At 46.0% G+C, this 72,089-nt stretch overlaps 1 protein-coding gene across 1 annotated transcript; it reads right to left on the bottom strand.

Annotated features, from left to right (window-relative positions):
- Window positions 1-29,415: 29,415 nt before the first annotated feature.
- HIGD1C (HIG1 hypoxia inducible domain family member 1C) lies at window positions 29,416-70,252 on the bottom strand. The gene is made up of 4 exons (XM_078688842.1): window positions 70,172-70,252; window positions 65,884-66,006; window positions 37,744-37,878; window positions 29,416-29,756 (listed from the first exon to the last, which is right to left on the bottom strand). Exons 2-4 carry the CDS (start codon window positions 65,975-65,977, stop codon window positions 29,692-29,694), a joined length of 294 nt encoding a protein of 97 aa, XP_078544968.1. The 5' UTR covers window positions 65,978-66,006; window positions 70,172-70,252; the 3' UTR covers window positions 29,416-29,691.
- Between the last annotated feature and the right edge of the window lie 1,837 nt (window positions 70,253-72,089).

The following is a 72,089-nucleotide window of genomic DNA, read 5'->3' as shown; positions in this document are numbered from 1 at the left end:
CGAGGGGGCGGGGAAAGCGGCCCCGAAAGGGACGGGGTGTGGGAGGGACCGGGCCCCGCCATGCTTGCGTGGGGGCCTATTGGCCCCCCCTTGTATCATGGTCTTGGACTGCCGGCCACCTCCCCCCTTGAACACCGACTGAATTACCCAATTCAACCAGTCAACACATGGGGGTCTTTGGAAGTCAAGGGGGGGTACGGGGCCCCCCCCCTGGCCGTATTTATTAAAATATAAAAACAAATCAAAAATTTTAATCAAATAAACATTTCTGACAATTATTAAAATGCACACTTTTCAGAATATTAGATTGACATCCGTTTCGACATGGTATGATGGGCTAACCTTAACAAATAGCTAATACAGCGTGTCTCCTAACGTAATCTAATCATCCTGAAAATTAAACTGCATTCTAATATTTTTATTACTTTTAATACCTTTAATAAAGTCCTACGGCAAGGTCGCCAACCGGTGTCAGATCCTTTTACAGCTGCGCTCTCACGTTGAAGATGCGCATGCGCAACCCAGGGCACGTTACACCCACGTGCGCTCCCCGAACTCCATTTAACCATAACAGGAGGGCCCAGACACTCGCGCACCTTAGTGACGTCATAGTGTTGTGAGGGGTGGCTACCAGCCTGAGGAAAGCGTAGACTCCCTCCCCCGCACCCTTTAAATTAATGGAGATCATATCCTGCCCCTGAAGTTCTGAGAGAGACCAAATGGCCCCTCCCGCGGGCGGCCCCTTTCGTGAATGGGTCCGCCCCCCCCGTAAGGACCTTAAAATGCTGCTCACCGATTAATGACCTTACCGCCACAGGCCAGGTAGTTAACCGACTATCTGGCCCCCCCCCAGAACACCCCCCTTCTAGAAAGGTCATTCTCTTCCTGCAAAAACTTCCACCCATGCCAGGATGTTTCTTATAAAAAGGGCATTCCCCTCCTCTGTTAAGTGAACCCCGTCCCGCAGGTAGAAGTGTTCCCCCCAAATGCAACCGTGAGGGATGGTCTGTAAGACCGGAGTCCTAAATAACCTGTCCAGCTTGTTGTTGACCCTCTTTAACGAGCTGTTCAACGCGCTGACTGAGTTTCCCCCCCTCCATTGCATCCTTGGTATCAGTTGTGACCATACTACAACACTACCTGGTAACCGCTTTGCTAGCCAACCCGCTGCAGATATAATTTCTTCAAGGAGGACCCTTCTGCCCAGACCTGCCAGATCATTCCCCCCTAAATGAAGTATTACCGCCGAGGGTGGTGTAGTATGTCGCGCTAGTAAGTCCGACATATAGTCCCTGAACTGATTGAGGCGGAGCCCCCCCCTGCCATGGAAGGAGACCCTGCACCCCCTACTTTCCACCCTTTGTTTGCCTGAACCTGCAAGAAAAATTTTGTTAGCACGTTTGACATATGAATGCCCCACTACCCAAATGACTACGGTCTTCTGTCTGTCCTCCTGGTTCCTCCATGCTGTAGTAAAGTTGCCTTGATGATCCATGGGTAGTTTCCATCCTGCGTCACAGGCCCGTGAAACTGTAAATAACCAGAAAAACAGCAGGTATTAGCAATACTCCATATGGCGGCAGCTCTCACAACATGTGCAACCGCACGTAGCGTTTATAAGCGCTTGAGGACCATCTCCCAATTCTTTGCACACTATTTGTGGTCAAACCCCTAGCTGTTGCTTCTGTGGCTGCCCCTATCCGGAAGGAGTGTGTCCCAAACTCTTTGTGGTTATAACCAGCTTTTGCCATGCTCATGGCTAGTACCCTCTGGAACTGAAACCTGGTAAGAGGAGTCCCATCCCCATGCATTAGCAGTGACCCCACACACTCCTGTGCCCGCTGTCTTATCAGTTCCTCCACATGTGTCACCGGGCAGCAGGGATTGTTCCTTGCCCGATGTAACGCCAAACTTTGGCCCCTAGCGTCCTGATCAGTTTTAGATTTCCTGATGTTGATCCACATAGTGTCGCCCCTTATGCTGATATCCTGCAGCTGAAGGCCGCCTATCTTATCACCTTTGTTGGCCGCCACGAGTTCACCTACCCTGAATGCCCCATAGAAGGCTAAAGAGAAAGCAGCTTTAAATAGGCCCACCTCAGATGTAGAGCTACATGTGTCCGGCAGCGCGAGGAGAACAGCTGATAGACGTTCAAAACCTATGGGTTTCCTAGAATCTATGGAGGGGGGCTGCATGCGCCGCCATCCTTTTAATGCCCTCTGGGCCTGGAAGCTGTGCGTAGGGTCCCTGCCCCCTCGTGCCCGTGCGAAAAAGGAGATAGCGGCCTTGTGCCTGTTGGCTGTTGCCACCGTGCGCCCTTCCTTGTGTAGGCTGCCTAAATACCCATTGAAGCTAGCCTCCATAGTCCAACTACTCTCCCAGCCCTGTCCCAGAAAGTGACAGTAAGACCTGAACGCCCCTTCGTATGCCGTCCTTGTCTTGGGTGCTAGGCTGGCTGCCACGAGGTCATGTAGTTGGGGGCACCAATTTGCCAAAGAATCGCCGGGAATTGAGCTGGCGCTGTCTCTGCCTCCGGCAAGTGATCCCTGAACACCTGCATCTTAAAGCGAGAAAGGGCATCAGCTGCATTGTTTAACACCCCTGGGACATGTTTTGCTCTGAAAAGTACATTCCTCGTCATGCAACACAGCACAATCTCTTTGATCAAGCGTAAAATGAGTGGACACCTTGCAGCTTGTTGGTTGATGCATTCAACCACTGACATATTGTCTGACCAGAATATTACCGATCTGTTGGCCAGCTCCTCGGGCCAGACTTTCAGTGCCACCCAGATTGGGAAGAGCTCGAGGAAACCAATGTTCACCGTCAGCCCGCTCTCCTCCCACCAGGCGGGCCACTTCTGCGCCACCCATTTCTTGCCAAGGATGGCACCAAACCCAACACTGCCCGCCGCATCGGTCCATAAACCAATGTCCTCCGAAGACACCGTGGGTGCACCCCACAGCACTCTTCCATTGAAATCCGCCAGGAATGCCATCCATATCCGCATGTCCTGGCGCACCTCAGCAGACAGCCGTGTCCGGTGATGTTTTTCACGAAGACCCCTCATGGCCTGTGCAATTGAGCGTGAAAATGGGCGAGCCATAGGAATTACTCTCAACGCAAAAATTCAACTGTCCCACTGTCTGCTGCAACAGCCCTAAATTCACCTTCTTCGCTTGTAAGCACAGTCCTAGAGTCTGTTTGAATTTTTGGATCTTTTCTGCTGGTAATCTAAAACAACCCTCAACAGAATCCAGTTCAATGCCTAAAAATTCCAGGCATGTCACTGGTCCCACTGTCTTCCCCTGTGCCAACGGGACCCCGAAAGAGCGCATGAGCACGCAAAATTCCTGCAATGCTGACGCACACTCCAGTGAACCCGCCGGGCCCAGAAAAAGAAAGTCATCCAGGTAGTGCATCACCCACTGGTGACCCGTATGTTGTCTTAATGCCCATTCCAAAAAGGAGCTAAACTGTTCAAAATAAGCACATGAAATTGAGCAACCCATGGGCATACACTTATCCATGTAGTACTTCCCCTTAAAGGAGAAACCCAGCAGGTGCTGGTCCTCTGGGTGAACCGGGAGTAGTCTAAAGGCTGACTCAATGTCTGACTTAGCCATCAGTGTTCCCGCGCCCAAACTCCTCAGCATGCCCGCTGCCTGATCGAAGGACGCATACTTCACAGAGCAAATTGTATCATCAATAGCATCATTCAATGATGTCCCCCTCGGTGCGGACAAGTTGTGGATGAGCCTAAATTCCCCTTGTTCTTTCTTAGGCACCACCCCCAGAGGAGAGCACACAAAATTCTGCGTGGGAATTACGTGAAATGGTCCCGCTACCCTCCCCAAACGCACCTCTTTAGCTATTTTTGTTGACACCACTGTTGGATTGGCAAGGACTGATAGCTGATTCCTACACTGTGGTCTCCCGACATACCCCCCAGCAGGAATTCGAAAACCATGTGTGAAACCCTCTTGTAATAATCTAGCAGACGTGTGATTCGGGTACCTGTTCAACCAGGGGATCAATGCTGACAACTGAATGGGTGAATGTGCTATTAGAGGGTGGATCTTACTATTCAGGTTTCCTCCTACCCCTGTGTCCTGCACCACTATTTTTATTTCGGCATGTTGTTTCGGGGTGGGACGGGTGGCCACATACGCTGCATGCGTGCCTGAACTTACAGGTACCTGGTGCCCTGTTGCATGTCCGCCTATTGAAATCCCAACATACCCCCTTTGCCCCTCCATTTGCTCTCTGCTTTTGGGCCGTCTCCCCTCCCGGTGCTGATCGAAAGGGCTGTTGAAACGGCTGCTGCAGCCTGGGGAAATAACCTCTACCCGCATTTGTGCTTGTGCTTGCCCCCTGACCCTTCTCGAATTGATTGTGCCATGAGATAGAATCCACCTTGTCCCATGATAAAGTTTTATCAAATTCTTTGGACTTTCTGAAAGCGACATCATATTCCTTCCATACATCCCCTGCATGATTCTCATGGAACATTGTTATCCTACTTTGATAGCAGTTCATGGCTGGTTGCATTCCCTTAAAACGTTCGCCCATTACTGCGCCGAACACTGCAAAAGCCCTCAGCCAGTTGATGAGGTTTTCTTCTACCCTAAATTTGTACAACTTCGCTCTCCATTCACTGGGCAACAACATTTCCTTCTGTGATTTTGCATATTCCCATTCCCTGTTATCTATCAGCAATGAAAACATGTTCACATACTTGTCAGCCCATATCATTTCCTTTACACTCTGTGACACATGCTGTGCTAAGCACTCACCCCTAGAGGGCAATGTTCCTTCGCCCAGCAAAGGAAGGGCAATCTCCTTACCATTCCCATTGTCGTTGGGTAACGTTGCCTCCGCGGTCTTGGCACTGCCTCCATCATTCGCTGGACCTGTTTGGGGAGAAACCGGTGCAGGCGGCGTTGCGCCCCTACCACTAGCCAACAATATCTGAGTCACCAATGTTTGTTGCTCCGTTGTCAGGGCAGTATTGACCGGCAACGCACCCCCCCCTAACCAAGGGAGAATAGCCGCCACCTGAGCTGCCAGGTCTATTGGCACCGGCCCTGGCGTGGGAATGGGAGTAGGGCCCGCACCTAGGGGCACCGGAGCCTGTGGTGGCGCGACGGGTGGCACTGGTGCCGCCGCCGGTATTACTGGCACATTTGGTACTGCCACTGGCAACTGGGGCACTGGGGCTGGAACGGGCACCGGGACCTGAGGTGGCGGGAGTGGGGCAGCAGGGGGTACCTGTGGTGGCAGAATTGGTGCAGCAGGAGGTAGGATGGGAGTAATATTCTGTGGCTGCCCCCCCACCCTCTTATTTCTTGCCCGCCTGGGTGGTGTCACAAAGACGCCCCTTGGCTTGGGCGGTACTATCGTCCGCTTGGGTCTTCCAGATGGACCGGCCTGGGCATCTACTTTGGCCCCCAGGTCCGCTAAAGCCTTATCCATTTTATCAACCTTCCCCAGTCTCTTATCCATTGCAGACATTCTGCGCATCATTTTTTGTAACATTACACCCACATTTGGATTGACACGCCCCCTTCTTTGAGACATATTTATGAGCACACCGTGCTCCGTACCTGACCCAGTTGAAGGTGCCCGAGCAGGATCACACGGACCTAGGTCCTAAGCTTGTCCCCCTGAAATTAGAAAGTACGTTATATCCTAGTCAGGCAAGCAAGACAAGCAATCAGATCCCCTTTCTCAGCGGTACAACCAACGGTAAACCTTTTTGAAAACTTTAGCAACGCACTTTCCTTATCTCCCGCTGCTGTACATAAACACTTAAATTGAGAAACAGTAAAATACCAAATACATAGGGAGTGCCCCTTTTTTGTAATAATTCAGCTCTACCAATTATTTGAGCACCTAAAACCCAACCTAAAACAGGAGGGGCACCTTTAGCGTGTAAAAACAGTGTATGAGGCAATAAATCACAACGTAAACCGGCAGGACACCTTTAGCGTGCCAATTCAGTTAAAATATAAAACAGTGAAAACAGGCAATAAATCACAGCATAACCCGGCAGATGCACCTTTAGCGTGCTAATTCAGTGAAATAATAACACACAGACGACTATAGCAATTTATATCAATTCTTTTTCACTAAAAAGGTATACCTGGTCTGTTAAAATATAAGACAGTGAAAAGAGGCAATAAATCACAGCATAACCATTCTTTTTTACTAAAAAAGGTACTTTGGTCTCCCCTCCGGCTCCTGCCCTAGCTGTCCCTGCTTAACTTCGTTTCTGTTCTAATGATCGCGTATAACAATGGAGCCGAGCCCGGCCCGCGCTTGTGGGATGTAAAACAAACCCCCTCACCAGGCCACCGTTCCCTTGACACTCCTGTGATTATTAAAATTGTTTTTTCGTTACACGCTCTGCCAATAGGCGTGTTGTAACACCGAGCTGTGCCTGGAAAAACGAGTCTTTAACACACGCCCGCCCTCAGATGCCCCGCTTACCCTGGCGTTTAGATTTACTGAAAACAGGACTTACGCGATCAGGGCAGATGGCCTCCAACAACAGCCAGCTCTTCTCTGCACGTTCGCAGGATCGCTGACTAACCCCCGCCCGCCCCGCAAAATACCTCGTGTCACGATGGTTTCGCTGCTACCCCCGGGTCCCGGCCTGAGCTCCGACACTGCACTCCTCCGCAAACACGAAGCGAACGTGACGACCTCAAACTCCCACACCGGCGTCCTCCGTGGATACTATTCTCCGCTCGGTCCCGGCAATTTACCCCGCTCCGCCTCGGAAACGCGTCGCCTGATGTTCCGTAATTCCTCGCAGTCGTCCGCCGCTACAAAGCACCCCCAACACCTGAAAATACAAAGGGAGAAAATTAAACGGCCCCACGGTGGGGCGAGGAGCGAGCCTGGGAGCGCGGGCACAAAGAGGCCGCTTCCCGCGCTCCCCAGGCTTTTAACCCTTTCGCCGCCGCGGCCCCCGCCCCCTCGCCCCGGAAGCACACCAGTACTTCCGGGGCGAGGGGGCGGGGAAAGCGGCCCCGAAAGGGACGGGGTGTGGGAGGGACCGGGCCCCGCCATGCTTGCGTGGGGGCCTATTGGCCCCCCCTTGTATTTACCACTACCTACCCCGAAAATGTTGCCTTACCAATAACTGATAATAAATATATAGCTAAAGACATACTATGGGCTTACCAAGAAAATACAGGGGCTTGGAGGCCACCATTGCTTACCATTAGTTTCTTTCCTGTCATTCTCATTTGCCTGCTTCTTATTCGATTTTTTTTTCTGTCAGTCTTGCGTTTGTCCCTGCCATGCATCAGAGCCACTCCAGTCAGGTCTTCTACTTTTTGCTTTTTGTTTAAGCACTCCATAGAGTGCATGCGATTTCCTGCTGTCTTCCTTGTTTTCATCCCCCCTCGTTCTCTCTGACCTTGTGCTTCTCTCCCACCACCTACACTTGTGTTGCTCTCTCCCTGTTTCGCTCCTGCCCGTGTTGTTCTTTTTCACCGTGTGCTTACGCCCCATTGCTCTCTTTGCCCATGTTCTCTCCCACTTGGTGCTTAATTTCTCCTGAAAACAGCTCATCTATTATTTATTTTATTTAAAGCTAATCAAGCTCCTTTATTAAACAGTTTCGAGCTACTTTTTCAAATGTACTGATCAGTCTCGGATCGGTATATGCAAAGACAAAACAAAGCCCTTTGTAAGTACATGCAGGTGTGTTGAACGCATGCTCGTGCCTACAAAATGGTGCAACAGTGGAGGTGTCAGGTCTACCCCCCCCCCCCCCCCCCTCCCGGTGCACAGCAGTCATGATGCTGTTCAACATGGCTTAACACATTACCAAAGCCAATAGATCTCACAGGTGAGGTCTTTTGGCTTTGTCAAAGCTTGTTGTTACAGTAGCACCGTGGGTATCTGAAGATGCTATAACTACTCTAGCAGTACAGGAGTGGTCTCAGTGACGCACCGATCACTGTACTGAGGACACCTGTGTCTTTAAAGGGGACAAGCTGGAGTGATAGTGATCTACAACATGGACGTCCGCAGGGGGGGGCAAGGAGGGGCGCTTTCCCACCCCCACCTCTACCCCCACCCCCCAGGGCCTCTCCTTGCCCCCCCCCCCCCTGCGCACGCCCATGTGCACAAACGCCTATTGTACGTAATTTTAGGCTTAGCAGGGGAACAGAGCTGTTCCCCTGTGAAAGGCCTCAGCTCACTGACGGGTCCGTCTCGCACTCCTCTGCTCTGAGCACAAGAGCAGCCCCACCTGCCCAAAACCATTCTGTGTGGGGCTGATTGCCACATACAGAATGACAATGGGTCAGTCTGGGCTGGCACAGCATGTGGTGGCCTCCTCCAGCTGCAGTCCAGGGTTGGTCATTCTGTCACATGGAAGTGCAAAAACGCCCATGCTGCTGATAGGTGAGAATCCAGTTAGCCAAAGGAAGGCCGTGAAATAAATTGAGAGGAAAGGATTAGAGTTATAGTATAGCAGCCATGGTTGCTGCTTTTTTATTTTATGAAACTAACAACCATTGACAAAGCCAATAGTTCTGGCTTGTCGTAGGTGTAATGTTACTTGTTCTAAGTGTAACGTTACTTGTTGTATTATATATCTGGATGTAATGACAGAAGCAACAAAAAATACCAGTTGGGCAGCACATTATATTAAGCACAGATTTTTAGCTTGTGTGTTTTAAGCCACACATTTTATTACATCAAACACCCTTTAGGAGAGACCCCCTTAGTTTTTTCATCCCATTTAAAGCTCTGGAAACAACACCATGTCAGTCGCCCCACGTCAAGGCACTGTGCATCATGCATGACTCATGCCTTCCACTTTTTCAGATTGCCTATGTGCAGAGTCATAGTGAACCCTGCTCCGCTGCACCCCTTGCTTTAGGAACTACAGCGAGGGTGAAGTTCTTGATGGGTCTCATAATTAATGTGAAAAGGTGAGTGATTAAGTAAGTGAAGGAGTGGATGGATGGCTGGAGAGATGAGTAAAATGATGGATGGATGGATCGATGAGTGAAAGGGTGGATGACGGGGATCACTGAAATAATATCGAGGGACAGAATATCGACCATCAAAAATATCGTTGACAAAATATCGACAGTCAAAATATCGAGTTTCTATCTACAAACAGGTAAGTTTACAAAAATATAGTTGTAAAAAATATCGTATTTACTAAAAACAGTGTTCAATTAAATTAATATTAATAATTAATTACTAAAATATACTTAAAATTACTTACAATAACTTATAATAATTAAATAATTAATGAAAGTTAAATAAATATTTTTTTATTTCATATTTATTAAAACATATATATATATAGTAACAAAATATAATAAAATAATACCCAAAAACTGAAAACTGACCCTGAACCCTAAAAATACCCCTTTACCCAAAAACCCAAAACTGACCCTGAACCCTAAAAATACCCCTTTACCCAAAAACTGAAAACTTACCCTAAACCCTAAAAATACCCCTTTACCCAAAAACTGAAAACTGACCCTGAACCCTAAAAATACCCCTTTACCCAAAAACTGAAAACTGACCCTGAACCCTAAAAATACCCCTTTACCCAAAAACCCCAAACTGACCCTGAACCCTAAAAATACCCCTTTACCCAAAAACCCAAAACTGACCCTGAACCCTAAAAATACCCCTTTACCCAAAAACTGAAAACTGACCCTGAACCCTAAAAATACCCCTTTACCCAAAAACTGAAAACTGACCCTGAACCCTAAAAATACCCCTTTACCCAAAAACCCAAAACTGACCCTGAACCCTAAAAATACCCCTTTACCCAAAAACCCAAAACTGACCCTGAACCCTAAAAATAAAAACGAATTTTTTAACTATCTATATTATATACTTACATATTTTCACTTTCTATATTATTTATAGTCGATATTACTTCACTTACCTTAAAAACGATATTTTGGCTGTCTATATTCTGTCCTGTCGATATTTTGTCCAAACGATATTTTTGACTCGATATTCTGTCCAAACGATATTTTGGAGTCGATATTATGTCTGTGCACCGGATGACGGGTGAGTGAATGGGTGGATGGATGAGTGAAATGATGGATGGATTGATGGATTCATAAGTGAAAGGGTGGATTGATGAATTGATAAGTTAACCCCCCCATGGGTACCTGTTTGTTCCTGGAGTCTTCACGGCCGGGCTTTGCTCCGCCGTAGCGCCGCACCAGCCACCAAGGGCCGGGCCTTGCTCCGCCTGTTTCCCGGCCGGGCTTGGCTCCGCCGGGCCCCTCCCACCACCAGCGACGCCCACCAGAGCGCCAGGAGGCGCATAAAGGCAGCGCCAGGGCCGTGCACAACTGGGGGTACCTGTTTGTTCCTGGAGCCTTCACGGCCGGGCTTTGTTCCGCCGTAGCGCCGCACCAGCCACCAAGGGCCGGGCCTTGCTCCGCCTGTTTCCCGGCCGGGCTTGGCTCCGCCGGGCCCCTCCCACCACCAGCGACGCCCACCAGAGCGCCAGGAGGCGCATAAAGGCAGCGCCAGGGCCGTGCACAACTGGGGGTACCTGTTTGTTCCTGGAGTCTTCACGGCCGGGCTTTGCTCCGCCGTAGCGCCGCACCAGCCACCAAGGGCCGGGCCTTGCTCCGCCTGTTTCCCGGCCGGGCTTGGCTCCGCCGGGCCCCTCCCACCACCAGCGACGCCCACCAGAGCGCCACGAGGCGCATAAAGGCAGCGCCAGGGCCGTGCACAACTGGGGGTACCTGTTTGTTCCTGGAGTCTTCACGGCCGGGCTTTGCTCCGCCGTAGCGCCGCACCATCCACCAAGGGCAGGGCCTTGCTCCGCCTGTTTGCCGGCCGGGCTTGGCTCCGCCGGGCCCCCCCCCACCACCAGCGACGCCCACCAGAGCGCCAGGAGGCGCATAAAGGCAACGCCAGTCCCTCGTCCCGCGGTACGCACCGGGCGAAGCCCGGGCAAAGGGCGGACCCTCTGTGGCCCTCAGAGGCCTGAGGAGACTGGGCTGGGCCAGGGACTTTACATCTCTTCATTGGACCTCCACAGTATTTTATTAAGGTGAGACTTTATTTTAACTCTGTTTTATTGTGTATGAGTGAGTAGTGGCTTCCAAGAGTTTACATATCGTTCCTTATTTATTCATGATGTCTAAAGCTAAAAGTGATAAACACGTAATAGGTCCCGGTGCCATTGACAACTATATGGTGAAGAAAGTTAGCCAGATAAATAATGAAAGGCGTGCCTCTCTGGGAAAGGGCACTTTGACAGTGGATTTCCCTGAGTTGTGTCCTCCCATGTCGACTATAGAGGTTGAGGCTGAGGCACCCACGAGTGGAGTCTCTAGAGTCGAACCGCCGACGCCCATTATAGTGAGCGTTGAGGTACACACAGACCAACACGTCCTGACTACTGAGGAACCAGGTGAGGCTCCGCATGTTAATAGGCCGGTCCGAACCTGTAGGATTGCACATCAAAAACGGGGGGGGAAACATAATATTAAAAGAAGGGACCTGGAAGGGAAAGAAGCACATAGCTCTGCCATAAACCCTTTTGTGTTTACTGGAAACAATGATAGTGGTCCCAGTCCAAATTCTGAACAGTTTGCCTCCCTTATTAAAAATCTAGAGGCAAAATTTGCAGTGCAAATAGAGGAGATCATTAAACCACTGACCAGTCAAATTGAGACCCTGATCACGGAAGTAGCCAGGTTGGGCGCCCTTGTGTCTGCACACCTGGCTGCACCAAATAGTGGAAGGGCTAAGGTTGTTGAAAAAGGGCAGGATGCAACGAAGGCAAAAGACCATCAGAACTCTCGTAATACTGTTGCAGTAGCGAGTAATGCCAATGAGGCATTAAGTATTCCAGTTGTCCCAGTCGCACCTGCTCTGTTGACACAACATAACCCAGCCCCACGAAATGTTCCAGCCCCGAGACCCCCCAGGAATAATCGATTTTTGAACCTACCACCTGACTGTGCACCGTTCGTGGCAGTATTGACGAATGTTCCTTCCTGTGGTACTCATCCCGCCTCACCTTCTGATGAATCTCATGCATCTTTGAAGAACAAGACAGTGGCATGGCTTAATAAAAATTGCGGGTTCCCTATTGCTTACTCAGATCAGGTAATGGCTGTAAGGAGGGTGAACTGGGTAGGCCCGTCCAAAAAGGTGGGCAATGGGGATTGTATTGTTGTAAATTTTAGACATCCCCAGCATGTGGCAACTGTTCTTTTAAGATCTTCTTCATTAGTTTATAATGAGACCAGTATTTGTGTGCGTCCATTGGGGTATTTCTATGCACATTTATGTAAACCCACCCCTCAGCAAAGGTTATCTAGGCGGGTGTTTGAACTACAGACCCCAGTTTCTGACACACAGTTTAATTATAACATTACCAACCCATGTGTGTCTGGTTATATGGACGGATCCTACAATAGGTCTAATAGCACTGGACGCTATCACCATGGGTCCAATGTTAGCACACAGAATAGGTTTGAAGCCCTGTCCGGACTTGAGATGTGTGATTGACGGGAGGTACCTGCGGCGCAGGGCACTGTAGCTTCAGGTGAACCTATACATATAGAGAACCCTCAGGTGATATCAACTGGTTGTTCTGTTGTATCATGGAACATCGCAGGTTTGGCTGCAAAAATGGTTGACGGAAACTGGGTTAATTACATTAAAAAATTCAAGATCATTTGTTTACAAGAAACTTGGCTGGTGGGGTGTGATCTCCATCTGGAAGGTTACAAGGCCTACTATGTGCCAGCTATTCCATCAACAAGGGGTAGGCCAAAGGGGGATCTTGTAATTTTTGTCTCTCTATTAGTACCATGTCAAATGCGTAGAATTGAATCACAGCACACCGGAGTGATGGGCTTGATATTGAATGGAGAAAATTGTCGTGTTGGTCTTGTGAATTTTTATAATGCAACCTACGAGAATGCTGGCCCTAACCAAATCTCTGTATTGAATTCCTTTATTACTACGTTTTTGAAAGATCTGGGTCATAATCTTTTGATCATGGGGGACTTTAATGTGCACCCCTGCGGTGACCCATTGAAGAAATGTTTAACAGACCTGCGATGTGAGTGTATGGGAGGTATACACATGGAACACACTGTGGATGGGGAATTATGCAATGATCTGATGAACAATTTTGATCTTTCAATGGCTATGATACTCAGGGATCCGTTGAAATGTTTTGAAATTCCTACCTTCAAAGGGCATGGTAGGGGCACCTTCATAGATCACATGTTAGTTTCTCTGCCGATGCAGACCTTCTTGGATTCATTCAGTATCGAGCTGAGCGAATTTAGTGATCACAATCCCCTAACAATCTGCTTAAAGGTACCCTGGGTTAAAAAGGGAAACCAGAATTGTAGCTCAGGTAGGCTGTGCACAACAGACGGGAGGAGGCGACTCAAATGGTCACTCCTGACCTTTTATATAAAAATATTGCTGACAAGTGCACTGAAGATATTAAAAACTGTACCCTAGAGGGGGGGAGCCTATGCTGGTCCTAACTGCTTATCAAAATCTATCGGAGAAGGTGTCAGAACTACTGTCAGTTCCTCTCAAGAAAAGGGTGACAGGGGGTCCCAGGTGGTTTAACCACAACTGTACCAAAGCTGCACGTAACCTTAGGCTTGCTCTGTCAGCCACCCCGAGAAACCGTGAGGGAGTAAAACTGTGTAGAAAAGATTATAAGGCTGTTATTGCATCCCGCAAGGAGTCTTTAAGAAGCGAGGCGTGGGATGAAATACTTGACCCCTCCACCTTAAATTGCAGCACTAAATTCTGGTCACTGGTTAAAAGACCATTCCTGGTAGAAGAACCGGGTGATGGACTAGATTGCTGCATAACTAAGGAGGAGTGGGAAACCCATTTAAAAAAATTGTATTATTCAGCGGACCTCGTAACAGTTGTTGCTCTATCTAATGTTAGTGGAGGCAGAATTAAATTTGATACAAGTGAGGTAAGGGATGCCATAGAGGGACTTACAGCTAGCAAAGCCCCTGGACCTGATGGAATTCCACCAGATCTTTATAAATCGGATCCAGGCTTTTGGGCACCTATCTTGGTAGCTGTATTTAATGCTGCCGTTTCAATGGGCTGTCCCTTGATCTGGGGACTGTCAACAATAGTCCCGGTGTTTAAGAAAGGTGACAAGGGCAGCCCTTTATGCTATCGTCCAATTTCACTGATAAACTCTCTGGTTAAGATCTTGGGGAGAATTATACTGCAGCGTTTATCTAGTTGGACATTTGACAATAATATCATGTCCATTTCCCAATATGGCTTCTGCGAAGGCCGTTCTACCATAACGCAGTGCCTTAACTTGTTTCTCATATTGAGCAAATATACTGTAGTACAGAAGGGAGCCGTCCACCTTGCCTTCATGGATCTGTCATCGGCCTTCGACTGTGTTAACAGGGGAAGGCTGTGGCAGACCATGAGGGAGAAAGGTGTGGACACAGGGATTGTGGATTTTCTGGTGAATCTGCACAGTAATACCAGTGCTAATGTAAGATTTTCAAATAACGGGGAAACTACTGGTAATTTTAATATTAATAAAGGAGTGCGACAGGGTTGCATCCTGGCCCCATTTCTTTTTAATTTTTACATTAATGATTTAGATGCTGCATTACAGGAGGTAAAATCAGATTGTCCCAGAGTTGGTAGGCGGGGTATTCCGGTACTTTTATACGCAGACGATGCGGTTTTAATTTCGAGGACGGAAAAGGGTATCCAGGCACTTCTGAATGCTTTTAATAACTTTATGTCCAACAGAGACCTCTTGGTCAACAATTCCAAATCCTACATAATGCATGTTGGCCGCCAACCGAAAAATAATTTTATTTTTAAATTAAATGATGTCCTGATTCCAATCACTCAAACAGTCTCATACCTTGGTGTTGTATTCGACACAAAGCTTAGCTGGGGCCCACACGTGGCAAGAAAAAAAAGGGGAAATAACAAGGGTTAATGCCTCTATTTTTTAATTTTGCCACTAAACTGGGGAAAAAAACAAACGCAGCAATGATGAAACTCTATAACGCTAAATCAATAGCCACTGCTGCTTATGGCAGTGAGCTATGGGGCTATGTAAAAGGAGAACAGTTACAGGTTATAGAAAACACTTTTTTAAAACGTCTCCTCTGTGTCCCAGCGAGTACTTCAAATTTAGCGGTACATGAAGAATTGGGAAGTCAGTACTTATCTGATGTAATTGCTCTAAGACCACTGACTTGCTGGGTAAAATTGTGGTTAAATCAAGACATTCCGCTAACCCACCTGATTGTGCAAGACCTTATATCGCTGAAAAGTCAATGCGTATGCCCTGGTTAAAATATCTGAAATCTCAATTTTTAAGGCTAGGCTGTTTGAATCTGTTTGAAAACCCTAGTGGGATAGTAAAGGGTGATGTGGCAGCAATTAAGCGGACTTTCTACATGTTTACGAGGGCCCAAAGAGAAGAGGTTGAGCTTATGAAACCAAATGTTAGAAAATATGTCATGTTAAAAACCTGTGACAATATGGAACTATATCTAACATGCTCCTTTACTTCTCATGAAAAATTTCTGCTGACAAGGTTCAGGTTTAACATTTTTCATCATCTTTTAATCAGACCAAAGGTGGACATTTTTAATAAAACAGCTGCTCCCTGTGGCTGCGACGGGAAGTCTCCACAGGATATGCTGCATTTTATATTTTTATGTAGGTTTTACGAATACCCACGGAAACGATATCTTCTCACTCTTTTAAAGAAACTAAATTTTAATCAAATAAGACCAGCACTCGTGTATTTGCAGCTCTTGCACAGTGATAGTGTTCTTCATGTGATAGAATTCTTAAAATTCACTGTAAAATTGAGAAAGTGTCTAGACCAGTGATCATATATTTATGAACGATGCTGAACTCTGTACTGTATGATTATGTATCTTGTTGTAAATTTAGCACTATTTGCACTTTATCCATGATCTTGCCTACTCACTCATTAATGAACTATGTAAACATTGTTTTTAGTAATTGTGATTTTAATTATGAAATGTCTATTGCTTTTGTGTACTTTTATGGATTGAAATATATCCGAAATAAAGTCTCTATTGATTGATTGAACCCCCCCATGCTCGTGATGGAACCGTTCCGTCACGAGCCTCGGGTGGGCTGTGCTGGTGACGGAACGGTTCCGTCACGGCCCGCTCGCCGCGCCTGATCGGCGCGAATTCCGCACCTGCGCTGACTATCTGAAGAGCGGGCGGGGCCGTGACGGAACCGTTCCGTCACAAGCACAGCTCACCCGAGGGCCGTGACGGAGCGGTTCCGTCACCAGTACGGGAGCGCCGCGCGGCTCCGCCTCCACCTTAGCGCTGCGGCGGAATAGCCGCCACAGCGAAGGGTTTAAAGGGTGAATGGATGGACGGATGAGTGAAAGGGTGGATGTAAGGCTGGATGAGTGAGTGAAAGGGCGGGTAGATGGACAAAAGGATGGATAGATGAGTGGAGTGAAAGGGTGGATGGATGAGTGAAAGGATGGATGGATGAGTGAAAGGATGGATGAATGATAGGTTCAATGGATGGATTCATGAGTAGATGGATGGATGGGTGGGTGGATGGAAGGATGGATGGATGGCTAATTGAAAGGGGAATTGAAAGAGGAAGGGGGATGGGTAAATGGATGACTGAACAGGTGAATGGCTGGAAGGATGAGTTAATGGATGGATGGGTGGATCGATGAGTGTACGGATGGATAGGGTGAAAGGGTGGATGGATGGATGATGATGGATTAGTAAAAGGGTGGATTGCGGGATGGATGAGTGAAATGATGGATGGAAGGAAACGTGGATAGGTTTGTAAATGGATGAATATGGACACGGATGGGCACACAGATGGAAGGACAGAATGAATGGTGAAAGACTGAATGATGGATGAAAGTATGATTACACATTGTAAGCCCCATTATCTTAAGCAACATTTCCTATACATTGACTTTCCCATTAATATGAGTGATTGTCTCTATATAATATGTGTGTTGTAACACACTCCAAAACTCTGCCCCACATACTTGGGATGAGTAGCACTATAGAAGAAACTAATTACACATGAGAGAGAGTCTATGTGAAGATGAGGGGCGCCATTGGAGGGTGGTATCAAGGCCAGACTGGCCGGACCGGGCATTAGGCATCGTCTCTGGGAGCTGAAAAGGTGGGGGCTGTTTTGTTACCACAAAAAGACCTGCACATTTGCTTAAAACTGCGCTTATACTGACAAACCATGAAGTGCACAATTGTCTCAACCTAATATGAACTTATTTTCACTTGTACTTTAGTGGTTGTCGATTTACTTACTTATATACTATAGGGTAACCTTCTCTGATGTGTCTGTAAACCTTACCTTTTATCCTGAATTTTGACCTCCTGTCCTGAATTTTTTCCCTAATTTTGACCCTTTGTCCTGAATTTGCACCCATGCCAGTTGGTCACCCTAGACATCATGGCAACCCCTCCTGGTGCCGGTGGTTGGGGAGGGGGGGGCGGTGATCCTCAGCGTTCAGATGGAAGCAGGGGTCTACCAATAACAGAGGCGACAAGTGCAGGCGCCCTGCAACCCACTCATCACCACCACATGAAGGAAGAAAAGAACCTGATCAACTCGTCGACCCAACTTCCAGAAAAAACTTTCAGACGCCATGGAAAGGCAGCAGCATTTGCTGTCTGTGAGTCTGTCAAAGTAGATTTGTACAATAAACCCATCTGAAAAGGAAACTGCATTAAATGTCTTCCCCATCACGGTCACCACTCAGCGTCTTCAATCCCTTGTTCACCCCTCTTTTAAACCTCACGTCAACTCGTCTCCCTCAAATTTCGGGAGGGGGGGCTAATTCATCCAGCCAAAGCCATATGCAGAGTGGAGATGCACGGGCTCTAAGTAGGGGTGAAATCACAACAAAGCCTCATTACCAAGAAAATGGTCTTTAAAAGACCTGTGTGAAGTACTCAGGTGCAGCTGTGTGTGTGTGCTGTGCCGGGAAGCTGTCTCAGCCAGGCACACACATTCTTATAACATTCACACCCCTCAGAATGACAAATCACCATTTTTAGCTGCCTCATCATGGGGAGGGAATGGGAAGATGTGCACAGCAGGGGGAAAGGGATGGCCAGTATCTCTAGACCTGGGCTATTTACCAACTAATCTGAAGGAAGCAAGGGTCACCCCCTTGTTGAAAAAAACCTGGGGCGGATACTGCAGCCTTAAAAAACTATAGGCCTATTTCGCAGCTCCCCTTTCTAGCAAAAATCTTGGAGCAACATGTTTTGAAAACTCTTGCAAAATATCTAGATGACCATCAATTGCTCCACACTAGACAGGTGGGCTTCAGAGCACACCATAGTACAGAGCTAGTGATTGTGTTTGTTCTGGACGAGCTCAGAGTTAGGGCCGATAGTAAACAGCCGAGTGCTCTGATCTTATTAGACCTGTCAGCAGCATTCGACACAGTCAGCCATAACATTCTGCTGAACCGTCTGTCGAATCTGGGTATAAAGGGGCAAGCACATCAATGGCTAAGATCCTTCATGTCTGATCCCACTCAGAGAGTTCAATTGAATGAGCAGCTGTCAGACCTGGGCTCCCTGACCTGTGGAGTCCCCCAGAGTTCTGCATTGTCTCCGCTCCTCTTTAATATCTATCTGCAGCCCTTGGTGGCGGCTTTGACACGTAGGGACTGCCAGGTCTTTAACTACGCCGATGACACTCAACTTCTGGTCCAGCTTGACAATTCCGGCCAGGCCCAGGGATCAGTAAAAAATCTTCTTAGGTTTACTGTTAATTGGATGGCAGCCAACTCCTTGAAGATCAATCCGGATAAAACTGAGGTGCTTATTATTCCAACCCCAAATAGCCCTTGGTGTGATCTTTTTTGGCCCACAGAATTAGGAGTGGTCCCAGTCCCAATGCCAGTGGTAAAAAGCCTGGGACTGAAAATTGATTCGGAATTGTCCATGTCCTGCCAGGTCTCCTCGGTGGTGGGAATCTGTACGGGCTTACTTAGGCAGCTACGGAGACTTGTTCCCCTCCTTTTCATTTATGCATTGCAATCAATTGTTTCCGCCACTGTTATCTCTCAGCTGGATTATGGGAAAGCCCTTTATTTGGGCCTCCCCCAGAAGCTCCTCAGGAGACTACAAATTGTACAAAATGATACGGCTAGGCTAATTTTTAGACTCCCCAGGAGAACGCAAGCCACCCCTTTGCTACATAAACTGCACTGGCTGCCCATTGAACAGCGTGTGCAATTCAAGAGTCTCTGCATAGCCCATAAGGTTATTTATGGTGAGGCACCTAAATATATAAAAGATTGAGTGAAGAAGTACGTTCCCGGTCGGGTTCTACGATCATCAGAGGCCTGTAGGCTAGCCTCATCCAGGTACAGCCTTAAAACCAAAGGGGGCAGAGCGTTCTCTGTCCTCCTCCCACAGATCTGGAAGGATCTACCGGAGAGAACCTGCGAAAGGAACCGGTTCTGCTTACCTTTAGGAAGCTCTTAAAGACCTATCTTTTTAGAGAGGCACTGACATCGGCTTAAGCTCTGCCTCCACTGCCGCTAGTTTTTCTACTCTAGCGACCTGTTCACTTTCTCTAGAAGCGCTTAGAGACCGGTGGGTGATTTGCGCTATATAAAAATAATATAACATAACATAACAGTGCAGGTGACGCTTTTCTTTTGTATAGGAATTTCTGCTGACGTAGCCCAGGGTTTGCTGTCTGTGCACTTGTATAGATGTGTATTACATACAAGTGCACAGACAGTACACCCTGGGCTATGATGCCAACAGGAATTACTTTACAAAGGAAAAGTGTCACCTGCACTGCCATGCCTTTCACCCTGCTGTCTGTGCACTTGTATGGAATACACATCCACGGCGCTGCTCACCAGATAAATGGTGAACAGGGCCATGGATCTGTCTCTGTTTGCATCCAAGGGCACCAACGAAGAAGTAGAGGAGGCCCAGGCAATGAGAATCCAGGAGACATTTGACCCACACCTATCTAGAAAGTGAGACCTTTGGGAGGGGCTGGATGCCAGGACGACAGTGCTGCTGATCAGCCCGACTCCACTGAATAGTATCAGAAGAACAGGCAGCAGTTTTTAAGTAAGTTCCAGTAACTTTAATGCATTCTACAGCATCACTAGCATTACCTACTGGCTGCATATCTAGGTTACGGGTTTTAGACTTACATGCATGGAAACGTCAAGGAGGACAGTCCCCTCCAAATATGCAAATGTAGTGTAAGCTTGTAAGGGCAGATTTACAAGCCCCTTGGGCCACTGTTGCATCACTTTTCCCATGTTAAAAGTGACGCAAAAGTGGAGTAAGTGACTTGTAAATCTGCCCGTAGTGTTCAGCTTTTGGGATGCCAGTGGGGTAATTTTAGGGTTCAGGGCAGGTGTGAGTTTTGGACGGGCAGGGTGGGTATGGGTTTTGGGGTACCGGGGGGGTAATTTTAGGGTTCAGGGTGGGTATGGGTTTTGAGTTGCAAGGGGGGGGCATTTTAGAGTTCAGGGCAGGTATGGGTTGTGGGGTGCCAGGGGGACAATTTTAGGGGTCGGGGCGGGTATGGGTTTTGGGGTGCCAGGGGGCTAATTTTAGGGGTCAGGGAATGTATGAGTTTTAAGGGACCAGGGAGGGTAATATTAGGGTTCATATGTGTGCTCTAATTGTTGTCCAGTTTCAAATGCAGAAGTCACCAATTTTTTTTTCTCAACTTGGCCTGAGCATTGCCCCATCCTGATTGTCTGCCATTTTAGACCCACCCTCGTGTTAGCCCCACCCCCCCGGAAAAATGTCTGCGGATGCCCATGTCTACAAATATAATCTTCCCGAAGTCACCGGTAACAGCTTTAATAATTGAGACAATGGGACTAGGGTCTTTCCAGCATTCACACTGGTAACATTTGTTTGGGAGTAACGGAAGCCTTGTGTAGAATGGCGAGCAGCAGAATCCATGTTTTTAGCCGTTATGCAGTGGTGCACGTTGGTTCCAAGAGCAGTACGTGCAGGCAGTAGTTTGGAGCACAAAGTAATATGGACCTTGACCTCCACCCCGTCAGGATGCTGTGACACTTAGAAGTTCAGAGAGGAGCCCCATGATAAAATGCAGCTTCTACACTCTCACGCTACACCCCGGCACGGTTCTAGCAGGAGAAGGGGAGCGAGTGGCCCAGACCCACCCAGTCTCGGCAGAAGAGGCCCTGGAGAAGGCCCTTGTTAAGTGCTTCCTCCGGCCTTTAAGTGGGATGAAAAACTGGAGGGTCTCTCAAAGGGGCGTGGTCAATGTAATTAAGGGCGTGGCTTAAAACACGTAAACTAAAAATCTGTTTAGCACAATGTGCCGTCCGACATGTATTTTGCTGTTCCTGTAATTGCGTCCAGATATATGATACAAGTCACATCATACCAACAAGTGAGGACTATTTGCTTTGTCAATGGTTGCTAGTTGCATAAGATAAATAAGCAGCAACTATGGCTTGTATATAATATTGAAAAAAACTTCCACTTAAAGCCCTGGTGACACCACGACAATGTTGCTGCTCCTGAGTTTCAAAAAGAGAAGGGAAATCTGGAGAGAAAATGACTCTCTTTAAAGGATTTCCCTTCCTCTACAACGCTCTCCATGCGCACATCGATGTGCCTGCCGTCACTGCAGTTCGAAAAAAACCAAAAAACGACCAGGGCACAAAACTGAGCCCGATATAGACCGTTTCGAGGCCTCCTTAAAAAAAGCTGCCGGTGCTCAGACCCAGCCCACTTAAAGCCCTGTGCTTCCTCCATCTCAATGTCGAAATTTTTTTTTCAGTGTTTATCAAACTGAAATTGGGTGGTGTGTTTTGGGGTTAACAGGGAGAGCCTGAGAGCCGAGTTAAAGCGCTGGCTTGACTCTTGGAGCCCATGCACGAGCCGAGCTCTTAAAATGTTTGCTGTTTAAAAGCAAAGCTCACGTAAAATAAGACAGTCTCTTCAAAATTAAAAAAAATTTATTTCTTTAACACATGGAAGCTTTTACATTAATATGTCACAAAATAACCCTGCACCGAGAAATACTTCTTAAAAAGTCATAGTTTTAAAACATGAGCTTAGAGTCATTTCTGGCTCGGACCTCACACTGGTGACGGTGTTTGACGCCTTGACTGTTGGAAATTATAAGGGTTGGGGATGTTGAGTATAAACATCAGCTCTTACTCTGAAATAAGTCCCTAGATCCACTGTATACCTGTTTAGAAGAAGATATGATGTAATCTTGGGTTTGTGGGCTACCTCCAGAATTTTTTTATTTTTTTTTTTATTTTTTTTGGAAACCTTTATTGAACAATGAAAGCTCACAAATACTGGCCTACAACCCCACGGGCTGGCCAGAACAGAATGGTCAAATAACCAGCATACAAAAAGAAGATCTGCACAGGATATAACAACAGGAGCACTGGTGAAGCAATAAAAACCATCGAGCATTCAGCAAGAGCAGGATGATAAAGGTTAATTTTCCAGCACGGGGAGGGGACCAAAGGAATAACGGGCCGTATATGAGAGTACAAGGGAGGGACCGCGGCAAGCCGCCATTTTATAAACACAACGTAAGAAAATGAAGCCATATAATCAAATCTAGCAAAGGACAGAAACAGAATCAGACCATCAAATAGCGACAGTGGCAACAGTCAATCGTGCTCACTCACCTCCGCCCCTACCCGAACAAAGAAGACGTGGTCAAAAAGCCCCATCACAAAGACTATGCAATACGCACCCCAAAGGAAAAAGGGGACCTCCATAAAGGAGGAAGGGAAAGAGGGAGAAAAAGACAACAAAAGGAACACCCGCCAGACCATGCACCCCCAGGGGGAAAAACAGGACAATAAAACCGGCATGCGATGTAACAGAAACACGATACCAGAATAGGCAGCGAACCACAATCAGCCACACACCGGAAGAAGGACAGAAAACCCCCGGGGGAGATACGAGGTGACAGAGTCCCGAAAAAGTGAATACACAAGAGCCATAGAACAAAAAAGGGGAAAATAAGGGGGGAAAAAGACCCCCCGACACAAACAGACCCCCCCCACCCACCCCTAAGCCCACCCTGCACCCCTGCAGAAGGCTACGGCCTACCCCCCCCGCAGCGTGCCTGTCGCCCTAAGTAGAACCCGAAATTTAGTGGAGCAAGAAAAGTTGGAATTAAAAGACAAAAAGGGGGGGGGGGGGAAGGAAGGGAAGGAAAGAAGGGAGTAAAGACATACAAACATACACACGGGGGAGGGCCAAAGACAGGAGTAAACGCACCCATCCACCCGCCCGGGTTAAAGGTCCAAGTCCTCGGGAAGCCAAAGAGTATCCGGCCAAAGTCCAGGAGCACTAACCAGTTACACAGAACCATATCAGGACACAGAGATCATCCAAACCGTTCATGAGCTACCGCATATAAGAGTCAGTTTTCATCAGCCCTGACCCTTCTTATCCAAAGCAGTAAGGGTCCGATCCAACGAGGACCCTGCCAGAAAGAACAGAAGGCAGGCAGCAGGAGAGTCCAACGGCAGTCCAAAAAAGTCACAGGAAGAAAAGCACGGAAGATCCAGGAAAATCACAGAATGTAGCAAACGATGCAGGCACAGTTCCAAGGATATATCCATAAAAACCGACCCATCCGGGCCGGCACAGGAGACGTCATCGGGCAGTGGTGATTGAGAGGGACCAGGAGAATCATGAAAGTCCGGCAAAACAAAATCCAGCTCCCGGGCCAAGGGCAGAGGAGGCAGCACAGGAGGAGAAGGCGCCATCAGGTTGCGCACCTCCGGGGCGGCAGCCGGGGCCGAGTCCGCCAGGAGAGTACCAGCCACACCCCGCGATATCAATGCCTCATCCGGTCGTGGGGGCCCGAGAGGCCCGCAGTGAGGAACCGTCTCCAGAGCCAGGAGTGGCGCGGCCATCGAGAGCCGCCAGGATAGCAGGATGTTCAAGATCCCCTTAAGTGCAGGAAAACCTTCACAGTATCCGACACCCGGGCCTTGCGGCGGGCCCCCAGTGCTCGTCCGGGCCCGGCCCAAACAAATGGGGTTGGTCGCCATCTTGAGAGCCCGAACAGGCCGCGCGGCCAACAACCTCCGCCGGGGCGGCAGTCAAGCAGATGAAGTCCCGCCGACAGGCAGAAGAACACCCCGGACAGGAAGGGGGGCCACCAGAAGAAGGGGATTCGCCGGCCCCCCAATGTCACCAGTCCCGTTCTCCGAGTCCGGGCGGCAAAGAACAAAATGGCCGGACCGGAGAACAAAGGGGGAGGAAGCTGAACACACGAGGAACCCCAATAATGAAGGGCAGCGACACCATCCAAGGCTGCCGCCACACAGGAGTCTCTCAGCCAGGAACCTCCGGCTCACACGAACAGCGGACCTCCAGTCACCTCCAGCGCGCCCCGAAGGGCAAGCCCGCAGGCTGCATCCGGCCCAGGAGCCGGGACGAAGAACCAGGCCAGTCCGCCCTCGAGTCCCGGGAATGGTCGGGGGCACTGCACCGGACCCACAGCAGCCAGGACAACCGGAACAAGTGGTAAGTGCCTGCAGTGCGTCGTAGCAGTACCACACAGCAAGGAGGGCTTCCCGGGGCAGGATAAATGCAGGATAAATGTGAAAAACACAGGCGGGCGAACGGAGCCGAGCTAAAGCGCGGCCATCTCGGTCGCGAGCTAGGCTCCTCCCCCCGCTACCTCCAGAATTGACAAACATTTGGCCCACCGGAACGTATCCTTTGCCCATCCAGATGAAAATTCCTAGAATTAGGCCTGGCTACCAGGGCCGGACTGGCCGTAGCGGGCACCGGGCATTTCCCTGATGGGCCGCTAGGGTGGGGGGCGGTTTTGTTACCGAAGGTCGGAAATATCGGCCCCCTGTACCAAAAGCAGCCGGAACTGGCCCTCGCAAACTGCTTGGCTGTACTCTCCCCTCACCCCAGGGGGTGCCAGCCGAGCAGTTTGCCAGGGCCGGTTTCAGTTCCCTGTCCGGCTGTGCTGGCTACACATCGAGAAGTTGCTAGAAATTCATTTGAACAGTGGTGAAAGAGTTACCTCCAGCAAAGAAAAATACACATACAAAGCATCTTTAGAGCAAACGTTTATTAGTGCAATTTAAACATGAGCACATGTTCATGCCTCTCTTAAGACGGCAGGCAGAGAAAAAGGACATGGTCTATACAGCTTAGCACAGTGAGGAACCACGGCACGTGCTGACGCTGTATTCTGGTAGTGACCACAGCATCAGTGTGCGACTTTCCATTTAATTGTGCCCTTTAAAAAAAATAAAAAAAAACACTGACCCCCAATATAGTAGGGGCACTTGCGTCATGCTTAAGGCCACAAAAGATAGTGATGATTACGTTTTTGTGGCCAAAAGAATATTGTAGCAAAAGCTGCTGCAAGTGCAGCCCTGCATGAGGTCGCATTGCACGAAATTCCTGCTTATTCATATAAGGTGGGCGTAACGGGGTGGGAACAGTGTAAATACCTCTGCGATTTGGCGCAAAAACAGATGAATAAAGTCAGGCACAGATACGGGAGCCACTACCAAATTAAAACAAGCACAAACAATGGGCAAACAGATACTGAAAGATATTTCCACGTGTCTGCATACTTCATGTACTTCTTTCGGTAAGATTACACATATTACATGTTTTACCCTCGAGGGTCAGCCTGCTTGGGAAGAATTTTACTCTAAGCTGTACCTCGAGTACAAATTCACACAGGATGCTGCTTGTCCTCTGTGCCCTGGTGCAACACTAGATTGGTTTTAGCGTCACGCATTCTATTGTGACTAATTGCATTGAGAAATGCACTGTATTATTTGTGTTGGCACACACCTCATGTAACTAAGATGTAGCGAACATTCGGCCAGTCACACAACGGGGGGTGGGGGATGGGGGTGTTGAATCTTAGTAAATCCGTCCCTGTGTTCCAACTCCATTCTCCAAGTCTTGGCATGCTGTATGTACCAGTAGGAAGGCAACAGGCAACCTCAGAATGAACACAAAAGGATTTCTGGAGTGTCCATAGCACTGCCTTAAATAGGCTGGTACTAACCAGTACAGAGTACCGGCACTTCTCAGATTTCTCCGCCTGAGTACTGGAACTTCTTTTCAGGCAAGGAGAGTACTGGTACTCACAGAAGCAGCAGGGCTCAGGCCCTGAAGTACGGGTACGGGTAAAATGAAGCTGCCCACGCAGCGGGGCCCCATAGGAGGGCAGCCACCTTAGTGCCACATGAGGGCACTAATAGTACACAGGGCTAGTGTTTGGACCCCCGGGGGTCCAGTGCTACTGCGTCATTTCCGGTGCGTCAGTGAGCGGGGGTGGGGAAGGTTTATCTACCTCCCTCGCCCAGCTGGCGATCCTTTTCGCGCCGAGGCATCACACCGTTGTGTTAGACCTGGGTAATGCCCATCGAATCAGCAGGGTGTAAGTAAGAATGCCTGCCTTGGCGGGGGGCCCTGGTGGGGCGATCCAGAGGCTGAATGGTACATAGGGGTACCCTCTCCAGGAGCACAAGAAGGGTGCAAAAGCCATACAACTCCAGGAAGTCCTTATGGCAGGACCCTGAAGGAACGACAGCGCCCCGTTAGTCCTTCGGGCGGTTGTAAGCCTGAGCAACGGGGGGCTCGCCTGGATACGCTAGGCCCCCTCAAGGGGCATGAGTAAATGGGTGGACTGGTGGTCAAAAGGATGTAAGGGGTAACCCCCAAAATGGTTAGCACCGATTGGTTATGCCACAGTGCAATTTGGCTCTTCAGGTGGGCAGGACAGCATAGGGGAGGCCTGCCCTTGGATCGCCCGTAAGTTGACCCATTTTGTTAGCATATTTCTTGTGCAAAATAAACCTGCAGCAATGTTTTCTCCAACAACCAATGTGGCTTGTGTGTTCTTTATTAAGGTATTGCTGTGTTCGCGGGTTGGGTGTGTTGCAGATACTGGCACTATGAGGCTGCCTGTGGCCCACCCAGGGGGCCTCCAAAGGAGTGCGGCAACCTTAGTGCCACATGAGGGTAAACCTGACCGGGCTAGTGTTTGGACTGCCCAGGAGGGGCCGACGCTAATGTGTCATTTCCGGCGCTGCAGGGGCAGGTATATCTACCTCCCCCACCCAGCTGGGGATCCTTATCACGCAGTCTCCCTCCCTACCTCTTACCCGGCGTTTCGGCTTGAAGGGTGGCTAGGGTAGGAAGGCTGTTAACTTGTTATTTTGTGTTGCAGGCGGAGTTACAGGGTGATCCAGAGGCTAAATGGTACATTGGGGTACCCTCTTCAGGAGCAGAAAAAAGGTGCAAATGCCAAACTACCCCAGGAAGTCCGTATGGAAGGACCCTGGAGGAACGACGGCGCAACGTTAGTCATTCGGGCAGTTGTAAACCTGAGTAACCGGGGGCTTGCCTGGATATGCTCTGCCCCCTCAAGGGGCATGAGTAAATGGGTGGACTGGTGGTCCACAGGATGTAAGGGGTAATCCCCCAAAGTGGTTAGCACCGATTAGTTATGTCTTGGTGCAATTCTGCTCTTTTTCAGGTTGGCAGGACAGCACAGGGGCTGCCAGCCCTTGGATCGCCCGTAAGTTGACCCACCATGTTGGCATATTTCTTATGCAAAATAAATCTGCAGCAATGTTTTCTTCAACAACCAATGTGTCTTGTGTGTTCTTTATTATGGTATTGCTGTGTTTGTGAGTTGGGTGTGTTGCCGATATTGGCACTATGACCCTTTCAAATGGAGGGTGTTTATGTGCCGCTCTGGCAGGCAACGGATAGTGTATTCCTGTGCTGGTTTGCTCCTGCAGTGTTAGGTTCTAATTGGCCTCGCAACAAGAATGAGGAAGTGGCTAGAGCTACCGAAAGTGGAACTGGTGAACCTGGGTCGAATCCCGACGTTGGCTCATCATCCTGCGATTCAGGCCAACTCACTTAACCAACAGTGCTTAAGAAGAGTAAGATTTAATGCAAATGTTCTGATTGTCATTTAAAGCGCTCTAACGCCCTGGTGCCAAATTAGCGCTATATCAAATTGCCAATAATTAGGCCCTGCACGTATGACTTAGAAACTGATGAGTGCAATGATTCCTAATGTACGTGTTGGTAGCTGAGTGTTGGGGGACCTGGCTGAGTAAGGAGATAGTGAGCTGAGGCACGCAACACATAAATGGCCACATTTATAACAAAAAATTAATTTAAGGTCGCCTCAAATGCGGACTTGAATTTTCTTGAATGTATGCTTATGTGGCTATGCCCGCTGTCACAAGCCCACATGTAGTTGGAGAGCTGGAATGTAGTTGGAGAGCTGGAAGAGACAAGCTGCTCCTTACTCCCCGTCACGCCAAATTCCAGAAGGATTAGAATGTGGCTCTCACGGTGAGACTACACCCTCTCGGCAGTGCTACATCTTTAACTTTTTGTTTGGCTATATGATGTTTGTTTGAATGATTCAAAGTTCACCAACCTCTGATCCACGGCAAAGAAATGTGGCTATTGTTAAATGCCTGGCTCACAGCCACACCCCTAACTGCCCACCCAGTTCTAATTGGTGAGTACCAGCACTTCTAATTTACCATTTAAAGCACTGGCCATAGACGGACCAAGCGGCGGAAAACTGCCTACAGGTTGGGTAAGGATTACGACTTTCCAACTCTCTTGTTTGATAAATACCCAGTTTATCGGGGTTGGATTGGGTTTAGAAATCGGCCAGGGCACGCAAAAAAAAGGTGGCCCAAATTTGCATATTGCCTTTCCTCAAAACACTGCTTAGGCGAAGCTTTATAAACACCTGAAACCAAGTGAGGACACTTCTGCTCAGGGCCCCTGCCCTCTCTCAGTATGCAAACATTAATTGGCCAGCCCAGTGAGAGAAACGGAGTGACACCTCTGCCCGTTGATAAAAAGGAGAAAACAGACGCCCATCTGCCTCCTGAAAGGCCACTCTGGGCCCCTCTGGGCCACTGGCGACATCGGAAAACCAGACACGGCCCAAATCGGCCCCCCAGGTTGCCAAAAAAGCAGCCTACAGCTGGAACTTCGATACCGGCCCCTCAGCCATTGCCCGAGTGCCTGCCTTATCAATCCAACACTGCAGTTTACAAATGTTCCTTAAACCCTCCACAACATGACAGCGTGCATCAGGCTAGCCAACCGGATGTCCAAACTTTGAGGCACACGTGCGGTATGACGACACATCCGGGATCACACCTTCTCACCCGGATGTAGCAACGTGAAGTTCTCAGGTAGGCTATGGCAGCAGTGGAAACGGGCTTGGAAATCTTTACTTTCCCCTGGAAGAAATCAGCTGCCCACATCATATATTTAGAACGCCGTTTATGTTCACCTTGTGGCCACAGACAGTACAATATAACGCATTTATTTTTTAAAAGGGAGTTCTTAAACAGTACAATCAGCACACGACAGTGACACAGCCAGAAATACATCAAAGCTAAGAAAAGCTTATTTTCACGTCGGTCGATGACGCTGCCTGGCCCCTTTAATAGTGCACAGCTCTGACTTATTTCCAGATTGGCAGACAGAGGTCAAGCCAGGGACGAGCAGGGACTTGTGAACAGACAAGTGGAATCAACAGAAACATTTACTACACACATCGTAATGCTTGGGGAATAGTTCACTTTTCTGAGTGGTCTTCAAACTGTGGTTTGATGTACTCCTTGTACATGGAATATATGACACCTATAACAAAGGGATAAACAAGATATACAACATTAGCATGACAATGTCTACTACAGCGTGTAACAGGTCTTTTTAATGCAGTTGTCGCCTAAATGGGTTTTATTTCTCACAGTAGGTCTTGCACAGCAGCTTGTCAATAGCTCTCTGGAGAAGAATACAGTGGTATTGGACTGCTCAGTCTGGCACTCTAGAACTGTCAGATGGGCCTGCTCAGGCGTGCAACGCTCATTGGGCTCAATGGCTTCAACCCCAACTCCCAACACCCCCCCCCCTTTCCTGGGGACACACGCAGACAGTTTTTGAGCTTATCGCAGCCGCACCACAGTACTTCACAGGTTTTTGAAATACTATTTATGTGTTATTCACCCCTTCATCTCCACTCCACCTATTACTGGAAGAATTACCCCCCGCCCCCCAAATTTGGCTCTAGTTGCGCCTCTGGCCTGCTTAAAGGGCCCGTGTGTGGGAGACTGGTTTTGTGATCCCGAACACTAGCCCACACGATGGCCCTCTCGCGCTAGCCCAACTGGCAGTGACAGAGTGCTGAAAGGGCAGCCTTGCATTGGAATGTGGCTCATTTGTAAGATCACACTATCTTAATGCAACGGCGAGCGGCTACACCTGCAAAATTCATCTAATCTGAAAGTCACGTTGGGGGGGGGGGGGGGGGGGGGAGGCGTTAGGGGAATCTTGATTGGATCCTGTACAGTTTGAAGATGTAGTGGAATAGCGACGACTGCTTGTCCTGAACTTACTGCAGTTATCGGTTTTCCTGGATAACGGTGACATTGCAATACTGAGTTTACACTTTAAAAACATGTCATCAACCAATATGAATCCTTGAAAAACAATTTTATTAAGTTTCATGTTGAAAAAACAGCTTACAAATGCACATACATATAAGGGGGGCTTGTTTTGATCACTACTGTAGACTGCTACAATACAATAATAACACACACAGGGTTAAGAGTTTCAAAACTTTTAAATTATTGTTAACATGTTGAGCAATAGGCAAACGTTAAAAAAAAAAATTGTCCCTCCATTTATGGATTTTAGAAAAATATATAAATCCTGTCATACAAAATAAAAAATGTGCACCCAGCATCACCATACAAATAGATACTACATTATTGATATATCACGACATCAGTGTACCATAAATACTACTATATTGCTCAATACTACTACTACTACTACATCGTTTCGGCTTGGTTACTGATAAACGTACGTTTATAGGCTAAAGTTAGTTCAGTCTCAATGTAATTTTAGTGTGGAAAATAGAGAGAAACCCCTCAGACCAAGAAGACAGGGTTTAAACAACCAAACAGCACAAGAGATTCTCCTTGGTGAGTCATTAAAAAGTAAATACACTCACATCCAGTCACAACAATCAAACTAATTTGATACCACAGGAATTTTGAAAAAACATAGATCATGTATTTATATATTAATTAAACATTCATACAATAGATAGCACAATGTACCGAATTAACAATAATATAAAAGAAAAATATGCAAAACAACATCAATGAAGGCAGAGAATTATGTTTCCCATAGATATTTGTTTGGGAGGAGTCATTAAACAGGTTTGTCCTCAGGAAGGTTGTATATAAGGCTTAAGACCACTGAAACACGTTGATGGAACACATAAAACATTGCCCATGCCCACAGAGCATGGACAATTTCAATATGTCACTGAACGTACTCCTCTACACTCAGTGACACACAAAGTGGAAGTGTATCTTCTTATGAGAAACCGGTTGGAGTGTCTTTTAGATTATCCCCCTTCACTGATGTTATTCTGCATATTTGTCTTGTATGTTATTGTTGTTAATTCGGTACATTGATTGTGCTATGTAACAATACTTTTTAATGTATGATTTTTTTAATGAATATATTATCTATGTGTTTCTTCAAAATTCCAATGGCATCAAATTATTTTGATTGTTGTGACTGGATGCGAGTGTAGTTACTTTTTAGTGATTCAGCAAAAAAAATCTCTTGCGCCGTTCAATGTAATGTTAGTAGATCAGTCTTATGGTAAGATTTTTGTGTTTTTAAAAACAACTTCTTTAACATTTTTATAGTAATAAAGGAAAACATTAATTTCATCAAGATTTTTGTATGCGAGCACCAATCAATATATCGTGTGTTAGTATTCATCTCAGGCAAGGTACCAGATTACAATCTTCCTCATTTATATCAGAAAGTATATTGCCATGTTCCCAATCATTACACATTCTATAAATATTGAGTAGTTTATTGGCGCTAAAGTGTTTTTAGACATCATTCCCAACAATTTCATCTATATGACTTATTATCTTAATTCCATTCGTCCAAGGTAGTATTGTATCTTATCTGCCAGTGCAACCATCATTTCTGCCCTCAGGGCTAAGTCTGCCACTGCACACATCATCCCACCTAATGGCCTAATAGGGGGCTCCTTAGCCATATTCCTTTCTCACAGATCCTTTCCCATGCTTATCCAGTAGGGTCAATGGGGTGAAGTCAATCTATAGCTATTCAGCTAACAGTATTGTGAGCTTGTGTCGTATTTACCATTAGTCTTAGTGTAAGGTTAAGTTACTCTTAGTGTAAGGTTATGCTTAAGTAGAGGGTAAGCAGTAAGGGTGAGTGTAAGCTTTAGGGTTGTTGACGCTCAGTCATGGGTCCCATGAAGGCTGATCGAAGTCCGAACTTCTGTTGGTCATGCCCAGCTCCATAGGGAACTTATTAAAGATATGAACCTCCCAGATTCATTAACCCCTATTGGCCGACGGCAGCACTACCTGCCCAGTGCTGCAGTCGGCCAATGGCCGACGCGGCCCCGCCCGTTTTGCGGAAGTGCCGCACTTCCGCAAAATTGGCGGCCCATGAAACGGGTTAATACTGACTTTGGCTAAGGGCTTCGGGTAACTGGATAACTGCTTCCACCTCATTTTATCAAATGGTTTTTAAGAACAAGCAGGACAGGAAGTCATCTAGAAGGAGGAATTTTCTTTTTGAGTTTCGGAGCCCACCCCCATCAAACCGTGCCACAACATAAACACTTGTGAGAAGGGTTCCCCTCAGGCTACTCACACCTATAAGTTCATTCTTTCAAAACCACCAAGTCTCTGGGACGTTAATCCCGAGATATCCACTTATCTATGCGGACTAAGTCTACTCTATTCTATTGCTCTTGTGAACTATGCAGACGACACACAGCTTATCTTGTCATTGGAAGGAAACAACTCCTGTCACTGAAAAATTTCCATGCCTGTATACAGGACACTGCACAATGGTTAAAAAATAACTATTTACAATTCAATGGTGATAAGACGGAGATCTTGTGCCGAGCAGCTGGGAAAGTTCTGTCTGTACTTCCAATGGGGTTCTGACCTATTCCTACGGCTGCACCACTGCTACCCTCTGAGACGGTGCATAACTTGGGAGTTAGTCTCGATAACAAGTTGAGTCTAGAGACTCAAGGGAACAAAACGATCTGGAGCTGTTTCTCCCTTATTAGAGTTTTTCGGAAGGTCCTTCCGCAGTTGCCAACACAGGCCAGAGCACTGATAGTTAGGAGTGTCATCCTGAGCAGACTGGACTATTGCAATGCTTTGCTGCTGTAGTCCCCAAGCTGTTTGAATGGGAGACTCTAGAGGATCCAGATAATGGCGGCCAAGCTAGCTCTAGCGAGACCACGACGCTCATCAGCCTCTCGGGCCCTTTGGAGCTCCACAGGAGTACTACAGAGGATACAATTGAAGTCGCTCTGTATTGTTTTTAAAGCCCTGCACGGCCTTGGGCCCAAACCATTGCAGAACAAATTTGAATGGTATGCCCCCTCTCGCAGTCTCCATTCCTCCTCAGCTAAACTGGTGAGAGTGCCCATGTTCAGAACAAAAAAATCAGGAGCAAGGGCCTTTAGTATTGCAGCGGGACAACTCTAGAATAAGCTTCCAACCGACCTCAGACAGATGGAAAACCTGCTGCTGTTTAGGAAGAAATTAAAGACCTGGCACTTTCCCAGAGTATAACGCTAGTTCTTCCATTCTTACTAGAATTTTGTCCCCTTGTAGCACCTGGGATCGGTAGGGCACACGTATCTTAGCGCCAGGATACCCGTAGGGTCACAGTGCACTTTATAAGTTCTGATAAAAATAACAATAACTAGATTCTTACTGAAGGAATGAGCCAGCTCCCACTGAAGCATGTAATCCTTGCTAAAGTGGTTACCAGAAAGTTTCAGCCACATGTATATCAATTTCATCTTCTAGGTCCATAGCTATGGGCCTCCAGTTATGTCACAGACCCTGCCTTTATTGAAGTACTTGATTACATTTGATCAACAGTTGACTAAGATAAGCAGGGTCTCTTGGTCCTATTAAATCCCTTTTACCATAAAGAAGATGAACCCTGACAACCCGTTGTACAGCCTTGTGTACTAAGCCAAAAGCTCAAACTAGAGCCTTGTTGTTCATTAAGTAGACCCATGTACTCCTTCACACCGATACGCAAACTCGCAGTTGCTTTTCCCCAGCAAAAACACGTCTAAGCAGATGAAGCTTTAATTTCTCATCAAGATCAGGGATTGCCAGAGAACATGAATAACTTGGTCAGTTGCCTTAACAAAAGTAAAGACGAGTATTTTCAACCACACTCAAACCATTTTTGGCAACACCCTTACCATCAGCAGCAGAGTGAGAAAGCTTGGCTTCTTCATGGACAACACCTCTTCAATAAAGCTCAACCTGATCACTCTGTAAGTACAATCCTGTTTCTTCTATCCTGCCTCCACAAGAGCAATGGATTTGTTCATGTTGTGCTTTGTCCTATCCTTATTGGTACTCTTGTGAACTCCTCCTAAGAAAACTGCAGCTGTTCTTTAGTAGAACTTCCAACGGTGGAGATATTCACGGGCTTCTAACAGTTAAACAGAGTTTCAGGAAAAGAGTTCACATGACTTCTGCCAGGTGGTCCCTTCGGTGTTTATCTGTTCAGGCAAGAATTCAATGCACATGTTTGTGAGGTTTACATAAATGCTCCTAAAGGTCAACTAAAATTCATGTTTACCCCTTTAAGAACCCACTCTTTTTTCATGCTCTCAATCTTGCAACAATTGTGGGATGTCAGTTTAGAGTTTTCCTTCACACTGATTTTGCCCTGAAGGCTCTAATTTTCGTTCTGCAGAAAACACTTCACTCACAGACCAGTGCCAAAAGAGTTTTGTGTGTCAGCACGCTAATTTCTCAGAACAGTAACTCACCCCATGTTTGCACCTTTTTGAAGCTGCAGTCACCCTTCACAACTAAGCAGTATGAAGCGAAGGCTTGTTGGAAGTTGTTCTTACTGAACAAGACGGAAGTTTCATATTCGAAGGTAAGAGTGGCCATAGTAATGTTGGAGGTATTTTTAATCAGCTTTAATGTTAGGCAGTCAAACTAGACCCATCCAAGAATGATGTTTTAGCCTGTATACATTTGGAACTGTGCAGTGAACTGTTTGTTCAGGGAGCAGGCCTAAAGGGTTGACCCTTCGAAATCCTTTGGGAGACAAGTAGCAAGTGGTCTGTACACAAAAAATAGATTGTTATGAATTTACCCGTTATGAATTATTAGAGAATCTAGGACAATGTGATGATGCCTTTTTTCTTATAGCCTCCTGGAACAATCTTAAATTCAGGCAAAATAAAGTAAGTTGCACATGCAACAAGCTTTGGCAAAGCCAAAAGGTCTCACGTATGCTAGATATATTGACGTTGCCAAAGTTTTTTGCCATGTTGTAAGCAGGACTGATGAAGTAAACAAGAAAAAGGCACAATCATACAGTCAACACTAGCCGCGTCTTTTTTTTTTTTTACTTTGAACCATGCTGCACAGCAGTTGGCTATTGTACAACATTGCGCAAAAACACATTGACAAAGTCAATATATCTTGTATAGGCAAGACCTATTGGTTTTGCCAATGCTTAAGAAAAAATAAGAAAAAAAATCGCTGTGATGCAGCCAGTGCTAGTCGCATCACATTTTTTTCTGGCGAGGGAAGAGGCAAGCAATAATGAAATTACGGTGTTGGAGTATGGGACAAGCAATGACTGGGTAGGGGTGGGGATACTGGATAAGTGATGATGGGGAAGTAGGTAGGGGGACAGGTAAGTAACAACAGGGTGAGGCGGGAAATAGCTCAAGCAACAAAGCAGGAGAGGGATGGGACAAGTAACAAGTGGGTAAGGGGACAGGAATGGGTCAAAAAACAACCCGGGTGGGTGGGGGGGTAGATGGAGCAAGCAAAAGGGCAACAACTCCAGAGGGGGGCGGGTACGCAATACCTCTGAGTAAGATGTGGGTGGCAGATCGGACGCACTCTTATGGAGTGCTACAACTTATTGAGTAAAAAAAATAGTACCTCCGGAAGCACATGAGCACGAGGAGGACTATGGCTGCCAACAGCATGCTGTACTTGGTCCATGCTCCATGGAAGGCACAAACACACAAATAGAAAGTGAAATTGGCACTCGTTGACCAATGAGAAGCAGGAAGACTAATAACCATGAAGCCAACCGCGGGCTCTAAGCCCCCTGTATGCACACAAAATGTCTTACAAGTGACAGCGCATGTGCTGTCTCAGAAGAGACCTACAAATGGTAGACTCATTTGAAACAGTGCTAGCTGCGGTCTTTCAAGAATTAACGTTAGATGATCAACACTGTCTGGTTTCCAATACATGGCAACGAACAAGAAGATAAATGGACAGCTAGCTGAACAAAGAAGACACCCTTTTAAGAATATTGATAATCTGGTGCTACCCAAGTGAATTTTGTCTACTATGTAGTATGTAAAGGTAGAGAGTAGAGTCCCTCGGACATATGATTGTTGCTCTCTCAGTAGCTAGGAGGAAAACAGAATTATGCCATGGGATACGTGATTAGTCTACTATGGAGATATACCAGGCGTTTGCTGATTCGGAGAGGATCTTATTGGAATTGTAGCATAATTGGAAATAATGGAGCTGCTACTGGACTGGCAAGATATGATCCAGCTACAAATGTTTTGTATCATGTATATACTTTTTAAAGGTCTGCATGGAGAACAGAATTTATGTTACAACAATAGCTTCAAATGTGAGCCCACGTAACTGCTGATTTTGAGTCATTTAATATTTCAAAAGCATTAGACTTTGGTTGTAATTGTGTGTGATTGGTGCTCCAACGTATCCTCTTATAACGCACAACCACATCCTGGCTGCATGAAAACCACAAGCTCCACTTGAATTAATGCAGCAACTTCCAGATCTATGTACAATCCTTTGATCTTGGCATATCTTCAGCCACAAGGTTGAAAAATAGCACTAGTCATGTGTTTCTCCTCAAAGCCTCATTGTCTACAAGTTTAAGATTTAGTTTTCCAGGTTATTCAGTAGGTCTTACATCGTCAGGGTTTTTCCAGTGTTTTTTTCCACCATGGTTTGCTACAAGCTTTTTTTGTATAACTGAGCTAAAATGTATAGGCAGTTTCTAATTCTCAAATTGCAGGGGTACGCTGCAAGTAAGGTGCAACAAAAGTGAGGTTTCGGTTTATTCCAGTCCTACAACCCAGTCTCAGAATAACCAGTGCACCTGGAATATACGCTAGGCATGAACTCCCTTTTAAATAAGAAGGTTTCCAACTTCTGTTGCTATTGGCACAATGTATAACCATTTCTTTGCTGTCTTTTTCCTGGAATGAGCTTCATGTGTATACATCAAGTTATTATATGCCAGTGGTGTTAGGAAAAGTGTGCCTTTGCTGCTGAACTAAACTCATCTTTCATATGCACCTTCCGTGGTTCATTCAAGTGGCAGATGGCTACAGTACCTGCACGTTAAATTAAACAAAAGGCTTGGAAGGTGTCACTTGATGGGGCAACACCAAATAAATTACCCACATAAGGAGTGGTAGTCACTTGTTGTGCTAGGTAACTTGATGGCAGGGAAATATGTGTGATGAAGAAAGAATAACACTCACCAAAAGTCATGGCTCCCACTACAAATCCTTGGGCCCCAACACGCATGTGGATGAGATGCACGGACATCTTCTGATCTCCTCTGTGCTTCAGCCTGTAGAGGCCATATGCCACCACAGCAAAGCAACCAGCAATACCTGGAGGGCAAAAAACAAGACTCCACAAAGTTCACAAAAAATGGAAATAATCTACTCCAGATTGTACCTGGTCTGGAGTATCTTGAACTGACCTACATCTGGAATACCAAAACAACATTGTGGCACACTGGCGCATGTTTCTGTTTTAACTAAAATCTATGAATGTTAATGTTAATCAGGAACGCATGCATCAACAGTTTGGGATAGACTACTTTATAGGCAGCCATTTAAATACTCCCTGTTTTTTGAGGGCCAAAGACCGTTATCAACTGCTAGGCGAAAAGTAGATTATCCAACATGGCAGTTTAGTTGCCAGAGAGGCGGTATTTCCAGCAAATCAGCTTGCACATTTCCAGGTAGATTTGTGATATACGTCACAAATTGACTGCAATCTGAATTCAGTCTTGGCTTTAACGTTTTGAATGCTGGGGACAAACATATCCATTTGATAAGATTTATTTAATGCTGTACGATTACCTCATCATAGCGTTGCATAAATATATATATATATATATATATTTTTTTTTTCCACTGAACAAAAGAAAAGATTACATGGACGTTACAGTTGGGAAACAAAAATTTTAAAAAACCATAGAAATTCACTGCAAAAAAACAAAGGTTAGGCGCACATTTCACTCGTACAAAACCAGAGAAATTCAACAGTTATAGTTACCTGAGCTGAACAAAAATGTACGCCCCATCAATGCACTGCTTATGGCGATCCCATTGCTGTGCCCATTTTTAGAGGTAGGAACATGGTGTTGGTGTACCGCCTATTACTCCTGCTGTGCCAAAAGTTGTAAACGGGCCCTAGATGGATTGGCCAGAGAGGGTTAAAGTGTCAGCAATTGCTGCCTTTGGTTAAAAGCATTATGACTGCCCAACCCCCTAACCTCAGTGTGTTAGTGGGTCTGTCAGTGGGTGCATCATTGTCTGAGTGGGTTTATCATTGAGTGTCTCAGCAGCTGAGAGGGCCTCTGACTGGGTGTATTAGTGTCTGAGTGGGCGTGAGAGTGGGTGCATGAGTTTCTGAGTGGGTCTGTCAGAGGGTGTCTCAGTAGCTGAGAGGGCCTCTGACTGGGTGCCTTAGTGTCTGAGTGGGCGTGAGAGTGGGTGCATGAGTTTCTGAGTGGGTCTGTCAGAGGGTGTCTCAGTAGCTGAGAGGGCCTCTGACTGGGTGCCTTAGTGTCTGAGTGGGTGTGTGAGTTGGTGCATGAGTCTCTGAGTGGATCTGTCACTCAGTAGGACTGTGACTGGGTGCATTAGTGTCTGAGTGGGCGTGCGAGTGGGTGCATGGGTCTGTGAGTGGATGCATCAGTCTCTGAGTGAGTTGTTTAGTAGGTACATCAGTGTCTGAGTGGGTTTGTGAGTGAGTATGTAAGTAAATCTGTCAGGAGGTGCATGAGTCACTAAGTGTGTCTGTCAGTGAATGGGTGAGTCTGAGTGGGTCTGTGAGTGGGTGTGTGAGTGCCTAAGTAAAATTGAGGGTGGGTGTGCGTGTGTATGTATATAGTCATATATAATATATATATTTTTTTTCAGCAAAATTTGCGACAACTTTGCGATGTTCGCGAAAGCACAGCGACGTTACACGGGGGCCGCGCTAAAGGTCACGGCGTATTCACAAATATTGCGTGAGCGGGGAAAAACAATTTTTTTTAAACAATTGCTTTTGGACACAACTTGTGGCATTAACACTACATCTTGCCAAACATTGGGTCAGAGTACCTCTACCTGGACCCCCCCTCCCCCTTTTTATCAGCTTTATACCGAATTTTCAGCCCCCGGAGCAGTTCCCTGACCCATGAAATGGCAGCCGCAACTTTCTCTAAAGGTTGCGACTAGCCAATCACAGCATTTTTGTGATGCACGCACTTGCAATTAATTGCGAAAACATTGTGAAATATCTGCGGCCACAGATATCGCTATTAAAGCACAATCTGCATAACCAAATTTACCTTTCTGTCAAAATTTGGTGTAATTCTGTCTTGCAATTTGGGTTGCAGGCGTGTTTAAAGGTCCTATGGGAATTAACATGGAAAAAGACACTTTTTTTTTAACATCCTTTTTTCTTGCCCCCTGCTTCACGGATCACCCTGAAACTTTCCATAGACAAGACCTAACTTGACACTTTTCTGGGGGAAAATGTCATGAAGATGCGTCAACCGGAACCAAAGTTATAGGCAAGTCAAAAAATGCTATTCCTATGGAAACCTTGTCCTAACTGTAACTACCTACTGGCAACTATTTACATATATAATCACCAATATTCCCAAACTGTCAAACTCAAATGTCTGTTTTTGTAGCAGACCTTTTGATGCATAGGATTAGCATAGTGCCGTCCAAGCTAAGCTGAAAAATGACAAAAGCCTTTTACCACTCAAGGCACAGTATTAAAGCTTTAAATTGGTAAAAATACCAACCCAGCCAACATGGAATAAATAAAAGCAGTCTTTGGCCTGTGTTTCTCTCTTTAGAGCTAATGAGATAGATGTAGCTTTGTCGAGGCACAAGGAAGCACCCGGTAGAAATCGGAAAGGGTATTACTTTGACTTATAGGAGGTGCTCATACTGTGGCTGGAGTGGTAAAAAGCTTTATCATTTTTCAGCTCAGCGTGGATGTCATTAGCTAATCCTATGCTTAAAGACTTTGCTGGAAAAATGGCAAATTACTTTGTCACTTTTCTAGCTTGGCGTGGATGGCACTATGCTATCTATGCCATCCTAAAACAGACATTTGAGGTGAGCAATTCTGGAGTGTCTGTGTGTTCTAGAGTGCTCCAGATAAAGGAGCTGCCCACGGTTCCCTACTTCCTTTTTTGCATAATTAATGCAGTTCAATAACACATCTTATTTAGAACAAGTGTACCAATAAATACGATGCCCACAATTGACATCACAGTGCAAAGCTGTTATTACCCAAGTAGAGTGCATTGTCTATGAGTACTTTAAATAAAAAAAGAACATTGAATAAACCATACACGCAGATCCACTGAATGTGATATTCTATTTACTATCATTGGTGACAGGACCCGCTCTAGGCTTTTTTTTCTTATTAATGTTGACCCTTTACCCACAATCAACAATTTTAATAAACAGTGTATTACGCTTATCAAATCTATATGTATACACACATATATAATCTCTATAGATATACGTATGATGTAAAAACAAAGAACTCTTTATCACTCTCTCTCTATATATATATATATATATGTGTGTGTATATATATATATATGTGTGTGTGTGTATATATATATATATATATATATATATAGAGAGAGATTTTGTTTTTACATTATATAGAGAGCGAGCGATTTCTTTGTTTTTACATTATATATACATAAATATAGAGAGAGAGAGAGAGAGAGATTTATTTGTTTTTACATCATACACCTGCACCTAGTAATTCATTTTGGTAGATGAGTGGAAAAGGAAGCCTGTAATACATTTCTGACTGCAAACGAAACCTAGAGAAGATAGACATAGATCAATGTTTACAAACCAGCAGGGAATGATCAAATCACGTTCCTATTCAGTTTGCGCAAGTTCCCTTCTGGTTTAATACAGTAGCCCCAATTCACTTCTCAGCTTAGCCTTCACGTTCGCTGTTGTTGGTTTGTGTCTCAATTCAATTCAATTAGATCTTTATTCGGTTATTTGCAAGAAAAAACAACCATAAAAGCACAATTTAATATACATCATAAAAACAAATTGATAAAAGAAACCACATTGTCCACAGGAATAAAACACAATTGATCTGTAGGTGAATATATACAACAATATATACAACAATATCAAGCATTATCCCTTCATGCTGATTCTAAATTTTAGGGCTAATTTTAAAAAACTGATTACAAATAAAGTGCATTCGTTATTTAGCAGCTTTAGGTAACAAAGTGCAGGTTTAATCTGGGTAAAATTCAGTCTTTTAAGAAGAGGCTTAAGGTAAACCCTCCGAGGAATATCATAAAAAGGGCAAAAGAATAAAAAATGCACCAAATCCTGCGGAGACACAGAGTCGCAGCCGCAGGCAGGTAACACTTGGCCTTGATGGCTGCCTCTTGGAATGGCTAGCATTAAATGAAAGAGGTTCAGCCGAAACCTAATTAACAAAAAACGGTCAAAGCTCGACATTGGCCAAGTCAGATATGGTTCCATACATAGTGTAGTTTGTATGACAACATAATTTCTAATGCTGCTTTTCTTTAGGTCCACCTCCTCCCGCTGGAATAGCTGTGAAAAAAAGAAGGTGTTTTTCACAAACTTTACGTCGGTTACGGTAATTGAGTCGGGATTTGAGAAGAGTTCCGGACGCCCCAACGCAATGAAACAATTTTTCAAGTATTTTAGCCACGGGATTTTTAACATGTTATCCCATGTCAGTGCTTCTCTCAGGAGCTGGTGGTTTAACAGGAGGTCCTTATTTAGCCAGCATTTCAGCCAGAATGTTAAAGGCCGAAGTGCAATGGTGTCACCTAGATATGGGGAACCTAACTCCTCGTGCACTATGAAATTGGCAGTTCCTCTTGGAACCCCCAGAAGCTGTTTCAAAAAATTACTTTCTGCTACCACCAAGTCCTTAACATTCGTGTGCCCCCATAACTCACTTCCATAGCAGCCTATTGCCACACTCTTGGCCTGATATACTTTTAGCAAGGCGGCAATTGGCCGTTTCCCCATTTTCCTCGCAAAATTAAAAATTGCTGCATTTACCCGTGTTATCTCCACTTTTTTCTTCTGTACAGCGGGGCCCCATTTCAGTTGGTTATCAAACAGGACCCCCAAGTATGAGAAGGTTTTAGTCGTGGGAATCTTCTCCCCGTTTACATGAAATGCAAACTCTTTCTTGTGTGCTGTGCCTACATTCATAACAAAAGATTTTGAGTTATTAATGGAGAGATCACGGGATTTCATAAATATAAAAAAAGTGTTAAGCAGCAGTTGGAGCCCTTTTGCGGTCCTTGCCAACAAAACGGTGTTGTCCGCATACAGTAAAACAGGTAACCCTGGTAGATCAGCCTGGTCTAAAACCATATTGAATTGTAGACATTATATTATTTTCATCAGCCCAGGTTGTTAGCCTATTCAGGATTACACCGCCTACTACTTTTACGACCGAATCAATTAAGGATATTGGTCTGTAGCAGGATGTGCTGTTTCGGTCCCCTTTTTTAAAAACGGGGACTATTGTGGACAACCCCCAAGACTTTGGGCATCCATGGTCAGCGGCTGCATTGAATACAGCAGAAAGAACGGGGGCCCAAAGTGATGTCTTTGATTTAAACAAGTCTGGAGGCACACCGTCGGGCCCGGGTTCTTTCCTGCTGGTTAAACCCATGATGCCCTTCTCCACCTCACAAATGTTGAAACGCAAGGGTTTAATACCTGGGACACCTATCTCATATATAGGTTGTGGTATATCGCTGTTAAAAATACGACTAAAATGAGAGACCCAATCATCTTCAGAAGTATTGGTACCTAGGGGGGAATCACCTATGGAAGCAAAAAGGGGTGTGTTTACAATACCCCAAAATTTAGAGCTATTACCAAGTATTTCTGGATCTAACAGGTTTCCCCAAGTGGCCGCTTTTACTTCTGCTTTGCGTTTAACCAGAGCCCTTTTATAGGCGAGCCGAGCTGCCCTGATGTTTACCTGGTCCCTTGGACTGGCTTTGAGGGCTGACTTTAGGTCACGGCTTGCCTTAGAGCAAGCATTGTCAAACCACTTTGGCGCATTACAGATCCGGCCTGTAGAGGCTACTGTTAGCATTCCCCCAACTTTAGTAACTATACCATCAAATGCAAATAACATTTCCTGTGCTGATGTTGTGGGAGATACGCAGGTGGATAACTCAGTGTTACATGTCCTATTGATCTTCTCAGAAAGTTCAGCCGAGTTCACCCTTTCCCACTTTAGACGTCTATTACCGTCCGTACATTTTAGGACCCCACTGTCTGGCCTTTCTTCTAATACATTGAGGAACGTCCCTCCAAAACAAATACAAACAGGGTTGTGGTCACTCAGTGAGTTCTCTAAAATTTTAAAACCAGAAATACAGGGACTAAGGTTGCTAGAATAAAGAATGTGATCGATATAGGAACCCCCACGCTGCCATTAAAGGTAGGGATTTCATAAAAGGTGTAATCATCCACCTGAGCCATGGCAGTGACTAGGTCGAAATCATCCATGAAGGCATTCAACAAATTTCCTCGGGGGTATGATCAAAATGTAAGCCTTCAAGTCTATTGCAACCCATTAATGCTATTGGGGTAATTGCTGGGTTCCCACAGGGGTGTGCGTTCAAGTCACCTACAATGACAACCTGAGGTGGGAGTCTCTCCATGTTATCCCTTAGAAAATGATCTAGATCCACAATCTTGCAACCCCCTTTAAGGTTAACAGCGTTGTAAAAATTAATCAATGCTAGAGACTCTTTCCCCTTTTTGATCGTCAGTATCTGGATATCGCTATTATTGAACGGAAATCTTTTAACAGAGCATGATAGTGCTAAATCAATAAACACAACAAGACCCCCTTTGGCTCTACCACTCCTTGAGGGTTCGGCTGGCATAAAGAAACTTTTGTATCCTTCTATAAATGCGTTGTTTCCTATCAGCCATGTTTCCTGTAGGCAAATTATTGGATAGGATTTTATAAAGGACACCCAAGATGGATCATTGATTTTGCTAGTTAACCCATCAATGTTCCACGAAAAGACATTATGCCTCACTACTATTGACACCTCTGGGACAGGAACTACACCCATTAAGGCTTTGTTGTCGGGGTTGGTAGGACTTGACTCTGGACTGTCCGCTACCACTGATCTTAGTTCCGTATTGCGATTCCATGTACTTATGTGGATTTGAGGATGTTCTTGTAATTGTGGATGCCCAATGTTATCAGGCTCGCTGTATATCGGCAGTCCGTTAGTTGTCAACAGATGTCCCTCGGTGCCAATTGTATCCTTGTGTATATATTTCGGCTGATGGTTGATGGTAACCCCTGTGTCGATGTAAAGTATCTCGACTTCCTGTGTCGTCCCCCTGTTATCTGCGCTTTGTCACGGGGGTGGGGGGGCATCTACTACTAGTGTAGATGAGGTATCATAAAGTCAATCCACTCCCTCGAGGCCTTCCTGCTGATAGAAGGCAGCAAATCGATTAAAGGTGGGTACCCTGTACTGAGTGTCAAAGTAATCGGAGTGCCCTTGACCAGAAATGTGATTGGCGTGCATGCTTCCATATGCCATTTGGTGTGTGGTGTAATACCTAGTTCTATGTGGGTCTTGTCGGTTTGCGTTCTGCTGACTACCGTCTAGATAGAGCCGTGAAGCGGGGAGGAGGGCTAGCCATTATAGCTCGCGATCACTTAAGTGTGAGAATGTCACATATCCCCTCCACCTCCTGAGAAGCCCTCCAATTTGATCTTAAGCTTACTCCGTCAACTCACTTCAAAGGAATCCTCTTATACCGACCCCCAGGCGCCCGCACTGGCTTCCCGCCAACCTAGGCTCGATACTTGAAGTAGTGGCGATGGAAGACTCATTTACAGTTATGGGCGATATGAATTTCCATCTGGAGAAGTCCTCTGATAATGGCACTCGCATTCTGATATCAGATATGGATACTTTCAGTCTTCGGCAATTGGTCATTACCCCTACCCATAAGGCTGGCCATACCCTGGATGGCATCTTCTCCAATATGGAAGGCCTAAAAATAATAGACACCTTGCCTATGCCTTGGACAGATCATTATGCCATCTTAATGAGAATATCAGTCAAGGCAAACAAGACTAGAAGAGAACACATATGGAGACCAGGAGCCTTTAAGGTCTGGAAAGATATCGGCCAGACGGAGCTAACTGTCCTGTTGGATAGGACTCGGCCCAAGGTCTGGAAAGATATCGGCCAGACGGAGCTAACTGTCCTGTTGGATAGGACTCGGCCCTGTCTATCTACCGACCCTAATACAGCCACACTTCAATTTCAGGAGTGGCTGGGCACTGCCACAGGCTTAGCCCCGACTAAACAGCCTTCGAGAAATAGAACAACGCCATCGGCCCCGTGGTATACAGAGGAACTGCGTAAACAGAAACAAACCTGTAGAAATAGGGAAAGGCACTGGCGTAGATCCTACAGCTCAGATAGCAAGGCCAGCTACAAGGAAGCATTAGGGCTGAATAAAACCCTCATTGTCGAAACTAAGAAAAAGTTTTTTTTACAGAACAGATAGATAACGCTAAAAACTCCAGTAAAAAATTGTATGAGATCACCAAGATATTAGCGGGTAACAGTCCGGACCTAGCTCCGCCACTAGCCCAAGGTTTTTGTGACGCATTGGCTAACTTCTTTTTCACCAAGGTAAACGATATATACCAAACATTTTCCGTCAGTACGTTAATCCATTCACCTATGCCGGATAGCATGACTCAGGATATCGAACTGCTCCAGTTCACAGACCTTACAGAGACTCAAACTAAGGACATTATTGTCACAATTAAATCTGGATCAGCACTAGATCCCTGTCCCCTTAAGGTCATTTGTCCAGTTATAGACTGTCTGGCTTCTGACATTGCCTCAATCTGTAACACAATGTTCAGAACTGGGATATACCCGGACTCACTGAAGAATACACTGGTTAAGCCTCTTCTGAAGAAATCTAACCTGGACAAGGAGCAATTAAAAAACTATCGCCCCATAGCAAGCCTACCTTTTTTAGCCAAGGTAGTTGAGAAAGCTACGAATACACAACTCTCAGAGTTTATAGAGAAGCACCAATTATTAGATAACACACAATTCCGCTTTCGGAAGTGCCACGGTACTGAGACTGCCCTAATCAAAGCGACTGAGGATATACGAGCAATCCGTGATCAGGGAGGAACAGCGATATTGGTATTGCTCGACTTATCCGCAGCTTTCGACACGGTCAACCACAAGATTTTGGTTGACCGTGTCGGAAAGATGGGCATTCGTCACCTGGCTAAAAATGTGATCTCTTCCTTTTTGGCTGGGAGAACGCAGGTGGTTACACTGGGGCACTTTCATTCTGCCAAGTTGTCACTGCCCTGTGGTGTGCCCCAAGGCTCATCCCTAAGTCCGACACTATTTAATATATATGTGTCGGACCTGGCTGCTGTCATCAAAGCCCATGGGATGAGCCTCACCTCCTATGCAGATGACACGCAACTCGTGCTAGCGATCAATGGTGATGGAGAGAGAGTAGCGGACAATTTTCAAGAGGGCATGCGGGCGATTGGAGAGTGGATGGCCTCCAATTGCCTAAAACTAAACTCCGAAAAAACTGAGGTGGTCATTTTCGGACATCTCTCACCTAGTTGGTCAACTAACTGGTGGCCGCCTACGTACGGGACCCCACCCAAACCGGTCCCTACGGTCAGAAATCTCGGAGTGACTTTTGACGAGAATCTGAATTTTATGGCCCATGCAAATAAAACAGCCGCCACCGCCCATTATAAACTCAGGCTGATTAAGAAAATCATACCGTTCCTGCCAGTTGCAGCAGGAAAGACATTGGTATGCTCCCTGGTGTTGTCTTCCCTTGATTACTGCAACGGCTTATTCATTAATGCCCAGGCCAGAGTGACCAATAAAATGCAGACAATCCAGAACGCTGCAGCCCGTCTCCTCTCTGGAACCCCGAAGTTTATGCCTATTTCAGAAACCATAAAAGATCTTCACTGGCTTAAGATCCGGAACAGGATTAAGTTCAAAACCTTATGCATAGTGTACAAAGCTCTGCATAACCATGGCCCGCATTTCCTGAAAGCCCACCTTAGGTTTCAGTCTTCCACAAGATCGCTTAGATCTAACAACCTTCATCTTTTGCTGGTACCGCGAACCAAAACAGTCACTTGGGGCGATAGGCGCTTCTTGGTGGCTGCTCCTAGACTATGGAATTCCCTGCCAGTAGCCATTAGAGAGAGCCCGTCCCTGATGCAATTTCGCAGAAAAATAAAGACCTGGCTGATTGGTCAAGAATAACTGCCGACTTAGCCACAGTGGGAACCCTACGCATAATTTCTAGCGCCGAGACGCCTAAGGGCATTTGTTTGCGCTGTATAAATTGTAAAAATAATAAATAAATAAAAACGTGGAGGGTGGCTGATAGAAATAACTGAGATCTACAGTTTGTATTCTGCTTTCTAAATCACCATCCCCCCAACCACTAATGTAGTTAACCACCCGCCGATCTTTAAGGTTTATAATAATGCAGTCACCCTCATAATCCTTTTTCCTGTGTCCCACCCAGTTTATTCTTCTGACCTGAAGATTGGGGAATAGGTCTATGTCTGGTTTAGCCAATGACTAACCTTGTTTTTCAATTCTAAATGGCCCTCAGATTTCCCTATGCCTAAGGGTGGGACTCCTATCATGATCACAGTGTAGGGGTAGGATTCCGGTGGCAGGTCAATACGTGAGAATTTGCTGACTGGGGCTAAGCTAATCGGATGATCCTGTCGGCTGGTGCTTATGTCGTTATTTAGGACCTCCGCTGCCCACTCGCTCTCACCCCCCCCCCCCCTTCTGTAATGTCTGGTCCGATGTTACTTGGTTGCACACTTGGGGTAGGTGTCACATCTGTGCTCGCACCCGGTGTCGCTGGTAAGACATTGGGTAGCTCTATATGTCCCTTGGTTGTTTTTTTCAATGGTTGTGAGGATTTAAGCGGCTTACTTGGGCCTGATGTTGCAACTAAGATTTTCTTATTAGCAACAGGGCACAATGGCTTAGTTAAATTTTTATGGGTGGCCTGAGTATGGGGGGTTTTAGCGTACTTCAACAGCATTTCGTTGTTCTGCAAGAGAACCTCTTCCATTTTATTGACTTTCTCGGTCATCGTTTTAACTCTTTGTGTCAGGGGGAGCATAAGGGACTGTATCAGGTCTCAATTTTTCCCATAATAGTATCTAGATGGGTGTCGTTGTTACATGCCCTGTCGAATAACTCACTGTCAGTATTAACAGTTTGGAGGCCTGTACTATTGTCTACGAGCATCAGCTGGCTTAGATGTGGTGATTTTAGATGTTTGATTGACTACCCCCTGACTATGCCTGGGTTTATGTTTATCATACTTCAGTTTAGCCCTAGGTTTCTGTATCACCCTCACCCTCCTCCTGGTTGTAGAAATGCCTACATTCCCTTTCCCTCGGATGCAAGTGTTAGGGGAAGTTAATATAATAGGTATTTGAGAGGTTGTCGCTATTACTGCAACAGAGGCTTCAGTATGTGTGGAGGTTTCTGCGGATGACTGGATGTTGGGTGTCATAGATAACCTATTTTCCCGGGTAACAAAGTCAGGCGAGGGAGTAGTACTGGAAAGGACTAGTTGTCTGTTCTCTGTGTCCGGGAACCCCGCAAATGATTCCATAAGGATGGAATTTTGAGAGTATACTGTATGTGTGGATGAATTAGCTATTGTGTGTACATCCTGAGCTTTCTGCGTTGAAAGACACATGCTTGGGGGCAGTGAAAGGCGCCTCTCCGTGTTTTCTATCGCGTTGACAACAACTCCTATGGTTTTTTGGAGCATTCTGTCAATTGCGGTAAGGCTTGGGAGGGGGGTGGTAACTTGGGCCTTTTGCCTAGAGGTGGACCTGGTCGACATTGGAGTGGTCTTGCTTTTATTCATTATGACAATACAACGGCTTGCTGATGATAGTAGTTTGTCCTGGACGAGGGAGGTGCAGTTTACATAGATTGAACAGGTGGCTCGTATAGTTATACCTAGAAGGAGTGTATCAGATATCCAATGACCCTAGTAATCAGACACAAATGTTATCTTAAAGAATACAAAAGAGTCACCTTGATTGAAGTGCAGTGGTCACAGTGAAGCCAAGAGGGGTAGCCCAGCCCTGTCTCCTCGGGCCACAGAGGGCCCGCCCTTTGCCCGGGCTTTGCCCGGCGCTCCCGCGACGGGGGAGGAGCTCTATTCTTTTTGTGCGCCTCTGGGTGCGTCTGACACCGTCAGTGGGCGGAGCCTGGTGGAATTGTGGGGGCTGTAGTCCCCCCGCTCGGCGGCCGTGGTTTGTATGTGGCGGCGGGGGAGGGGGACCAGATGCCCGAATACAGCTATCCCCAACAACCTCTCCGCGGGTGCAACAGGCTTGGCGGCAAGGCAATGGAGTCCCTCAGGGTCAGCAAGGTTAGTAGGTCTCAATCAATTCACTGGCTTAAGAATTCTTTTTCCAAAGCTAGGGCTCTGTGAAAAAACAAGCATATTTCTGAGGGTCCTCATGCAACCTCTCTGTGCTAGCGCCCTTCGTTGTGGATGGCCTTTTCTCCAATCCTGCATTAATATGCCTGTAGTGCCTTAATGGACCTACCACATCTATCCCTATACCTCTTCTTCTTTAGTTTATGAGGACTGAGACCTATAAAGAGAGGGACAAGGATCCCAATGTGCTGTCCTTGTGCCACTTGTGTGGTGCATCCCACTGGACAGTCTCATGTGTGTCCCTATCCTTCTGACGGTCTGGCCTTCCACACTGGAAACGACACGTCAAAAGTGGCCTCTGTAAATGGACACAATACATTCCCTCTAGGTAGGAACATTGATCTCCAGAGGAGCTTTGCAGAAGTATCCTGTAGAACTAGACCCAACACACTGAAGAGACCTCAAGAAGTGGACGCAAAATCCCAGATGTAGCCTCCAGAACTGGACATGCATGAACCTAAGAACTAGACTCATTATATCAGACAGGGCCTTCGGAAATATGCACATTATCCTGCAGAACATTCACTAATCATTTAGCCAGAGGTAAGAGGACTCTCCTCAAACCTCAGTTTATGCACTCCAACACACCACTGGTTCTACTCAATGTCTTTGTACAATCATTAGAAATGTGTACTTTATCGCCAACGTGTGTGGTCTGCTAACAATCCCAAAGCCACTCGATACACAATGCCACAGTGCTCTGGTCAAAATCAATACACCGGACACAACACTTCATCTTTCAAATTAAATCAGCCCACTGTGATCTGGAAGAGTGGGGGCTGAGGGAATCTAAGGTCGCTGCAACCCCATAAGCAGACAGCATCGCATACTAATCAGGTTGACAGCCACTGATGTGCCCCAGTCAAGAAGCTCAGCTGTTTTCTTAATGAAAAGATGCTGTAGGTCCTGCACGGCTGCAAGCTAACCGGATTGTCCAAACCTAATTAACAACAACCATCATTAGTGGCCTGTTGAACGTTATTGTGGAAATTCAATAAACACAGATTTACAGCAACGGATAGATTTCTCCCACGTGTCTCTATCGGTGAGAGTCAATTTAAAGGGGAACTCCAACAGAAAATGTCTATTTCACAGACCCCTATACACATTACAAAAATATAACTGGAACACCTGAACCTGCCACTGTAAATATTATACCGCCCCTGTGCCAAGGCAGGAAGGACAACTTAAAACACAACAATCCAACCCTGCCACCGGATTGACTTAGACCACTCTTCTAAACCCTTATATAATTTCCATGTGGACCTGTTTTGGTCTGTGGAAAGTAATGCTAATAATTTCAAAAGTTACGGTCTTGGAGGTAGTCACCATCCTCATTTTGGAAAAGCAAAGACAGCGAGGTGTAGATTTAAAACCGCTGATTATGTTGCAGAAAACTTGGAAAAAAAGGTCTTGCAGTTCAAGAGAGATCCGACATCTATGACTTCTTCATCATCATTTAATGCACGTTTTCAATGCATCGACTCACTCCAACTTTAGGGGGCGAAGCGTAGCAATTAGTAAGGTAAGTACATACTCGCATTGATGCCTCGAAATCAGCCAACCAGCACATACTCTTCCACATCTGGAGTTTTACCAGATTAAATTATGGGTGTGGTTGATGTAACCAATGATCAACTGCTACAAGAGTTTCATTTAGTACTCCGCGTCCTGCTTTTAAACTTCTTACTTGTTTAGGAGGTATATTACAGCTTTGGCACAGTGCTAAGCTTACAGATCCGGCAAAGGTCGCGTGGAGTCAAGTCGAGTGAGTGACCCATCATTATGTTGTCTGGTGGTTTTGGAAAGTTAAAAAACGGAACTACATGTTTTTGGTCTCAGATTATTAAGTGCTTAGAGTGGCGGAGGTAGTGCTGCTGTCAAATCCACGTCAATTGGTAGTTGTTCTGTAACTGCTGCCAGCAAAGATCGGCGGCAGACTTTTGAGTGCATATTGGCAGAGTCCCACGTTTTATCTCACTGGAAACACTGATAAGTTATTTAAACTACATCACTGTGCTATATCAAGGCATTCAGGGCACGGCTTCGTCTAAAAATAAACTTTCTGGGACAGCCCTCTTTGAAGAGGGCATCTGGTGCCACGGGATGTGCAATGGGTACTTCCGGCAAAACTAGGTCAGTCTCCCTATGACCTTGTTAGAGGCCTGGAATGACCGTGCACAAATTCCGCCCTACCAAGATTCAGTATTCGTATTTTAAACGTGCCCTGCACGAGCCGACATAGTAGTGTGCATTCACATTGTAAGTGGACAGCACAAAGCCTGGCAGGTTTAGAGCGACCCTCCTTGTTGTGGTCACTATATAAAGTAGGGTATCCACCAAAGTTCCGGGAGTGAAGAATCCATGCCAGATTTTTAAGTTAGCCACACAAGAACATTAGTATATTCTAAATCTAAACGGAAAACATTTCGACAGTGACTGCGATGAAAATCTGGAATGGATCCCATTCCTGTCAGACATTCGAAATCCCTGAGATCTTGGGACACTGCCAGCAGTACACACTGACTGAAGAAAAGGCTCGTTTTTAGGCCGAAAGTCAGAGAGCAGACGTGGTCTAAAATTAATGCCTTAATACAACAACCCCATGATTGGTTAAATTCACATAAGTTATTGCTGGCCGATATCAAATCAGAGAAAGAAGCGACGGGTAGGCTTGCTTTGGAAAGGGGAAGTGACCAGCATGTTATGATCCTGTCTTGAGGCCTTACTTTCTAGCAGTGCATACAGCTAGGCGACTGCTTCATAGTAACAGTAGAATTTCAGTTTAAGCCCTAGTCAATCAAACCTTTAAAGTAACATTACATTTCTTTTTTGTGATATGGCACGTTTGTCTATTTCTTTTCCATTTATCTAAGGCTTTACGAATAACATTATCACTAGTAGTGCTCTACATACAATTTAAACATAATAACCAGACATAAACGTTTGGGTGGATTAGGTTTCTGAGGAAATATGTCCATGGTTGATGATTGGTGCAAACATGAACAGAGCATGCACAGTTTCCAGGAGCTGAAAACATAATAACAGGGGTTTACGAAAGGTCAAGGTTTTTTGTTGCGTTGAGTTGCAGGACCTGGCATTTCCATTAGGGGATGACAAGCAATTCAGACCCCTTCTATGCCAGCCAAGCAAGTGCAGTCATTAGATGTCTCGGAACCACAACATGGCACTTGGTGGATTAGGGATGGAAAACTTAGTGTCCTTGCAAGGTGGTTTCAACTGACCATGTGGGACCTGTAGAGGACGGCTTGCCATGGAATGCCTTAAAAACCTGAGTCGGGCATTTGTGAAGAGCTCCATATTTGGATGATAACTATCCAGTCTGAAGGGGATATATAAGGCTGTGTACCTGGCTAGGAATTCTTCTAGAACCGTGGTTCTTAACCTTTTGATCTCAGTGGACCCCCCACTTAAGCATTACTGCAGTCCGGGGACCCCTACGAATCATTATTGTAAACCTAGAGACCCTCTACTGAATTATGTTTGGAATCTGGGGGACCTTGGCCTAAGCAATTTTGATGATTTAAACAGCAAAACAATACACAAAAATACATAATCATGCATCAAACTAGTACACAAATGATGAAATATGTTATTTACTTCACTAACAAATATAAAATGTAATGATCTTAATGGGAAGGCTGGAATTTTTCTAAATTCAATTGAGCCACCCATCCTCCATATTGTAGTCTGTTTAATGCACTTGCCCTTCTCCCACAAATCAACCTGAGAATACTGACTTAATTTTTAGCCTCCAATTTCAAATTCCTTCACATTTACAGAACAATTTAAATTTAACATTTATTTTTGCTTATCTATTTACATATAAGTAATTTAATATTATTTAATTTTCTAAGCAGTTGCAGACCCCCTGAGTTGGCATTGCGGACCCCAGGTTCACCGGATCACGGGTTAAGAACCGCTGTTCTGGAAGATAATGGTCGAAGGACCTCTACACTCATTCAATACTTAGTACTGCTGTGGGGATTACCATGAAACGCACCTAATCGTACCATTTTTAGGTCTCGCATGGCGTTGGGTGCGCGCACTCGAGCTCGCAAGATTTAATGTCTTTGAGTAGCGAGGTTAACCCCGCCCCTCTTCTCCATTGGCTGGCCTCCTAAACGGCAGCCCGCCATTGGAGAAGAGGTCCCAGTGACGACATTCTTTCGCTCTAAGCCCCGTCCTTTTCGGATTGGGGGGCGTGTTTTTTAGTTTCTTTCTACCCTCTTCTCCATTGGCTGGAATGTAAAAAACAGTCAAAAACACGCCCGTTGTTTACATTCCAGCCAATGGAGAAGAGGGGAGAAAGAAACTAAAAAACATGCCCCCCAATCCGAAAAGGATGGGGCTTAGTGACAAATGGCGAGCGCTTGTTGATGTTCCAGTCATGGCTTTTACAAGCTAATCCGTAAACTCCCTGGTGTTCAGGGAGACGTGGACTTGTCACAGTTGCTTCCAAAAGTTTGCAGTGAAACACAATTGCACAATGAATACGGGCATTTCATTGACCCGTTTAAAATTCAAATCCTCTCTTGGGTGCTCTTTTTCTACTTCATAGTTACAGGCTGCAGCCGCTGTTTCCAGAGCTATAGAGACGCACGAAGTAGCAGCAGGAAGCTGTACTTAACAAGCAACGAATTGGTGTTCACTAATGCTACATCCCAAATAGCGCAGCACTGGGCTTTTGAATCCACCGCGCCGCGCAAAGCACACCGCGCAAACTCAGCGCCTCTATTTACTTAAGCAATGCCATGTTTTCTGGCAAACTGCTACATGTCATCAGCCATCTTCTCCCCTAGCAGGAATCCTCGAGCGTTGCATCACACACAGCCACGTGACGTTTCAGACATCCGTCGAGATGCCCCCTCGCTCCACCAGTGTGCCCGTAAATGTGTTCCAGCGATTGGTTCCAAGTCAGATGGAGCTGACAAACGGCGCTGTTACATCAGTTGACATTTGTATTGCACTTTCAGCCACTGTTCAGGCGCAGTAGCGCCTTCTTCATATCGGCGCCCTTCAAAGAATCTGGAGGAAGTGATTAACCACGGTTCTATTCTACCGAATTCCTGTGTGTACACACCCACCCACCCCACCTGTCACCTCCCCCTCCCCCGGCCCCAATTAAATCAGAGTGAGACTCAGCTTCCAGAAGTGCAGCATCTTCAGTGAGGGTGGCGGAGTGAGATAAAGAACGGTGATGGATTAAACCCAGATCAGTTGACTGGGGGGTGAGTGTTTGTATTGTCAACGCTCCGTCCATCACCACCTTTGGTTTTTCTTTGTTCGCCCTAAGTTGGCAGGGTATGCTCAGACGTGAGTCCCTTGCTCACTTTGCCACTGGAGTCAAGCAAGCCTGGCTGAAGACGGCTGTAATGCCAGAAACCGGTCCTGGGAAGCTTGATTCCGTTCCAGGGAAGACATGGCTTGGCAGTTCGGGCTGGACTGTTCCCATGAGGCACAGGGTCAGACTGATTTGCATATGGCCATATCTGAACTGTGGTGGCGGAGTGAGCTAAAGAACGGTGATGGATTAAGCCCAGATGAGTTGTCTGGGGGTGAGTGTTTGTATTGTCAACGCTTCGTCCATCACCACCTTTGGTTTTTCTTTGTTCGCCCTAAGTTGGCTGGGTATTCTCAGACGTGAGTCCCTTGCTCACTTTGCCACTGGAGTCAAGCAAGCCCGGCTGAAGACGGCTGTAATGCCAGAAACCGGTCCTGGGAAGCTGGATTCCGGTCCAGGGAAGACATGGCTTGGCAGTTCGGGCTGGACTGTTCCCATGAGGCACAGGGTCAGACTGATTTGCATATGGCCATGTCTGAACTGGGGTGGCGGAGTGAGCTAAAGAAAGGTGATGGATTAAACCCAGATCAGTTGACTGGGGGTGAGTGTTTGTATGGTCAACGCTCCGTCCATCACCACCTTTGGTTTTTCTTTGTTCGTCCTAAGTTGGCAGGGTATGCTCAGAAGTGAGTCCCTTGCTCACTTTACCACTGGAGTCAAGCAAGCCCGGCTGAAGACGGCTGTAATGCCAGAAACCGGTCCTGGGAAGCTTGATTCCGGTCCAGGGAAGACATGGCTTGGCAGTTTGGGCTGGACTGTTCCCATGAGGCACAGGGTCAGACTGATTTGCATATGGCCATGTTTGAACTGGGGTGGCAGAGTGAGCTAAAGAACGGTGATGGATTAAACCCAGATCAGTTGACTGGGGGTGAGTGTTTGTATTGTCAACGCTCCGTCCATCACCATCTTTGGTTTTTCCAGCATCTTAAGTGAGGCCAGGGCCCAGGATCCCCAGGGGCCTAGTACTCCTGAGTTATGGTTGCTCTTTATTTCCTAACTTGGGAGCATGGAGTCCATTTTCGTTCGCTGCATAGGGCCATGGCACCCTTTCAAAACCACTGAAGTCAAAGTTTATTTCGGGTTAGTTTCATAGGTCTTGCATCTGCAACCTCAACCTCGACATACAGGAAATAGCAATGCTTTGTGGGTAGTTTATCCCCTGAGGGCTTCCTTACTGCACTCTGGCAACAAAGCCGGTTGGCAGTGTATAGAAATCACTTACTAAATCTACTTTAGTATGTGAAGGGGAATTTTGTCGAAACGAGTTAGCTAAACCTTATGTGAATCAATTGTGAAAAGGGGCAAAACGGGCAGAAAAGAAAATGAATATCTGTAAATTTAGTACACATCACACTACTTGGATTAAGCGGGCGTCACTGTTGCTATTCACAGTACAAACATGAGTCGAGAAGGCCCAAGTCGTGTCAGTTAAATAGAAAAGCCTGTGTATCGTCATTATGATGCTGAAGTGCAGGTGCCCTGCTATCCCTCGACTCGTTATCTCTTTATTAGGCTGTTGAATTTAAAAGCGTTATTTCAGTAGAAGCAATAAGACACATTTGGAGGTGATGAATGCCTGTAATGCATTGGAGGGTCTCTCTTTCGGTTAACAGGAGGCTGAATACGTATCATTGTTTAAATGTTTACAAAGATGCATTATGGTGGAGGGAGGGACGGAGAGAGTAAGGGGCAGTTGTTCTTCAGTGGTACCCAGAGCCACACACTTGCTTTTAACACGCTTCAACCTTTCTTTGCTCACCCACTTATATTCTTCACCACCGTGTAGAGACATATGTTGTTGAGCGCCTGGGTAGGTGGAGAAGAGGAGGTCGAATGGTATCATGACTGGGTCCTTAGGAATATGGCTTGGTGGGTGGACAGAGGAAGTTGGTCGGCGCCAGCCTTGGATAGAGGCTTGTATCCATATCCAGATATGAGAAGCGGAGGTGGGCTGACAAGGAGAGGGCATGGTGTAATGGCAAGCAATAGGGCTGGCCTGAAAGCATTGTCTATCATGGGGTCAAAACAATGCCCAGCATGTTGCAGAGGATGTGTTTAGTACCTTGCTGAGGTGGAGGGAAAGGGTGATGCCAGGATAAGTCAGTAGCTGAAGTGGTCGTTGTTATGCTCTTTGGTAATACTGTTGGCACATGGACTGCACAAGCCTGCATTTGAGTGGAGACAAGTGAAACTTCTTTATGATGCGATTGTTTGGAAATCAGAATCCAAGAGCATGTTTAACAGAGGTAGGATGCAGCATCATAAACCCTAGCCTGGGGTGGCATCAGCATGATAGGCATGTGCCAGGTGCTTGTGGTGGCACTGTCCTAGACTCAGATGTAGTGGACAACCTACACCAGGGTAACCTGAAAAGGCCAATAGCCACGTTTTATATAGACTGGTGCATTGAACATTTGGACTTGTGCCGCATCCACCACATCCACCTCCACCACCACATCATCCACATCCACCACCACTACATCTACCACCACCACATCCACCCCCACCACATCCACCACCACCACCACATCCACCACCACCACATCCAAAACCACCACATGCACCACCACCACTATATCATCCACCACAACCACCACCACATCCATCACCACATCCACCACAACCACCACCACCACCACCACATCCACCACCACCACATTCACCATCACCACCACCACCACCACATCCACCACCACCACATTCACCACCACCACATTCACCGCCACATCCACCACCACCACATCCACATCCACCACCACCACATCCTCCACCACCACATCCTCCACCACCACATCCTCCACCACCACATCCTCCACCACCACATCCTCCACCACCACCACATCCACCACCACCACATCCACCACCACCACATCCACCACCATATCCACCACCACATCCACCACCACATCCACCACCACCACATCCACCAGGTGGCTCTGTGTGTGTGTGTGTGTGTGTGTGTGTGTGTGGCTCTGTGTGTGTGGCTCTGCGTGTGGGGCTCTGTGTGTGTAGCTCTGTGTGTGGGGCTCTGTGTGTGTAGCTCTGTGTGTGTGGCTGTGTGTGTGTGGCTGTGTGTGTGTGTGTGGCTCTGTGTGTGTGTGTGGGTGTGTGTGGCTCTGTGTGTGTGTGTGTGTGTCTCTGTGTGTGTGTGTGTGTGTGTGTTGCTGTGTGTGTGTGGCTCTCCGTGTGTGGGTGCAAAAGCAATAGGTCTCGCATTTGCGAGAGATTAAGCTATTGGCATTGTAAATGACAATGCCATTTATTTATCTGTTTTCAAAACCAACACATAAATAAAAAAATTGTCATTTACAATGCCAATAGCTCTAACTTTTGCAAAGGCGAGACCGTTGCATTGTAAATGCTTGTTGGTAATATTGATACTGGAACTACGGCTGATCGCGGGTTAAGACCTGCTGTTCTAGAAGATAATTCATTGTCATGTTCATTGTCATGTTCATTGTCTCCACTGCCTAAAATGGCGGGGGCCATAACAGGAGCAATAAATTCACCCCCACCCCAGATGTCTGCAAAGCTGCATTCCAACTAGATCAAGGGTCGCACAAACGGAGATAAGTCTCTCTCCTCCCTACCAAGCAGCAACTAGGAAGCACCAACATAGAAGCAGGACTAACTCGACCTGCCCTCAACAGAAAAGGAAACTGATCTCTCCAACAAAGACAACAACAGACAAAGGACTAAAAACCCTGACTTATCTACTCTCTTGTGGCAGACATCTTGACCAGCCCAGAAACTTCAGAAACTTCAAAGAGGTATTTTTTATCACCCCACATCACATATGTTAAATCACCCCAGATCACATATGTTAAATCTACCCTGTTCAAAATTGGCTGGGGGCATAAAACGGGAGCAGTTTCACCTTAAAGTGACCCTACCCTAAGAACTGGTCTCTCTTAGACTAATCTCCTCTCATAGGCAGCGCACTTTATACATCCATGTATTTACAACTCAGGTGATAGAGTGTCCTTATTGTAGTACTATACTGCCTCCTGTAACCTGGTTATTTCTTAATGGGCACCAAACTCACTTTACAACGATCGCTACCTCATATATTTCTGGCGGCTCTTTAGTGTCACGTGATGCATTAACCTGATGTTAACACCTAAATCTTTTGCCTGCATTTCATCAGCATTACCAGTGCAGAAAGTAAAGTGAAGCTGTCCCTCTAAGGCACATCACCAACAACAGAGAAAGGACTACTACCCATTATGTTATCCCCGGTGGCCATCTTGGACTAGTCCTCCACTGGGGTAGCCATCTTAGACTAGTCATCCACACCCACTGCCCATACCTAAGACCACTTAGGCTACTGTCCCTCAACCTCACAAACTCACCCACGTACACCCCCCCCTTTTTTCGTCGGCCTACGCCTCCTCCACCATGGAACGCACAGGCGAGCACACTTACAAAATTAACTACCCACCAGGGCTCTCCAAAAAAAACGCCAAACGTTACAAACACAACTTCCTGAAGGCTCACCCTGAAACACCGTGTGTGGACACCTACTTCTCACAGATCAATGGAGCCACGAGCACTGATATCATCTTCCACACTCTGCGTAGAGCACAGTGGAGGAAAGCGCTTCTCTCCATTCTCACTAGCTCCACCACCAGTAAAACCGCTCACAGCCTGACGCTCTCTATCACGCCATCCCAAGTTTTCCCCGGCAGAGCCACCATTACCATCTACAACAACGGGATCATTCTATTCCAAGCCACAGATAGGAATCTCGACCGACTCGACCACCTTTTCCCTACTTTCCTAGATCACATTACCAAAATGCGGTCCCCCACTTCGCACACACCAAGATGCACCACACCCCCCAACTCCATGCCCCAACATAACCCACCCTGCCCATCCCACCGGCGGAAGGACACACCCCCCACCCACCCCCAACATAACCCACCCTGCCCATCCCACCAGCGGAATGACACACACCCCACCCATCCCCCCAGTGTTATAGTTAATCAAACACCCAACGTAACACCTCCACACCCCTCACCCACTGACGATAATCGTCCCCCTTCCCACATCACACATACCCCCACCCTCCCTTCCACCCACCCCACACCACCCCACTCCACTCCACTCCACACCCCACACTCATTGTCGAAGATCACTCCACCCACTCCACCACACTCCACACCCGCACTCATTGACGAAGATCGTCCCCCTTCCCACATCACACATACCCCCACCCTCCCTTCCACCCACTCCACACCTCCTACGAGTCTCGCGGTACCCACAACGGCCCGGAGCATATCTCCCCTCCTACGCGGCAGTGGTCTCTCTCACCCTATCTCCCCCCCATTCTCACTCCTCACTTCCCCACCCCCCCAACCAGACACACAGAGCTCACCACCCCTCGCTCCTCAACATCCCCCCCTCTCTACCCCCCCATACTCAGCCCCCACTACCTTCCTGACACCCCTATTGTCTTCAGTCTTCACTCATCCCACAACTCACCGGCGTCGCCCCCCAACGACGTCCCCGCCCTTACGTCCCAGCCGACCCCTCCCTCACCCACACCCATCGCCCACACTCTCTCTCACCCATCGAATACCACCCCACTCCCTATTACCGCAGAACACTCCACTGACACTTGCACACCCCACCCCCCTTTCCCCAGCTCGCATCCCAGCTCCCTATTCAACAACCCGCCTACGGCCCTCATCTCCAACGCTAGCCCCAACTCACAGCTTGACCTGATTTTAACAACGCTCCTACAAGTCAAAGACGAGCTCCACACCATCAAAGAACTTCTCCACACACACCCCAGACAACACCGACCTACAACCAACACCTCCGTATCCAACAAAGGCCACACCCTCCGCACAGGCCCTCGCTTTCATCTCGCTCCAGGGGTGAAACGGGTGGGCTCACACTCTCCGCGTTGGCCCACTATCCCCGACCGCAACAACATACACCGCCCCGTCGCGCTCATAACTCCCTGACGGTTCATGACTTAGACACCCTCCTCCGCTCATTTGGCCCTGGCCCGGTAAAACGCACATCGCCCTCACGACTCCCCATACCCACAATTCTCTCAAATCCCATTAGGCACCCAACTCTAAGCAGCAGATGCTCCATCCCCAACAATCTCAGAAAAATACCCCTCGCGCTAGAACACTCGATCACCCCTCTCACCCCCAGACTCAAATGCATCCTACTCAACTGCAGATCGGCCCAGAGGCACTCCTCCAACATTGCAGATCTCGTCGCATCAATGGATCTTGACCTAACCATTTTGACTGAAACATGGTTAACTGAAGCCTCCACACCTATCATGGACATATTAGTCCCCCCCAATGACCACATCTTTAGACTTGACAGGACCGGCAAGACGGGCGGGGGAATCGCATGCATTTTCAGGAGTAACCTCTCCGTTGCTAAAATAACTTCCCCCTCCCTCACGTCTTGCGAACTCATCTGTCTTGATATCTCCAGCGAGGGCAAACCGGTATGTGCTCTACATCTCATCTATCACCCGCCCAGGGACAACCTCATCTTCACCCAACAACTCATGGACACGATCTCATCCAACGCTGGTCGGCAGATCCCGCAAATCTACCTGGGTGACTTCAATCTCCACTGGAACGATCAGAAAGACGCAGTGGTGAATAGTCTCAAATCTTTCCTTGACGCGTCTAACCTCACCCAATTATGCAACAGCCCAACACACGACAAAGGCTCCATACTTGATCTCATCATCGCCAACGAAGACTCCACCCAATTAGGGGCAATCCAACCTTGTGATTGGTCAGACCACCACATTATCACCTTCTTCATCAATGAAAAGGTTAAACCTATCTCGGCTCAACCCACCAAATCTAAGATCTGGAAAAGGGACATGAAGAACCTTAACCCAAACTCCCTGCCTCCCACCTCACCAATAGCCTCCTTCCCCCTCCTGGCACCTCTGATGTTCAATCACTGACTGACCACTACCTCGACTCTATGAATTCAATAATCAATGAAGCCGCCCCACTGCAACTAAAGAGAGTCTCCACCAAGATCTCGAACCCTTGGTATGATGGCAGACTCAACGAAGACAGGCGTGCTATGCGAATGGCAGAACGCACATGGAGATCTGTCCCCTCATCACGGCATCGCAAAATACTTAAGAGCAAGAGAAATGCCTACTTTGGGAAAATAAAGCGCGCAAAATCTGATTTCTTCAGCCTTCAGCTGGACCAAGCAAAAAACAGACCAAGAAAGCTGTTCAAACTAGTCAAAACTCAAACCAAGACGCAACCCCTAATATCAAACGACACAACAAACAACATCCTACACTGTGAAGACTTTTCTGCTTTCTTTAAGCTAAAGACCGACAACATAAGGAGTGACCTCCTTAATGATGTAAGTCGATACCCGAGCATCACCAAAATGCCCGACACCCAACCTAAAAATAACGCTTCCTGGTCGTCTTTCGACACCTACTCTGAAGAAGCAATACACAAACTGCTCGGCACCTTGAAGCCTTCTAATCACCTCACAGACCCACTACCTGCCAATGCTGTTAGAGACTTCATCCCCGTTCTTCTCCCACTCTGGACTAAAATCATTAACAGCTCCCTTCAGCAAGGTCTCATTCCAGACTCCCTCAAAGTGGGGCAAGTCACGCCCATACTCAAGAAACCTACAGCTGACCCGGCTGACTTAAACAACTACCGCCCTATCACCAATATCCCCACTCTGGCCAAGCTGTTGGAAAAATGTGTGCAACTCCAACTAACAAAACACATTAACCAGTTCAAACTCCTCGACCCTCATCAATCAGGCTCCGAGCGAAACACAGCACGGAAACGGCCATGACACACATAATTGATGACGCCCTCCAAATACTGGATCGCAACGACTCCTGCCTCCTCATTCTCCTGGACCTCTCCTCAGCATTCGACACGGTCAAACATTAGAACCTATTAGAGCTCCTAAATACCAGAATGGGCTTATCCGGGACTGTGCTCAAATGGTTCACTTCCTTCCTACACAACCGAACCCAGAAGTTCAAGATCAACAACGTGCTGTCCTCTCCAGTGCCAGTAGATTTAGGCGTCCCACAAGGATCTTCCCTCTCACCCACGCTGTTCAACCTCATCATGGAACCACTCGCTACCCTGCTCCAGGCTTCCAATGTACACTTCCATATGTATGCCGATGACACTCAACTTTACCTAAAGGTACAATCCCCGGAAGATATCAAACTTCTGAACTGCACACTTAGGAACACCCAATCTTGGTTGGCCGACAATCACCTCAAACTAAATGCGTTGAAAACTGAGTTCCTCCTGATATCACCCCCTGCGAAAATTACCACCACCCAAATATGGCTCAATCAACTAACAGCACTCAATGTCCGACCCACCATCGTGGACTCGGCGAAATCCTTAGGTATCACACTTGACGCAAATCTCAATATGCAACAGCACATTAGCAAAGCAACGAAAGGAGCTAACTTCCAAATCAACACTCTGAGGAAACTCAAACCCTTCCTCCCAGCCAAAGATTTCCTAACTACTGTACAAGCACTAGTCATCCCCCGCATAGACTATGGAATTGTGGCCCTCAGTGGTCTCCCTCAAGCAACAACAGCACCCCTAAGAGCCTCCCTAAATGCTGCCGCGAGACTCATTTCGGGCTCAAGGAAACACTCTCATATAACCCCTGACCTGAAATCCCTGAAATGGCTTCCCCTCGAAGCCAGAATACAACTGAAAATTGCGGTTATGACACACTCAGCCATACACCACAAGGCTCCCAACTACCTCACTCAAAAGTTGACTATATCAGGAGGTTCGAGATCCAATAGAAGTACAAAAAGTCTGCTCCTGAAACCTCGCAGATTCCGTAAGGAAAAAACCTACAAACGCTCCTTCTCAGGAATGGCACCCAGGATCTGGAATGCACTCCCTCCTGAAACGAGGATTATCTCTTCCACTGTACTCTTCAAGAAAGAAGTGAAAGCCATCGTTATGGCCAAGTTCACCTGATCCTCACTGTTGCTGCTCAGAGACTTTGCACCGATCTTGTAACGTTGGATACTTAATGATCCAATAACTTTTTATTCATGACCTACTGACCTCTTTTGCAGTTGGATCAAAGACTCTGCACCGTCCTATAGTATTGTCTTTTGAGGGTTTACTGGTATCCACTGATCTCTATGGCAGCTGGATCAGAGTCTCTGCACCGCCCTATCCTAATGTCTATTTGAATGTTTATTGTTATCTCTATACCTGTATTGTAGCTAGCTCAGACTCAGCACCGTCTTATATTAGTGTCTATTTGAGTGTTCTCTGCTATTTCATGATCTCTATTTTAGTTAGATCAAAGACTCTGCACCGCCTTATTTTACTGTCTATCTGAGTGTTTACCTATATCTTATTAGCACATGACTGTTATCCTATTATGCTACCGTTCACTATACTGTACCCAATTATTATGTCTACTCACCCTCCTGTTGCCCACTCCCCCCCCGTGAAGCGCTCTGATATCTGTCAAGATCTTGTTCGCGCTATATAAAACTTTGAATAAATAAATAAATAAATAAATAAATAATGGTCGATGGACCTCTACCCTCATTCAATACTTAGTACAGTTGTGGGGATTACCATGAAAAGAACCTAATCGTACCATTTTTGGTAATGTTGATACTTGAACTACGGCAACCTTAAGAAAGGCAATCAACACAATGCTCAATGTTGTCAATTAGTTCATTTATAAGGATCAGGGCTGGCAACGCGGTTTCAATATGGATTCTCAATTAAAGGAGCAATTGCAGAAATTTAGAGCTCAGTGCTGAACTGAGGGAGGAATTGAGTGCTCAACTAAGGGAAGAAATGCGCACTTGCCTAGGTTTGCCCAGATGCCTCTTTCTGAAATACCGAATTTTAAAGAATGCTGGTACAGGATGATTATAGCCCATTTCCCTAGGGTGCAGACCATCAACTTATCCAACATTAGAAGCACAATGCTCATTGAACTCACTGCGACTGATTGCATTTTATGAATGGTAATTCTGTACATCTACAGAATCTAAAAGGGCACTGAAACAAATGTAACAAAGAATGTGAGTGTTACAATAACACCTTAATAATCAGACACCTGTAACCTGGACTGGAATGACACTAAGTAACATTGAGACTATGACGCCTCAGGCCCATTACTAAACCTTCAAACCTTCTTGGCTTCTAATGTGAGCATTGGAGGAGGTACCTTAAGGTAGATTGTTTTAATTTAAAGTAACAAGAAAGCAGGAGGCTAATGGAGCCAAGATAATAATATGTAGGAAAATATCCATTTGAGGTGCTGGGGACAGTGCTACTGGTTTTCTACGATTGGAATTGTGTTGTTATATATGAAAGTTGCTCAATAAGGACAATGCTCACCTGCCGGGACAAAAGGAGAATCTTTTGATTTCCGAAGCAATTTAGATGTCTGACTGTCTGATTCCTCAGGAGACCAACGATTATCAGAGGCCATTTTGCTAGAATATAGGGGACGCCTTATAACTGGAAAGAAGAAAACAAGAGATATCACAAATGAAATCAAATAAACTGTTCCACTGTGTAATCTGTAAAGATTGAAGGAGAGGTAATGCATGGTAAAACGGCTCAGTTACCTGATCCTAAAAAGCATTTTAGCCGTCAGAAGAGACCCTCTGTTGCAGATATGCTTTTTGAAAATATATTTTCATCTTCTCACATGGTCCCCTCACATCTGCAAGCTCTGCAGATTTTATAATTGTACAGTTTCAGCCAACATTTGTCTTTAGCTGGCAGTCATAAGTGTGAATGAATGCAATCTCTAACATTTTGCCTTAGGAAACTCAGGGGGTCGGAGCTTCTTAGACAGTGAAACAGATAAGACTAGTTTGGTACAAATGTGATGAACAGGACACCTTGGTGTACAGCAGCATACAAAACTGCCATTTGTTTACGTGCATGATGTAAAATGTGTTCTGAGTTACTTTGAGCACAGCAACATTAACTCAGTGGCAGATAGATGTCTGATCTAGTTCATCTATTTTCTTCCCCCTGAACGCTCCACATTTATTTCGTCACCTGCCTTTTGTTCTTCTAAATCATGACCACTCACTAGGTATTGCTTTCCAAACTTCCTTTTTATTTCTCATTCAATACTTGCACTAGGCGTGCTATACTTTACAACTTGGTTTAATATTGTGCCACTATTATGAGACTTATTTTGCAGATAAAACAATTATCTACCTTTAGAATTTGAGCAATGGTGCTGTCCTTGTTCCCATGTGATAAAATACTGCATCCAACAAAAAGAATTCATTAAGTTTTCAACCAATGTAATTCATCCTTCATTTATTTCTTTTCTGCAAATGAGTTTGAAAAGATGTATGGGCTTAAATAAAATATTTTAGGTGATTAATCAAATTCTATGATCAAAACGGTCCTGTCCCGTTATCCTCGAACTTGTATTGAATTAGTTTTTTATCAAATGAGGTTACAACATGGAATAAACCAGTGTCAAAGGGAAAAGAGGCTTCACCTCGCAAAGATTCACAATTAATAATGCCTGCATAAAGATGGAGATGGTATCACAAGAAATAAAGATCCCCGTGACTAATAGAACAGGTTTCGTATTACAGAATCAAATGTGTATTCTGAGAATGTTCTACTGATATATATATATATATAGCTTACCTTAAATTATGCTTAAAATATGGCTGCACTTGTTCGGACACTGAAGAGGAGATCAGTCAGGTTTTCAAAATGACGAACTGGCAAGTAAATAATCTCCGGCAAGATTCTTAATCTGACAGTTTTGCTCATACATAATCATTGTGGATGTCCTGAAAACAAGACTGGATTTGACTATTTGGAGGCTCGAAAACCTGGATCTAGGTTGAGTTAAGGCTTGTCCTACAGCATTAGTATAATGCTTCTGTTGCCCTGACTATACTTCAAAGCACTACCCAACACTGTTTGGAGTGTGGAAATCAGAGTGCAACAGCTGTTTACGTTGATGCTCTAGCACACTTGCATGATATCGGGCTTCGTTTGTGTGATTACAGGGAGCAGACATTTAAAGGGGGCGTGGGGGATAGACAATTTATTTGTTTGTATATAGCACACTTACCAACTATCTGATGCCTACACGAGTACAGCATAAAAACTCAAGAAACAGAGTGTGCTTTACACACAGCAGAAATACTGAGATGTGAGTTTCCTACAGGTGCTATGGTTTTCACGCCTCGAAAAGTGACCAGAAAAAGTCCAGGATACGAAAGCTCTCGAAGGTATGTCTAGCTCCTGTTCTAATTCTTGGTGTTCTCGAGACCCACTCAAGGATCCAAAAGAGAGTCATCCTGGGACTCTTGCAAATAGTTGTGGAAGCCAATGCCCTCCCTCTCTCTTTCTCCTCACACCGGAACAAGTGCTATTCTTATTAATCATGGTCCCAAACTGAGCCATCCTTCACTATTGACATAACAGCTTCTCGCTCTCCTCGTGGACTTGTGGCATCAAATCATGCATCTTCTTCTAATGACATCATTTTAGAAAGGCAGAGTTGTCTGGAGCGTGTCCCTCCCTTCTTGATAACTGCCGTACATGGAGAAATCACTATGGCGACCCCGCAATATGTCTCCTGTACGCTCAAACAGAAAACCAAATAAAACAGCTGCATTTGGTAGTACTTTGGAGCAATGCAAGTCACCTCCTGAATCCAGCGTTTCCAAGAGCAGATTTTCAAAGCCAATCTAAAAGAAATGGTATCAATAGAACTGCGCAGAATCATAATTATCATCATTCTAGACAAAAGGACAATATTTTAATTTTTTAAAAGGACAGTACACAGTAGAAAGTTCAAACAAACATACAAATGATAATAAACAAGTACACAACCTGGCAATGATAACGAGGGATTGTCTACCTGAGCATTCTACTGAAGTTTACTTTTGTTTTCTCCAACACAGGGTAACTTAATTTTCAATGCAGTATTGCCCCCACCGAATGAGTCTTACAATGTAAGCAAAAATATGCACTTTTTGTGAATGTTTCTTTTTTTTACTTTATTGTTGACATACATGAAATCATAATATAAAGGAAAAACTGTCTCATTAGAACCCGAAATTGCTCTATAAAAAAAGAGAAAATACAGAACGCAAAAGAATTCCAGAAAGTGTGAAGACTTTTAATTAAATTATTCCACCAAAATCCCATTTCGGACGTCAAGGCACTGGATGCAAACCCACTCTTCACAATATCCCAGTGAACTTTGTAGAATGGAATTGCACATTTTAAAATAATTTTACGGTGATCTCGCAAAGAAGGGGCTGTTTTGCATTGTATGGTGTCTCAAGAATTGTGAAAAAATTAAAGGCAACCTTCTAACCAGCTAAAAGGAAGAGTTTCTGAAAATAAAGGCCGGTGTCTCATTGATTGAATATTCCATGATGATCTTTGAAATCTAACGATATATAGGTGCTTATGCAAACCCAAGAAGCATCAAACTGTTCTGCAGAAGTCCGTCTTCCTTCCAGAACTGCCGTCTGCCCCACCTAGGTCCCGTTATAGATATTCTACATTTCTTTTGTCACACTTCGACATCTGGCTTCATCCATGTCACCAGTAATCGCATCACTAGCATTGGCTTTTATCTTTGGACTGACCATAGTCTTAGATCGGTTCGCCCAGTTGAGGTAAACCAAGATAGGACTGGTATTTATGGTCTCTGTTTACACTCAGAAAGAGTCGACAATATCCCAGATGCATACTTGTCAACTCACCTCAATAACTCAGCTTCACGGGGATACACGTCAACGCACTCATGTGGATCATGGAACTGAGAATGTTTTCACCATTTTCTTTTAAAGGAGAGCCCTCCACTTTCATGTTCTCCTTGTGGAGCAAACTCAGTGCTGGCTATGTATATGTCAAGAGCACTCGCGTTTCCCAGACCCATGAAAAGTCCAATTGTTATCCTGTCATTATAGTATGTGCAGTTCTGAGCATAAATCTAATAAACTAAAACTACGAGTACCAAAATGCAAAGAAAATAAAAGCATGAATTGGATAGGTACTCAAGCACATAATAAAAGCATCGGAAAATTCTGACATGATAATATTTGGAATATGCAATGAGCAGAACTGAGTTAGCCTTTACTTGATTTTAAGATCACTTTTATTTTGGGAGAGACAACGAATTAAAAAAAAAACTAGTTCTTTCAATTTAATCGGGAGATTTCATCCGAAACGCGAGTTGGCATATATGCATTATGAGGCAGGAATGAGAGTTTGCATGACACGCTCAGGGTTCACTGTGCCTCCTTTGAGCACTCAATCAGATGTCGACCCTGCGCTGTGATAAACTTTTAATAGTTACCACACCCTGGCCTTGGCTGACAAGTAGACTACAGCCAAGTGTGTCACCTTTAGCCAGTTAACCAACAGGTTTTTATTTTGTATGCTATCATTTTTATGCTATACCTGCATGGATAAATGCAACGTGCGTTAGGGGAAAAACTCTGAAGCTATAGATTGAATGACAATCGTAGGTATTAGGGCAATATCCCTTTAAGAGCCACCTTAAAGAAACTATGATGCATGTTGCGCATGCGCACAGCTAAACGGCTGTATTCTATCAAGCTATATTTTTGCATGCAGCGTTCCATACCCAATTAATACATGAGCGATTACTTACCGGATTGATAACAATGACTCTTGCGAGCACCAGACACCTACTGTCGAATCTACTCTAGCTCAACCTACCCACAGCTCAGATGTGACAAAAAAGTGGGCGAGGCCTATGCACTTGATTCAACCAATGGCGTTGAGAAGCAGAGTACACAGTAACCAGTCACAGAGATCGACGGCGCTTTGTGTCGTCAACCCCAGCCAACCACAACAGGTCAGGGCTCTTACAACACCCAATTATAAGAAACTTAACACTGTCATTTTACTGTATGCGCACCCGATACAGTGTCTGCTAGTCGAGCGTCATTAAAAAAGGAAGGACTCTGGTACCACGACTTCCTCAGAGCTGCGATTAAAAACAGGAGTGCATCTTTTTATGCAAAGAGGCATCGCGGGGTTCTGAACATAGCGTTTCCAGGACTTTTATACATTTTCCCCCCAAAAATGTTAATTTCCTCCAGGTTCCCTCGATCAGGAATATGTCCCTGCCTTGGATTGACCCTTTTAATAGTCAGTCAGTCAGTCAAAAAAGCTTTATTATCGGCCTTACGGCCATAAAAGCAATACAAAAATTCAATAAAGAACAATATTCGAGGAATTCCACGACAAACAGAAATAAAAAGCAACATTAAATACATAAGATATCGCAGTTAGGTCTCAAGCAGTTAAAATATAAAGTTAAAACTATCAGATAAAATGCTCTAAAATCAATTAAAAACCGACAAACAGTACATTTAGATAATCAGGTAATTACAATATTATTTAATAGTGGTTCTGTGTCTCAGCAATATGGGGTACCAGATATATAAGGGGTTTCTATGGGTTTAGGGCAGAGGTCTTCAAACTTTTTTATGCCGAGACCCCCTTGTAAAACCTTTTTAGGCGTAAGGACCCCCTTCCGACAAAAGTTTCTAGAAACTGGTACTCCTCATCATCAACTTTTGACAACCATAAATGCGCCTGTTAGACCTCATCACATCCCTCCATCATTCATCCACCCACACTTTCACACATCCATCCACCCTTTCATCCTTCCATCCATCCACCCATCATTCATCCACCCACCTTTTCACTAATCCATCCATCATCCATCCATGCAACCTTTTATCCATCCACCCTTTCATCCTCCCATCCATCCACCCTTTCATCCTCCCATCCATCCTCCCATCCATACATCCATCCTTTATCCATCCACCCTTTCATACATCCATCCACCCTTTCATCCATACATCCACCCACCCTTTCATCCATCCACCCACCTTTTCACTCATCCATCCATCATTCATCCATGCAACCTTTTATCCATTCATACATCCATCCACCCTTTCATCCTCCCATCCATCCTTCATCATCCACCCTTTCATCCTCCCATCCATACATCCATCCTTCATCAATCCACCCTTTCCTCCTCCCTTCCATACATCCATCCACCCATCTTTTTACCCATCCATCCATCCATCCATCATTCATCCATCCACCCATCCTTCATCTCTCAGTGGTAACAATGAGCAGACAATACGAGTCTCGTAGTTAACTGCCAAGGGTCTGCTTTCTGGGCCCTGTTGCTTTCTTGAACAAATTGTGCACTCTAAACGCAGCTTGGTGCTGGGTTTAGACTAGCAGACTTCTAAGCGCATTCGCTCTGTACCTTTAAATACATCGATGCACATTGAGTCTGGGTGATGAGAGCAGGGTCGCACAGTGTGCTCAATTTGGCAAATGAGGATTAGAACCCTGAACTCTTGATGCCCTTGTCTGCAAATAGATACCTACATGAATATCTCGCTAAAACCAGCAAAGGCAAACGTCACCCAAAAAAGGCCTTGCCGGATCAGCTATGCAAAAAGTGCTTCACTACTTTTTAATAGCCCCGCACCCCTTTATTTAGCACCTGCTGTGCTTTCCTGAGGCAAATGTCAATAATT

The sequence above is a fragment of the Lissotriton helveticus genome, chromosome 1_1, assembly GCF_964261635.1.
Source record: "Lissotriton helveticus chromosome 1_1, aLisHel1.1, whole genome shotgun sequence".
NCBI lineage: Eukaryota > Metazoa > Chordata > Amphibia > Caudata > Salamandridae > Lissotriton > Lissotriton helveticus.
The sequence above is the reverse complement of the archived record's forward strand: the minus strand, read 5'-3'. Positions and strand labels throughout refer to the sequence as shown.

Bases quoted from the DNA above. Each gene is read 5' to 3' on its own strand.
- HIGD1C (XM_078688842.1), bottom strand. From the start codon at position 65,977: ATGGCCTCTGATAATCGTTGGTCTCCTGAGGAATCAGACAGTCAGACA. The intron at 37,879-65,883 runs GTGAGCATTGTC...TTTGCCCTCCAG, and splicing joins TTCTCCTTTTGTCCCGGCAG to GTATTGCTGGTTGCTTTGCT. The intron at 29,757-37,743 runs GTGAGTGTTATT...CCTTTGTTATAG, and splicing joins AGTGGGAGCCATGACTTTTG to GTGTCATATATTCCATGTAC.